Below are 60,948 nucleotides of genomic sequence, written 5' to 3'. Positions count from 1 at the left end.
AGCACTGAGTCTGCTCCAGGACGAGTCGTGACATTTTGTTCTTTGGTTTTTCGCTAGCATTATGACAGATGCTTCCTTCATGCCCTTATATAGTGTGTGTACCCACCCCTACCAGCTACGTCTTAATTAATCCAGGGTACATTCTATAACTTATGGGTCATTTCTCTGTTGTGTTAACGTGAAGTGGGTTGGCCAGGAGCCCCTTCAAGAGGTTTCACACATTTGGCCTCATTCCTCTTGCGCCCAGAAGCTCGAAGCCCATTTTCCTGGGAGTAAGCATGCTGCGGGGCGAGAGAAGGCAGTGAGATCGCCGGGCTCAGGGAGGGCGCGTGGGTCCCAAGGTGGGGGCAGGGGCGCGTGGCGCCACCGTTTGTGGCCAGGCCGGGCTCCGAGATGGCCTCCCAGTCCCCGGGTACCCCCGGCTCCTCAAAAACCCCCAGCAAGGATGGGACGGAGACGCCCCAGGAAAGCAACTTGCCGCTCTCCTTGCTCCACGTCCGCGACGTTACGAATCGCCGGCCCAGCAATCTGCCCTGGGTAGACGTGGTCAGGGCCTGTGGCCGCTTCAGGCTATCGCTCTTGCAGGCGCGGCGCGGCCGGCTGCTGCCCACGCTTAACCCCCTAGCCATAGGCGATGAATCGCCACCGCCCGATACTCTTTGGATGCCCTGGATGGCCCAGAAGGTGTCATGGGGTGACCAGGAGCCCCTCTCCAAGGTAAGGACCGCCCCCAAGGGGAGGGGCTGTGGCTGGAGAGCGCAAGAGCAGAAGGGGACCTAGAGGACCAGGCGGCTGGAGGAGAGGCGGGAGAGCTCAGGAAACCGGCCTGGGAAGAGGACCCGACTCGACCCAGACCCTGTGGGGCTCTGCCTGAGCCCCTCAGATGTCCCCATGGGACACTCCCAAGTGCATGCCCTCGGAGGATTGAAGGAGCCCCGTCACCCATGAAACAGCACTAGAAGCAACAGAAAATAACAATAAAACACAGGAATAAAAACGCAACAACACGACCGTGTATTCTAAGTGATAGTTGAGAGACAATGCATTGCTAGAAAAGAAGGCTGTTGGCTGGGAAGAGGAAATAATCTGTGAACAGAACAGGGAGAATTCTTGGGGGTGAAAAAGAGGATTTTCAAAGCCAAAATCCTCCACGGAGGTTTTAAAAATCAGATCAGAGAACTGAAACAAAATTATAAAACAAACACATGGGATTCTCTGAGAAAAAGTATAAAGGAACAATAAATACGAGAGAAAAGTAAGGAGGAATGCAGGGGAGATGCAGAAAAGTCAATACATTGGGTTGGCCAGAAAGTTTGTTTGGGTTTTTCCATAAAAAGTTACAGAAAAAGCTAAAGGAACTTTCTGGTCAACCCTACATATATAAGAGGTGTTGAAGGTGGGGTGGGGGTCAGGTGGGGAAAATAGAGAAGGAAATAAGGAAATGTCTCTGGGGTGAAGAAAGAATGGAGTGCTCATGTGGAAAGAGATGGTGAAGTTCAGTGCAAGATTGGAGGGACATATAAGCTACAGGGGGCCAATGCCTGAACTGCATGAACAGGAGCAAGGCTGTCCCCAGACAGATGGAAAAGCCTGGGATCAAATTGAGATGGAGGTTTCTGACACTGTCAGAGGATCTTGGAGCCAAGTCCACAATTGGATCTGTTGAATGGCTGACTGCCTTAGTCAGCACCCCCTGCAAGGGTGCATTGGGACCTCCATGGGGAAGTCTGCTTGAAGAGAAAGCACAGGATGTACCGGTGCTTTGTTTAATTTATTTGTGATAGTTATTCTGATTTTTAAGTAAAATTAGAGAAGGTCATAGGAGTTGTGTTTTACTTCTGTTGTCCATAGAATATCCCCAAGATCAAATTCAATAGATATGAAAAGTGTTTTGTTTGATTTTTTTTTCCAACTAGCAGTCTCAGTAGCACCCCTGCCTCCCCAACTACCCCTTTTCCCTCTACAGAGACAACAAATGTTTCTAGTTCCTTCTGTATCCTTAAAGAGGTATTTTATGCACATGCCCACAAGTGTATTCTGATCCTTCCCTTTTTTGTTTTAACGTAAATGGAAGGATACCTTAGACCTCTTCTGCAATTGGTTTAAAAATTTTTCTCTCTGTATTAATAAACAGCTTCCTTGTTCTTTTTTTTTTTTTTTTAAAAAAACCTTTTATTTTGTATTGGGGTATAGCTGATTAGAGAGTTGGACTATAAAGAAAGCTGAGCACCGAAGAATTGATGCTTTTGAACTGTGGTGTTGGAGAAGATTCTTGAGAGTCCCTTGGACAGCAAGGAGATCCAACCAGTTCATCCTAAAGGAAATCAACCCTGAATATTCGTTGGAAGGACTGATGATGAAGATGAAACCCCAATAACTTTGGCCACCTGATACGAAGAACTGACTCATTTGAAAAGACCCTGATGCTGGGAAAGAATGAGGGCGGGAAGAGAAGGGGACGACAGAGGATGAGATGGTTGGATGGCATCACCGACTTGATGGACATGAATTTGAGTAAACTCCGGGAGTTAGTGATGGACAGGGAGGTCTGGGGTGCTGCAGTCCATGGGGTCGCAAAGAGTCGGGAACAACTGAGTGACTGAACTGAACTGATAGCTGATTAACAATTTTGTGATAGAGTCAGGTGAACACTGAAGGACTCAGCCATACATATACATGTATCCCCTTGTTCTTTTTTTTGGAGAGTATTCCATTGACTGGTTGCCCCCTGGTGGATTTAACTAGTCTTGGGTGCCTGCATATTCAGGTGGCTTAAAATTTTTTTGACTGCAGGATTTTATGATCCATTAAGTTAACAGAAGTTGAGAAGTTATATAAAGCTCTGGGAGGAAACTTTGTGACCTAAGTATTAATATTCTCTGCCTGGCCAAACTGCTGTCTTTGATAAAGCCAACAAAAAGACATTTTTTTTTAGAGTTGCAAAAACTCAGAAAGGATGCATCTTTTTGAAGACATAGTTACTCAAGGGAGTACTCTTGCAGCAACAAAAAAGTCCTAATTAAGAACTGGAGTAAGATAAAGCAGTTCAGGAAAAATAGATGGGCACAGTGACTGAAAACAGTACACTTTGGAGGTGTTTATACAGCAAGGTTAATGTGGCTGTGTAGCTCAGTGAAAATATTACAAATCATCTTTTGAAACGAAGGTGCAGGATACAAGAATGTTTTGGACGATTTCATCCAACTCTCCTGAGATGGTTTGCTAAAGAACATTCTCAGTGCTGATGCTTCATTCTGGCCTTTAAGTAATGCACACTCACACAGAGATGTGTCACACACTTTAAAAAGAATTGACTCTAAACCTCTCCTTGGCTCACTTAAGATGAAGTTGGAAGATCTGACCATAATCTTCCAAGCCATTTTGGCTCGAGCTCATTTCTCTGTTCTCGTCTTCCCTCTGATTTGCTGACCTTCCAGACAGTCCAACCGCCATGTCCTCCTTGCTTCTCCTGGTGGATGGGGGCGCGGTGGGGGTGGTCTCCCCCTGCGCTCCATCTAGAGCCCTGATTAGCTGGCCTGGCAGTGACCTGACATCAGGTACCGCCCGTGCGGTGGCCTCGCCCATCTCCCACCCTGATTCCTTAGAGTAGGGGCCCATCACACACTCCTGGGCTGAGGTCTTTGCTCTTGGATTCCCAGTGCCCTGCAGAACAGTGACCAAGTCCCGGCCAGAGAGGCAGGCAGGCAAACTTGTAGAACATATCTGTGCGATGCTACACACAGCCTCCTGATGAAGGTGAAAGAGGAGAGTTAAAAAGCTGGCCTAAACCTCAACTCTTTGAGACCCTATGGAGTGTAGCTGGCCAGGCTCCTCTGTCCGTGGGATTCTCCAGGCAAGAACACTGGAGGGGGTTGCCATTTCCTCCTCCATCCCTCTCCGTAATAAACCCCAGAAGAACTCTGCCCAGAAAGGCCCAGAAGCGGGAAGATGTTTTCCCATTCCAAAGTTCTGTTTTCGTTATGAGAAAAAGGAGAGTTTTGTCTAGAGGCGGAGGCAGCTGCAGAGAAGGGAGCTGGGGGTGGGGATCACCGCCTTAACGTGCGGGCTTTGGCTGCGGAGCGTCGAGAAAAGCACAGATCGGGTCCTTCCCGGACAGCACTCTGCCACGGCTGGGGCTCGCTGGGGCTCGCTGGGCTCCAGGCCCCGCCCCCTGACCCGCCCCGCGCCTGCAGGCCGGGCCTCACGCCCGCAGCCTGGCTCAGCTTCGCTGTGCCCCCTGGCGGCCCAGCCCCGACCTGGAGCCTCTTAGCTAGTCTCCTGGAGGCCCAGTTCCTGTCCCACTTCTCCCAGCTACCTAGAGGGGAAAGGCCCTCTCATTCCTCACATCCGCACACCAGCGTGTTTTCCACAACCCGGAAACCGCTCCCCTCCCCTACATGCCCGCCTCCCCTCATCCCTGAACCTCGGGCTGAATTTGCCTCACCCCAACCTGGTCTTCCCCATCCATAGTTTCTGCATTTGTGCGGGCACTGCCTGGCAGCTGAGCCTCAAATCCCTCCTCCCAGGTCCCCACAACTCCGCACTGTCAACTTAGAAAAAAATGCACGACGTAAGAGTTACCAGTTCAGTTTTATTCCTGGAGCTTACTAAGGACTATAGCATGGGAGATGATTTCTCAGAAAACTCTGAAGGACTGCTCCAAAGAGGTAAGGGAGAAGCCAGGATATATGTGAACTTTTTGCTGGGAAAAACATAGAGGCAATCATACAAAGATGAGCACGCACGTGCACACACACACACACACACACACACACATACACTCTTCCTTTCCTTATATAGATCTGAGTTTCTGATCTATATAATTTTCCTTGTCTTAAAAGAACGTTTAACCTTTCTTGCAAGGTAGATCTACTGGTAACAAGTTTCCTCAATTTTTGTTTGTCTGGAAAGTCTTTATTTTGCTTTCACTTTTGAAGGGTAATTTTGCAGGATACAAATTTCTAGGTTGGTACGTTTTTTCTCTCACTACTTAAAATATTTCCGTCTCTTGTTACTTGCATGGCTTCTGAGGAGAAGCTGGATGTCAGGCTTATCTTTGCTCCTCAATAGGTAAAGTGTCTTTTTCCTCTGACTTCTTTCAGGCTTTAAAAAAAATATATTTATCTTTATTTATTTTGCTGGGTCTTAGTTGTGGCACATGGGATCTTTAATCTTCATTGTGGCATGTGGAATCTTTAGTTGAAGCATGAAAAAGAGAAAGTATTAGTCGCTCAGTCATGTCTGACTCTTTGCAATCCCGTGGCCTTTAGCCTGCCAGGCCTCTCTGTCCCTGGAATTCTCCAGGCAAGAATATTGGAGTGGGTAGACATTCCCTTCTCTCAGAGTTGAAGCATGCAAACTCTTAGCTGTGACATTTGGGATCTAGTTCCCTGACCAGGGATCACACCTGGGCTCCCTGCATTGGGAGCATGGAGTCTTAGGCACTGGACCATCAGAGAAATCCCTTTGGGGGTTTTTTATCTTTGATATTCTGTAACTTTATATTGTAGGAGTAGGTTTTTATTTTTTTGTATTTATCCGGTTTTGCGTTCTCTGAGCTTCCTGGATCTATGCTTTAGTGTTTGAAATTAATTTGGGGGAAATTCTAAATAATTATTTTTTCAGATATTTCCCTGTTCCTTTCTTCTTCTGGTATTCTTGTTATGTATATGTTATACCTCCTGTAGTTGTTCCACAGTTCTTGGATGGTCTGTTCTGGTTTTTCGTTTTTTCTGGTCTTTTTCCTGTTTGCTTTTCAGTTTTGAAGGTTTTTATTGAGATATTCTCAAGCTCAGAGATTCTTTCCTCAGCCAAGTGTAGTCTAATAATAAGCCTATCAAAGATACTCATCATTTCTGTTATGGTATTTTTGATCTGTAGCATTTCTTTTTGGTTCTTTCTTAGAATTTTCATCTCTCTGCTAATATTACCCATGTGTTCTTGCATAACTGTCTACTTTATTCATTAAGCCCTTAGCATATCATCAGAGTTGTTTTAAATTCCTGGTCTGATAATTCCAACATCCCTGCCACATCTGAGTCTGGTACTGATGTTATATTCGTGCTCTCTCTTGAAACTGTGTTTTCTGCCTCTTAGTGTTTCTTGTCATTTTTTCTTGATAGCCAGACATGATTTAGTAGTTAAAATGAACTGCTATCAACTGGCCTTTAGTAATGTGATTGTTGGGTGTAGGGTACAGAGAAGCATTCTATAGCCCTATGATCAGGTTTCTGTCTTTTAGTGAACCCGTGCCTCTGGATTGTTAACTTCACATGTGCTTTTTAGTATGAAACCCCCACCCTTCACTTTTACATGGTATAGGGTGGCTAGAGCTTGCTAGGGTTGGGTACTTCACTTTCCCCTGGTCAGTTGGTTTCTGATAAAATCTGAGCAGGTTAGACTCTGGTTAGTGTCTCCTGAGGGCAGAGCTTAAGAAGAGCAGAATGCTGTGGCATATTCAAAATGGTTCCTTTTCCCTGCTGGAAGCACAAGGGGATGTTTCTCCTGTTTTCACTGTGAGGATTAGGACTGCTCCTAGAGGTAACACTCACAAAATTGTGGATTTTTTTGTAGATCCGTAACTGAATTCCCCTTTGGAGTTTTAACTCTCATAGTTATCCACACCTGAGCCTCCAGCAATTGCTCAATTATAGTTCAGGTCTCGCTATCCTGGCAGTGGTTCCCACGGAAGTTGCTGCTCCTGGATTTCTGCTCTGGTAACTTGGAATTCTTTGTATTTGCCTCCCTATCTTTCCAATTTGGGGGACAGCCATTTGGCTTGTGACCTCACTTCCTTTATGGATCTAAGAGATTTTTCAGTTCGGTTCTTTCCTTGTTGTGAGGATGGACTGAGGACTTCCAAGCTTTTCACATGCCAGATCAGAAGAAAGAAGTCCTTCATTTCCTTTTTATTGCATAGTAATATTCTGTTGTATGGATATACCTCATTTTATTTATTCATTCATCAGTGGATGGACATTTGAATTGTTTCCAATTTTTCTTTTCAATTGTTAAAAAATAAAAGTGTAGTTGATTTACAATGTTGTGTTAGCTTCTGATGTAGAGCAAAGTGATTCAAAATACATATATTCAGAATATATGTATTCTGTATGTATATATTCTTTTTCAGATTATTTTTCACCATCGTTTATTGCAAGATGTTGAATATAGTTCCCTGTGCTATTGTAATAGGTCCTTGCTGTTTATTTTGTATATAATAGTATGTATCTTCTAATCCCAAACTCCTAATTTTTCCCTATCCTCCCTTTCATCTTTGATAACCGTAAGTTTGTTTTCTATGTCTGTGAGTCTGTTTCTGTTTCATAAATAGGTTCATTTGTATCATTTTTTCAATATTTCACATATAAGTGATATCATATATTTGTCCTTCTCTGACTTACTTCACTCAGTCTGATAATATCTAGGTTCATGCATGTTGCTGCAAATGGCATTAAATCATTCATTTTTATGGCTGAGTAATATTCCACTGTATATTTGTACCATATCTTCTTTTTCCATTCATCTGTTGATGAACATGTAAGTTGCTTTCATGCCTTAGTTATTGTAAATAATGCTGCTATGAACATTGGGGTGCATGTATCATTTCAAGACAGAGTATTCCTCTTTTTTTAATATGTGTTCAGGAATGGGATTGCTGGGTCATACGGCAACTCTATTTTTAGTTGTTTTTTTTTTAAAACCGCCATACCATTTTCCATAGTGGCTGTACCAACTTATATTCCTACCAACAGTGGAGGAGGGTTCCCTTTTCTCCACATCCTCTCCAGCATTTATTATTTGTAGACTTTTTGAGGATGACCATTCTGACTGATATGAGGTGATACCTTGTTCTAGTTTTGGTTTGCATTTCTCTAATAATTAATCCATCCTAAAGGAAATCAGTCCTGAATATTCATTGGAAGGACTGATGTTGAAGCTGAAACTCCAATACTTTGGCCACCTGATGCTAAGAATTGACTCATTTGAAAAGACCCTGATGCTGGGAAAGATTGAAGGCAGGAGGAGAAGGGGACGACAGAGGATGAGATGGTTGGATGGCATCACCGACTCAATGGACATGAGTTTGAGTAAACTCTGGGAGTTGGTGATGGACAGGGAGGCCTGGCGTGCTGCACTCCATGGGGTTGCAAAGAGTTGGACACGACTGAGTGAGTGAACTGAACTGAACTGAATAATTAGTGATGTTGAGCATCTTTTCATGTGCCTATTGGCCACCCAGATGTCTTCTTTGGAAAAATATCTATTTAGATCTTCTGCTCATTTTTTTGTTTGCTTGTTTTGAGTTGTATGAATTGTATACAACTTGTATACAATTGGAATTGTATACAATTGTTTGTATACTTTGGAAATTAAGTCCTTGTCAGTTGCATCATTTTAAAATATTTTATCCTATTCCATAGGTTATTTTTTCCTTTTTTAATGGTTTTCTTGGCTGTGCAAAAGTTTATAAGCTTGATTTGGTCCTATTTGTTTATTTTTGCTTTTTCTTTTTACTTGGGAGATTCATTTAAGAAAAACATTGATACTATTTATGTCAGAGAATGTTTTGCCCCTTTTCTTCTAGGAGTTTTATGGTGTCATGTCTTATATTGAAGTCTTCAAGCTATTTTGAGTTTGTTTTTGTGTATGGTGTGAAGCAGTGGTCTAATTTCATTGAGTTACATGCAACTGTACAACTTTCCCAACACTATTTGCTGAAGAGAATGTTTTTTCCCCATCATATATTCTTGCCTTCTTTGTTGAAGATTAGTTGACCATGGGTGTGTGGTGTTTCCAAGTTTCGGTATTATGAATTACATGGCTATGAAGGCCCATGTTAAAGTTTGGACATATGGTTTCATTTTTCTTAGGTACAAGTCTAGGAGTAAAGTTACTGCATCATAAGTTAACACATGTGTTTACATTTTTGAGGAATGGCTGAACTATTTTCCAAAGTGGCTTCACGATTTTACATCACACTAGCCACATATGAGAGTTCTGATTTCTCCACATTCTTATCAATTCTTGTTATTATCTGATTTCTTTGATTATAGACATTGTTCTAGGTATGAAGTGGTATCTCACTATGTTTCTTTTTAATTTATTTTTTAGATGTTTGTGGCAGATGCATATAATGGGTTGCTTTTTAGTAGATTGATCTATATAGCAGCCCTGTAATTTTTATTTGTTTATTTTTGGCTGTGCTGGGTCTTCATTGCTGTGCATGGGCTACTCTCTAGTTGTGTGCAGGCTTTTCACTGTGGTGGCTTCTCTTAGTGCAGAGCATGGGCTCTAGGGCCCGCGGGCTTCAGTAGTTGCAGCACGTATGCTTAGTAGTTGCAGCTCGCAGGCTCCGCAGGGCAGGCTGAGCAGTGGTGGTGTGCGAGTTTAGTTGCCCCCCAGCACGTGGAATCTTCCCAGGCTGGAAATTGAACTTGCGTCCCCTGCATTGGCAAGTGAATTCTTTATCACTGGACCACCAGGAAAGTCCTCAATATGTTTGTTTGTTTGGTTTGTTCTGTTTTTTTATATTTAGGTACTGTAATTGAATGTACCTAACCCAGTTTTATTGAGGTATAATTGATATACAGCACTGCATAAGCTTAAGGTATACAGCATAATGTTTTGACTTACATACATCATGAAATGATTACCATAAAAAGTTTAGTGAACATCCATCATCTCATATAGATACAACATTAAAGAAATAGATTAAAAATATTTTCCTTGTGATGAGAACTCTTAGGATTTATTCTCTTAGCTCAATATGGTTTTGATTTACGTTTCCCTAATGGCTTATGATGTTGAGCATAGTTCCATGTGTTTGTGGATAATTTACATACCTATTTTGGAGAAATGCCTATTCAAATATTTTGCCTATTTTTAATTTCTATTGTTTGTCTCCTTCTTGTTGAGTTTTAAGAGTGCTTTATGTATTCCATATACAAATCCCTAATCTGATATATGACGTGCAAATATTTTCTTCCATTGTGTGAGTTGTTTTTTACTTTCCTTTGAAAAATTTTTTCTTTTTGTTTATTGTTTTCTATTTTCTTGATGGTGTCATTTGAGGCACAGAAGTTTTAGTTTTGATAACGTCCAGTTTATCATTGTGGTCATTGCTGCTACTTGTGCTTTCATTGTCATATCTGAGAGATCACTGCAGATCCACAAAGATTTACACCCATGTTTTCTTCTAAGAGTTCCGTAATGTTAGCACTCACATTGAGGTCTTGATCCATTTTGAGTTAATTTTTGTCTATGGTATGAGGTAAGTGTCCAACTTCACTCTTTTGCATGTGGATATTCACTTGTTCCAGCACAGCTTGTTGAAAAGATTTTTCTTTCCCCTTTTATTTATCTTGGCACCCTTGTTGAAAATCAAGTGACCAGAAATATGAGTGCTTATTTCTGGATTCTCAGCGCTAGTACGTCCATCCGTATGTCTACCTTTATGCCAGTACTACAAGACAGTCTTGATTACTGTCTCATTGTGTATTTTGAACATTGTTTTGGAATTGGAAACTGTGAGTCCCCTATGTTTGTTCCTTTTCAAGATTGTTTTGGGTCTTCTGCTTCCCTTGAGTTTGTTTATAAATTGTAGGATCAGCTTGTCAATTTCAGAAGAGAAGTCTGCCAGAAGGGTGATGTTGAATAAATGATAAATAAATAAATAAATATACTAATATAAACACTTTGGAGGGTATTTTCATAAGAATAGCAAGTCTGCTAATCCATGAACATAGGATGCTTTTCCATTTATTTAAGTCTTAAAATTTCTCTTAACAATGTTTTGTAATTTTCAGTGTATAATTTTTACACTTTTTAAATTAAATTTATTCCTACTTTGATTATTTTGTAAATGCAATTTTCTCTTAATTTTTTCTGTATTGTTTACTGCAAGTGTATAGGAATGCGATTGGTTTAAAAAAAATATTGATCTGGTATTCTGCAACCTTCTGAACTCATTCAGTCTATCCTTTTTTTCAGATCCCATTTAAAATTATGAGGGGGCACGAGCACATTGTGACTTCCTGTAACTTCTGTGTGGATGACGCTAAGGTCCTCAGCGGCTCCTATGACTGCACCGTGAAGCTGTGGGTAGGTGGCCGTGTTAGGTGGAGCCAAAACATCCTGTAAGCTTATGTCACCTCTTATGAGATTTCCCCAGTACTAAGTTCCCAGACATTGAAGGATCCCAAAGATTTGGAGAAGCCTTTCTGAACAAAGTACAAGAAGCAGCAGCAAAGTGAGGCCTCACTCTGGTGTTAAGTCACTGGAGAGATGAAGTTAGTTTGGCTGTTGTCAGCCTGCTGACTTGGATACAGTGGGAGCAGGGGCAGAGACCACTGGTCCGGGAGCTCGCCAGCTTTTGCTGGAGGCTGTGCCTGAGGGTCTCTGAGCTGTGTCATCTCTCTGGGTCTCCTTCTCACTTGGAATATTCAGTTCCATCCACAGAGATGGTATGTCCAGACCTGGGCAATCACAAGAGGACAGAAAAGTGGCCAAACCTGGGACCTGTCCATGAAGGGTATTTGGGAGAAGCAGGCCAGAGAATAGGTCAGTGCTGTAAGATGCAGGGAGCAGGGGCCAGGAACAAGGGTGTGATGGACAGACGAGGTTATAGAGAGGTGGACACTATGCAGTCTTTCAAATACTGCAGGGCATCGCCAGCAGACCCTGGTGGGCCTGCTTGGGTATACTGCTGGTCAGTCAGGAGAAGATGAGGAGGTATCAGGGCTGGGAGATGGCAATGATCATTGGGGGCCATTCCACAGATGACTGTGTGGTGAGGCTGGGCCCACTGGGGAGGACAGTCAGTTCTGAGTTTTGCTATCTCCTCTGGCTTCAGGAGCAGGAGGGGGACAGGATGGAGTCAGTTAAGGCTGATTCCTGGGTTCCAGTTTGGGCAACTAGGTAGAGGATATCTCCTCACCTTCTAGATCCCCTTAGAGGAACATCTTCTGGGTCTTGGTGGGTACTAAGCCAGGAAGACTAGCCAGAAGGGTTTGGAAGCTATCCAGATAGTTCAAGCCCCACATTAGGGACCTACCAGATGTTTGACCCTGGGTGGTTACATGACCTCCTGGGCCTCCCTGAATTTCCCCAGGCTCCTCAGGATCAGCTGAGAGCTGGGGCTACTCCAGGGCTTGCCTGGCCTATTCCAGGTCCCTACAGACATCCACTCCCTTCTCTTCTGTGGCCCTTGTCCACCACCCCCTCCACCCAGCCCCATGATCTTCTTGTTGGGAAAGCCACTGGTTCCTCTGGAAACCCTAGGCCCTTTCTTAGTCCTCTAGGATGACTGAGAAGGCCTAGAGGCAAGGGGGTTTCTGCTGATTGTCATCACCTATGGGGAGGGAGGTTGGTGACTTTCTAAGGGTGCATTTTGCTTTACCATCTTCAGATTGTTTTCATGTTCTTCTCACCTTTTGAGTCAGTGGAAAGACTCATAGGGGTTTCTGTCTATTTTGGCCAAAGGGTTTCTCTCTCTCTAAGGGGATGTCTGCCTGTTTTTTTCTTGTCCCAGTATTAGGGACCATCCATCAAGACCTCCCTGACTCCCCACAGCAGCCCCACTGCCCTTGCTTCCTGCCTACTCCATGCTCCTTCCAGGATGCAGTCACCTCAACCTGTCCAAACTCCCTCCATACCTGACTTGCTCACAGCCTTACCACCTTCTCCCGTTGCTCCCTCTCCACCCCCTGCCCTCTTTCATAGCTTCACGCCTAGTTGCAAAATCACCCAGTTCTCTGGTCTCCCTGCCTTGGCTGCCCCTCCAACAGGTCCTCTTTGCTCCTCCTGGCTCTCTTTTCTCCATCTTTGTCTCTGCTCCTGGCTCCTCGTGTGGCTCTCCCTGCCCCAGTTACAGTTCTTGGGTGAGCCCTCCCTCAGGGGATGACAAATCATTACCATAAGCATCACCTTCTCCATCGAGGTATCTTTGGAAAAAGTCTCCTTGCCTCTCTCTTCCCTCCCCCACTCTCATCACTGTTTCTCGTCTCAAACCCACCACAAACCCAAACATCTGGCTTAGCCTTTTATTTCTTTATTTATTTGCCTGCACCGGGTTTTAGTTGCAGCATGTGGGATCTAGTTCCCTGACCAGTGATCAAACCTGGGCCCTATGCATTGGGTGTGTGGAGTCTTAACCACTGATCTACCAGGGAAGTCCCCTGGCTTAAGCTTTGAAAAAGCTCCCTTTCTCCTAACTGAAGATCATTGTGAATAATTTAGAAAGTTCATCAATGTATGAAGAAGTAGGGGAAAAAATTATCCTTATCTTACGCCCAGTCATCCTCTAGTATGGTACATCTCTTTTCAGTCATTATAGAAAAAAACACTTTGCTAGTCTTTCTCATATTGTGGAGGTAAGAAGGCTTTATCACCACAAAACAAAAACACAAAGAAAAAAATCATTCCGTGAACCATGAGTAAACTGCCGTGAAAAGGTTGGAGTGTAGTTTCTTTTTCTTGTTTGAACATGTATACACATATTTATGAAATTGAGACCACACAGTAAAGCTGTTTATATAACAACAGTAAACTTGGGCTACAAATATGGTCTCACCTCCTTTATTAGAACCACTTTCTCACCATTCATTCAAAGTCCAACCAATCTTAAATTATCTGAATCCACAGAAAGAGTTCCTGGTCCCAAACGCCAAGTGAAGGGGTAACTGTCTCTATTGGTTTTCCCATACCCCTAGCCAATGGCCCAGTTATTTCAAGAAACATTCAGTACATAGACATTTCCACTGTCTTTGGAATTCAGTGGCAGCATCTGGCTCTGTGTCTCTCCTGCCAAGTAATTCATGGCAGTGCTCGCTTTGCAAGTGGGTTATCAGTCCGCGATTGCTATTTCCCCTCTTGGCCATATGGTGGCACTATCGAGCACTGAACCTGTGCAGCCCCATGACCTCTTTCTGTTCTGGTGCTGCCCTTAGCTGGCCCAGGGCTAAGGCCACAGACTGCAATGGGCCTCATCCTCAGGACCCACAGTGATCTTTTTTTTTGAGTTCCCAGACACATTTTTTTGGCAACCCCATGGACTATACAGTCTATGGAATTCTCCAGGCCAGAATACTGGAGTGGGTAGCCATTCCCTTCTCCAGGGATCTTCCCAACCCAGGGGTCGAACCCAGGTCTCCTGCATTGCAGGCAGATTCTTTACCAGCTGAACCACATGGGAAGCCCCCAGACATGTATTTTTTTTCTAGAGTAACACACCATCCAGGGAGGCTGGATCACAGGCCATCAGAGCCAGTCATTTCTTCCCAAGTCATGAGGCTCATGAGCTGAGCCTCCAGCCTGGATGTGTCCTGCCCCCATGAGTTCCTCTTTGGGATCTCTTCCTGCCAGGGGGCTTTGATTAAGGACCCGGCTGTTTAGAGTCTCATGGAGCAGGGGTTGAGGGACTGGATCTGTGTGAAAAGAGTTTGCACTGGTGGCCTGAGGCTGCTGTCCTTGCAAAGACCCACTGACAAGGCTGGCCTTGGCTGGCATCTGGGAACTTCACTGGTAAACAGTGTCCTACAGTCATATGAATCTTTCCCTAAGTGATCCAGGGGGCTTGCTGTGTCTAGACTGTGCAGACCACATGGGTGATGCCTGTGTGACCAGACCCCAGGAAAAATCTGGGTGCCGAGGCTCAGATGCACCTCCCTGGAAGACAGCACCTGACATGTGTTGTTACTGGCTGCTGAAGGAATTAAGCACATCCCATGCTACCCACAGGGAGAGACTCTGTCTTTTTCAAAATTTATTTATTTTTAATTGAAGGATACTTGCTTTACAATATTGCATTGGCCGTTGATCAGCACGAAACAGCCATAGGTATACATATGTCTCCTCCCTCTTGAACCTCCCTCCCACCTCCCACCCCTTCCCACCTCTCTGGTTGTTACAGAGCCCCTGTTTGAGTTCCCTGATTCACACGGCTAATTCCCGTTGGCTATCTATTTTACATAGAGTAGTGCATGTGTTTCCATGCTACTAGGGAGAGACTCTTGGAAGCAGTGCCTGGTTTTCCCTGGACCTCGCCCCAAGTGCCCTTCCCTTTGCTGATTTTGCTTTGTGTCCTTTGGCTGCTGTAAATCTTAGCTGTGAGCATGCCTATATTCTGAGTCCTATGAATCCTGGAGAATCATCAATCGTGAGGGTGGTCCAGGGGACCCCTGACACAGAGCCCTTTGCCTCCCAGCAGGCTTGTGGTCTTAATGTGAATTAGTCTCTGCATATCAGGGAGAATTGTCCCAGGCCTGGTCTGGTCAGGCCAAAAGCTCTCCCAACTGGGCGCCATAATTTCACAAAACAATGCAGGGTCTTTCTAGAAATTCATTGTCTTGCTAATAGCATTTGTTTCCAGGGGACTTTCCACCTCAGCTTATCCTGAAAAGTTGTGGACACATTTTTTTTTTCAAAGATTTTTTTGATGTGGACCATTTTTAAAGTCTTTATTGAGCTTGTCACACTGTTGTTTTTGTTCTGGTTTTTTTGGCCAGGATGCCTATGGGATCATAGCTCCCTGACCAGGGATTGAACCCACACCCCACGTACTGGAAGGCTAAATCTTAACCACTGGCCAGTCAGGGAAGTCTCCGCATTTATAGAAAACATTTTTATTTCTGTCACTCAAGCACCTTTCACTTTGGTACCCTCATTGTTCCCATCATATTGCCAGTTATTACCCTCCCTTGTCTTCATCACATTCCCTAGTTATCTCCCTTCAGTGTGATAACAGTTGCCTGGGTCCCACTGCTGGATGTCTTAGAGTTTGTTTTAACTGCCCCCTTTAGGTGGACATAGACTGCTCCCGGTGAGTTTGCTGTCTGTCCTCTATAACACATGACGAACCTTTTTCATTAAACTTCTTTTGGAGTTTAGTCAATTAACAATGTTGTGATAGTTTCAGGTGGATAGCAAAGGGAGTCAGCCATACATATAATATACATGTATCCATTCTCCCCCAAACTCGCCTCCCATCCAGGCTGCCACATAACATTGAGCGGAGTTCCCTGTGCTCTACAATAGGACCTTGTTAGTTATCCATCTTAAATATAGCAGTGTGTACATATTCATCCCAAACTCCTTAACTATCTCTTCCCCCCATTCTTCCCCCCCGGCAACCATAAGTTCATTGATGATCCTTTTTCGTGCACAAGTCTTTGACCACAGTTTAGATTGTTTCCTTAGGGAAGACTGTCCCCATGCCCCCCACCCCCCCACCCCAAAATAGAATTGGTGTGTCAAATGGTGGGAATTTTTAGAAAGTTCTTGAAAGATCTTGCTCGATTCTGTGAAGCCTCTTTGGCCAGGCGAGAACGAGAATATTACCTGTTTGCAGCTTTGCCTTCAGATTGGCCCGTTTCCATGGGCCACTGTGGGATGGAGGAGGAGTTTCCTGGGGATGCCGTGGATGGTGACGATGGCCTTCTTGCTCTGGGAGTGGTGGGGAAGTCTTTTCACCCTTCTGAGCTGGGGGAAGAGTCATAGGACCGTGGGTACTCAGACACGCTCAGGGTTGATGCTGAACTCAGCTCACTGCTTCGGTTGACACTTTAGTGACCTCTGACCCTCTTCCGCTCTCTCCTGCTGATCCGAGGATGCTATGGATGGATCCATCGTTCGGGAATTTGAGCCGGTGCCCGAAGGTCCTGTTTTAGAATGCAGCGTCACGGCTGACAGCAGAAGGTGACTTGCCCTCATTTGACTCTGGTCAGGAAGGTGAGAGGGAAGGGCAGGCCCGCACACAGCACGCCAGGGACCCTTCACTGTCTTTTCAGCAAACACCCGACCTTACACGCCCATATGTTGGGCTCATGGTTTCCATCTTTTGCTGTGAGAACCAAGTAGATGCGATGACTCTGAAAATTTTAAAATGCCAAAAAGACGAAATGTACTGTGACTGAAGCCAGTCTGAATGTTCTTCATGGAGCTTCTTTCCCGCAGTCACGCCTGTGGACCGGGGCAGCTGCGAGGTTCACTAGCGATTCAGTGCAGGCCGTCATGTCACAGGGGGAACCGGGGCCCAGGAAGCCAGCCTGAGCTGTCACCTGGGGAGAGTCGGTTTGGGAGGCCACCCTGGGGTGCATTTGCGTTCACGCTTCACACAGATGTGAGATGAGCCTTTAAAAGGGGATTTGCTTTAAAATGGATTTGCTTTTACCCTGAACAGCGACTACAAAATTAATCTGTTAGTGAAAACACGTGGGGGAATTTAAGCTTCATGTATATGTTTATTCACTCAGTCATGTCTGACCCTTTGCGACCCCATGGACTGTAGCCTGCCAGGCTCCTCTTTTTCCAGGCAAGAATACTGGAGTGGGTTGTCATTTCCTACTCCAGGGTAAGCTTCATGGGAATTTATCTCATATAGAGGACACGTTCTCACCGAAACATGCCATGTGAGAAGACAAAGGTAAACTTATATTACTGGGTTGGCCGAAAAATTCATTAGGGCTTTTCCATAACATCTTATGGGAAAATCTGCATGAACTCTTTAGCCAGCCCAATATTGTAAATGTACAAGAAAGCATTCAGAATGAAATGAGCTATGACCATCTTTTCCTGTTCAAAAAAAAAAAAAAAAAGACGTGAAATCAGTGGAAGAAGTGATTGATCCTTATGAGTTGTAGCTATCCTTCTAAAAGAAGTCAGTTACAGAACAGAAGAAATGATGCCTTTAATGCCCCAGGTAGAAAAAGACGTATTTGGTTGGCCGGTTAAAGGATTAAGGAAGAGAATGGTGTCGCGGTTCCTTCTGTGTTGGGATCTATCTGTTTTCACTGAGAACCCCCAGTTCTCCAGGGGCCTCATGAAATATCTTTAGAAAGATTCAAGTATTTTTTTTTGCAATCTTGGTCCTAAACTGTAGAAACTTTCTGTTAAATATTTGATCTTTCTTAGAAACCATAGGCGGAATAGTCTGAGTCATTAAAACCCTTGTCATTTTCTTTCCAGAATCATTGCAACATCTTATGACAAAACGGTGAGGGCCTGGGACCTTGAAACAGGCAAGCTGCTGGTATGTATGTTCTGCCCTGGTGAAGATGTCACAGCACGGGTCTTCTGTTTTTTTTTAAATTTTTTAATTTGAGTATAATTGCTTTACAATGTTGCGTTCGTTTCTGCTGTACAATGATGTGAATCAGCTCTATGTAAGCATATATCCCTTCCCTCTTGAGCCTTCCTCCCACCGCCCCCGCCCATCACATCACACTCCTCTAGGTCATCACAGAGCACTGAGCTGAGATCTCTGTGCACACGGCAATTTCCTGCTAGCTTTTGTTTTACACATGGGAGCATGTATATATGTGTTAATACTGCTCCCTTGGTTCATCTCACCCTCTCCTTCCCGGCCTACAACACAGGTTCTTTGCTGGGCCTTAGGTGGCCTTGAGCCGGTCATGGATTGGGAAGAGTAGCCAATGTTCCGGGAAAGGGAAGTTTTCTCAGGGACCCAACATGATGGATGGTAGGCTTCAGAGAAGGGAAGCTATCTGAAGCGGGCAGAGGCGGGCTCTGCTTCAGGGATGGGGAGGATGGGTATAAGGGAAGAAGTAGAGGTGGGGGCAGAGGGTAGGGAGGGTGGCATTACAGACTGAGAGAACTGTGTGGGAAAAGAGACCCTCCCCGGTGGGATGTTGGCTTTTGATGGGGGCGGGAAGTAGAGCTGAGGCCATGGGGTGAAGGCCGTGTGGCCAAAGTACAAGACCACTGGTTCCCAGTCTATTCTCCATCTGAGAAGGGGCCACCGTCCATCCATCCATCCATCCATCCATCCAAATGGGCCCAGGATCCCTCTGTCTCCTGCCTGGTGTCCAGGCAGCCCTGAGCCTGCTCGGGCGCTCCGCAGGGTTTCCTGCCCCATCCCTGCTGCCCTTCCCGCCCACCTCCCCTGGGCAGCTTCTCGTCACCTCTCTTCTCCCTTTCCCCTCTGTTCTCTCCTTAAAAAAAGAAAAATTTTCTTTTTAGTGCAAAGATCAATTTATTTTCATTGTGAAACATTTTCAGAAAGAGAAGCCAAGTGTAAAAAAATAGCGTTACAGTTAACATCCTGGTGTCTCTTTTCGCATACACACATTACATATGAACACGGGCATGACAACATGACATGTTCTGCTGACAACAGAGTGTCATTATATACGATCATTGATTACTCCTGACTTTTAGCATTTCCCCAAATGCTTATTTCATCTCACATAAACATCCTGCTCTTGGCTCTAGCCTCTTTTTCTTTTTGAGATGTTTTTCCTTCTCTTCATTTTTAAAAACTCCCCAGAATGTGTTTATTTAAAAAAAAAAAAATTTGTGTATTTATTTGGCTGCCCCAGGTCTTAGCTGCAGCATGTGGAATCTTTAGTTGTGGCATGCGGGCTCTAGTTCCCTGACCAGGGATCAAACTCAGGCCGCCTGCACTGAGAGTGAGAAGTCTTAGCCCCTGGACCACCTGAGAAGTCCCTTCCCTTCTCTTCGGTAAACTTGTTTTAGTACTTTGATTATTTTTGTTGCACAGAACGTCCATGCCACTTGCCATCTATAGGGCTGAGTTAGTGATCCACTGATGCTTGACAAACTATTCCAAAACTTATTTTCAAACAGCAAGCATTTATTGCCGTGCAGAGTTTCTTTTTTCTAAAATAATTAGCGTATTTTGGCCACACTGGGTCTTCCTTGCTGCACATGAGCTCTCTCTAATTGCAGCGAGCAGGGCTGCCCTCTGGTTGTGGTGTGCGGGCTTCTATTGTGGTGGCTTCTCTTGTTGCAGAGCACAGGCTCTAGGGCACAGGCTCAGTCATTGTGGTACATGGGCTTAGTCGCCCCTCAACATGTGGGTCTTCCCAATCCAGGGATTGAACCTGTGTTCCCTGCCCTAGCAGGCGGACTGTCAACCACTGGACCGCCACGGAAGTCCTTGCAGAGTTTCGTGACAGAACTATTGGAGCAGGTTAGCCAGTGGTTCTGGCTCAGGTTTCTTGCGAGGCCACGGTTAGGATGTCCTCTGGGGCCACAGTCTCCTGAAGGCTCACGGAGGCTGAGGGTCTCCTTCCAAGATGGCTGTCGGCAGGAGCCCCCAGTTTCTCTGCGCCCAAGTCTCTCCTCAGGGCTGCTTGAGTGTTCCCAGGACATGGCGATTTACTCCCTCAGAACAACTGACTTAAGAGATGGCAGGAGGAAACCCTGGTTTCCTTCTTTTTTTTTTTTAATTTTTGAGGTTATAGCTGGTTTACAGTGTTTCAGGTATACGACAAAGTGATTCAGATGTGTGTTTGTGTGCATGTGTGTGTATATATGTGTACATTATAAATGTGTATACTTATGAATATAAACACATATATTCTTTTTCAGATTCTTTTCCATTATAGGATATTAGCCCACCCCCACTTTCCTCTTTGGTAAACATAAGCTTGTTTTCTATGTCTGCGAGTCTATTTCTGTTTTGTAAATAAGTTCTTTTGTATCATTTTGTTAAGATTCCACAAGAAATGATATCATATGATATTTGTCTTTCTCTGTCTGACTTATTTCACTTAGGTATGATATCAGTAATCTCTAGGTCCATCCGTATTGATGCAAATGGCAATAATTCATTCTTTTTGTGGCTGAGTAGCATTTCATTTTATATACATACCATATCTTTTTTTTAAATCTCTTCATCTATCAGTGAGCGTTTATTTGTGTTCTTGTCACGGCTGTTGTAGATAGTTCTGCTGCGATCATTGGGGTGCATGTATCTTTTTGTTATTTATTTATTTGGCTGTGTCGGGTCTTAGTTGCAGCATGCAGCATCCTTGTTGGGTCATGCAGGATCTTTCCTCGTGGTACATAGGCTCCGGAGCGTGTGGGTTTGGTAGTTGTGGTGTGCAAGCTTAGTTGCTCTGTGGCTTGCGGGGTCTTAAGTTCCTCGACCAGGGATCAAAACCACATCCCTTGCACTGGAAGGTGGGTTCTTAACCACTGGGTCACCAGGGGAACCCCACATACATCTTTTTGAATTAGAATTTTCATCTTTTCCGGATATATACCCAGGAGTGGGATTGCTGGATTATAAGGTAGCTCTAGTTTTAGTCTTTTAAGGAAACTCCATACTGTTCTCTGTAGTGGCTCCACCAAATTATATTCCCACCCACAGTGTAGGAGGGGTCCCTTTTCTCCACACCCTCTCTAGCATTTATTATTCGTAGACTTTTTGATGATGACCATTCTGCCTGGTGTGAGGTGATAGCTCACTGCAGTTCTGATTTGCATTCCTCTAATGATTAGTGGTGTGGAACATTTTTGCATGTGCCTGTTGGCCATCTGTATGTTTTCTCTGGAGAAAGCCCTGGTTTCTGTTGTGACCTTCACAGACTATCACTTTTGTTACATTGTATCCATAGAAGTAACTCACTGCATTGAGCTCACACCCTTGGGGCAGGTAAAGCCCTGGTTTCTGTTGTGACCTTCACAGACTATCACTTTTGTTACATTGTATCCAAAGAAGTAACTCACTGCATTGAGCTCACACCCTTGGGGCAGGTAATTAGTCTCCACCCTGGGGCTTCCCTGGTGGCTCAGATGGTAAAGAGCCTGCCTACTTTCCCGGAGTCCCAGGTTTGATCCCTGGAATGGGAAGATTCCTCTGGATAAGGTAATGGCCACCCACTCTACTGTTCTTGCCTGGAGAATTCCATGGACAGAGCAGTCGGCTGGGCTGCTCTCCATGGGGTCGCAAAGAGTCAGACATGACTGAGTGACTTTCACTTTTGTGGAGAGATGACTGCCAAAGAATTGGGGAGCATATTTTAAAAGCTTCACAACAGCAATACCATAATTTATAACATACAGAGAGATTTTCCTTTCCTAGAATGTTGAGTAGCTCTCTGTCCTGGGGGGCTGGGACTGTAGAGTCTTGTCCTCAGGCAGACTTGTTTACCAAACTGAACAAGAGTCAGGTTGGCCATTACTAGGACCTTGCTGCCAGTTCTGTTAGGTGCCCCCTATCCTTGTTCATCTCTTCTGGACACACATTAATTACATGTATTAATTAGAAATTAATTCATGAAAACTAAATAAACATTCAGTTCCTTGTTTGCACTAGTCTATTACAAGAACTCAGTGGCCACATGTGGCCAGTGGCTGGCATATTGAACAGTGCATAGATAGAATATTTCAGAAAGTCCTGCTGGATCACTGGGCTAGAGAGAAAAACCTTTTGATTGTTTGCCCTATTTCAGTGGAAGCTCGGTCATGAAACCTTCATAGTCTCCGCTAAGTTATCCCCTGATGGTAAATACGTGGTCTTGGGCTTGGATGTGGATCATGGAATCTTTATAATAGACGCGAAAGACTCCACCACCGTGTCCCATATCAAAGGTGAGTTTGTGTAGGCTCCCTGCTCTGTTCTGTCTGTTATGATAACAGCCACTTGTCACTTGAGTGACAGTGACTTTATTGTTTTATTTGGTAAATCAGCAATACTGTGAACCATGTCATTAAAGATGGGACATTGATGGGTAAAAGTGAAGTGAAAGCCTCTCAGTCATGTCCGACTCTTTGTGACCCAGGCCAGAATACTGGAGTGGGTAGAACCCAAGTTCTCCAGGCCAGAATACTGGTGTGGGTAACCTTTCCTTTCTCCAGGGGATCTTCCCAAACTAGGGATAGAACCCAGGTCTCCTGCATTGTAGGTGGATTCTTTACCAACTAAGCTATCAGGAAAGCCCTGATGGATAAAAACATGGACAATTAAAATCAAGACTAGTTAAGGCTTTTCCGCTCAGTCTCGTGCTTATAATAAATGAAACATTGTTCTGCTCCAGCCTCACATGGACATTTAAAGCCCATCTTTTATTGAGTGAAGACCCAAGCTTGGCTTGCCTGGTGGCTCAGATGGTAGTCTGCCTGCACTGTAGGAGACCCAGGTTCGATCCCTGGGTTGGGAAGATCCCCTGGAGAAGGAACTGGCAACCCACTCCAGTATTCTTGCCTGGAAAATCCCATGGATGGAGGAGCCCAGCAGGCTACAGTCCATAGAGTCACAAAGAGTCAGACATGACTGAGCGACTTCACTTTCTTTCTTTCCAAGCTTCTTAACATTTTATGTGTATTTTCCCACATTCCTCATTCTTTACTGCTGAGTCACCAGGGAAGCCCATAAAAATATTAATCACTGATTATTAACAACACACATATTTATTCTAGTGTTTTATTATTAACAACACAAATATTTATTCTAGATGATTAGCAATTTTATTACTATCAATTGTCAGGTATAAAAAAAAATTCAGGTAATTAAAAAGACTAGAATGGCAACTACTGAAAAAACAGTCATCAAATGTCAATTTCCTGGTTGTGATCCTGTGCAATCATTGTGTAAGATGTTACCATTGGGGGAAACTGAGTGACAGGCATACAGGATCTCTCTGTAGGATTCCTTACAACTGCATGTGAGTTAACAGTTAACTGAGAAGAAAAAACAAAAGCATACATAATCATTGGAAAAAATTTAAAAGTGTATGAGCAGTGGGCTTCCCCAGTGGCTAAAGTGGTAAAAAATCTGCCTTTCAATGCGGGAGATGTGAGTTTGATCCCTGGTCAGGAAGATACCCTGGAGGAGGAAATGGCAACCCACTCCAGTACCTTGCCTGGAAAATCCCCATGGACAGAGTAGCCTGGTGGGCGATAGTCCATAGAGTCACAGAGTCAGACACGACTGTGATCGTGCCTGTCCTGTCTTCTCCCCGGTGGTGGTGGTGGTTTAGTCGTTAAATTGTGTCCGACTGTTGCGACCCCACGGACTGTAGCCCGCCAGGCTCCTCTGTCCATGAGATTCTCCAGGCAACAATACTGGAGTGCACTGCATTTTCTTCTCCAGGGAATCTTCCCTACCCAGGAATCGAACCTGGGTTTCCTGCATTGCAGGCAGATTCTTTACCGACTGAGCTACAAGGGAAGCCTGGAGGGACCAATTATTATGATTATTTTTAATTTAAAGAACTTTGCTTATAATTTATTTATTCTAGTCTTCCACAGTATTTCTTCTGATTTGAATTTTTATATCCCTCAAGTTCAATGGAAGAAGTGTGTTTAAAATTGTACTGTGAGATAGTATTTTCTTTCTTTTCTTTTTTTTTTTTCCACTGGAGTATACCTGCTTTACAATGCTGTGTTAGTTTCAGCTCTACAACAAAGTGAATCAGCTGTATGTTGACATATATCCCCTCTCTCTTGAGCCTCGCTCCCACCCCCCACATCTCACCCTGTTAGGTCATCCTAGAGCGCTGAGCAGCTTCCCACTATTTCACACACGGTAGTGTAGACATGTAAGTGCTGCTCTCCCGGTTCATTCCACCCTCCCCTTCCCCACTGTGTCCACAGTCCATTCTCTATGTCCATGTCTCTGTTCCTGTCCTGCAAATAGGTTCATCTGGGGAGGTACCTATCACTAACAGTACACTGCTGGGTGGTCTTCCTGTGAGTGTGTGTACGTGCAAACACACACATACCCAGTACTACTTCCCACATACATCTAATGTTTATTTTTATCACCATGGAACCATGATGTGTGTCCTGCCACACATCATGCATTTTCCCTTGATGTGTGACCTCGTACCTTCTCTTTCCTCACACTCTAAGCCCTGTCTGCACACTATGCTCCTTCTCGCTGTGTCCTCATGTCAAGCCTTGGCACACCCTGTTCCTTCTGCCTAGAGCTCTCTTCCTTTCCTGTTTCCCTCCATAACTTTTAGCGATCTCTCAGGGCTGGGCCAGGTTTGCTTTTGTTGGTTTGGAGCTGTGACATTTGCTGCAGGTTGTTGCCTGCTCAGAGGTGTCTGCCTGTGACCCCTGAGGGGGAAGGGGGCAGAGCTCAAGGCCTGGTATACAGCAGGCATTCAGGAAATGATTATGCAAGTGAGGAGGCCCTTCCTTGCGAAAACCAGAGTTGTGTTTCTATTATACTGTTGCTGTCTGCGGGGAGCAACCTCAGTGTCCCAGGGGCGTGTGGCCCAGAGTGCGGAAGGCGCGGTATCAAGTCACTTTCCCTGTGCCTCAGATCCTCACATGATGTCGCTCACCGCCTGCTGCTTTGACCCCGACAGTCAGAAGGTGGCCTCCGTCTCGTTTGACAGGAGCATCAAGATCTGGGACGTGACGTCACAGACCACGCTGCTCACCATCACCAAGTGAGGAGGCTGGGCAGCATGCTGCAACAGGGAGGTGGGCGGGATTCACACCCTCCTGGACTCCGCCTGTGCGCCTTCAGCTCCCTGGTGTGGACATGCGGCATCTCCAGCTGTGGTCCACTGCAGTGCTACAAGCAGGCTGGAGATGGAGAAGGGGAAGGGGACAGTCAAGCAAGGGGAAACCACTATAGTAAGTCCTCTACACGAACCTTCAAGTTGCGAGCTTTCAAGGAGGTGAACGTGTGAGTCAGCTCCTATATGCCAGCTGTCGTACTGTACTATTGTACTTTTCAAGGTTCTATAATATTAAATGTTTTTATTTTTTGTGCTTGTTTTTCTTGTACATATTATTTGCATGAAAAGTATTGTAAGACAGTACCATATAGCCGATTGTGTTAGTTGGGTACCTAGGTCAGGTTTGTTGGGCTTACAAACAAATTGGATTTACGAACGCACGCTCGGAACAGGAATTAATCCTATGTAGGGGACTTACTGTAGTTGTAGCCTGCGGGCTGGGACGGGTCTCAGATGCATTTGTTTCAGTGTGAGCCAACACTGGAAAACATTGTGCAGATTTGCCCGCTGCCTCCCCAAATGTGGGTTTCCAGCATCTCCTGCAACATGAGATCTGATCTTCCAAGGGCCCGCAAGGGTCACTCTGTCTGTGGCCACCAGCAGGTGTGTGGGCAGCCCTCCCAGTGGGGCCTGGAGTCATGACCTCGGAATGTGTCATCCTGCCCACTTGGCTCGGTTATGAGCCCTGCTGCCCTGGGCCAGGCTTTCCTGTGGGTTTCTGGCCAGGGCTTAACAGTGGGCAGGTTCCCATCCTGGGTGACCTTTGACTTTAGTCTCCTCACCTGCAAACTGAGCCCCGGTGAGGTCTGAAGGAGACAACAGACAGAAGTCCTTAGCCTAGGATGCATGGTGGCCACTCAGCATTTTCTGGAAATGTGTTTTTTAGCAAGAAAATATAGAGACGAGGATTCTCAGCGCTGCAGGACAGGGCTGGCTTCGTGGTGTGAAATTCTGAAGTCACACAGGGTCCCACACACAGGAGGGCTCATACTTGGCTTACTGCTCTGCTGCCAACGTCTTGAAATTCTTCACTTTAAAAAAATATTTTTATTTATTTATTTGACTGTGCCAGGTCTTAGTTGTGGCATGAGGGGTCTTTAGTTGTGGCATGGGAACTCTTATTTGCAGCAAATGGGATCCAGTTCCCTGACCAGGGATGGAACCTAGACCCCCTGCATTGAAAACTTGGAGTCTTAGCCACTGGACCACCAGGGAAGTCTCCAAATTCTTCATTTTTGAACAAAGGACCTCAAATGCTTTTATTTCAAAAATATGTGATTTAATTTTTGAAAATGTAAAACATGCAGCACAATACAAAACTTTGAAGGTATGAAAGAATACAGAGCGAAAAATTCTCTCTTAGCTGTCCCATAACCACTGTTTCCTGAGAAGCCATCACTTTTCCTCCTCCCTTCCTGCCTGTGGGCTGCCTTTCTCTCTTAACAGTTTTTCTGAGATATAATTCACATGCATCCTACAGATCACCATTTCATGTACATAATTCAGTGGTTTGGGGGATGTTATTATTATTTTTAATTGTCTTATTATATGTACAAAAATTTTAAGCTATTTTATTAGCATTAATTACATTTATAATATTGTATGCCCATCACCACTATTTCCAAAACTCTTTTATTACCCAAACAGAAACTCAGTACCCATTGAACAATAATTCCCCACTCCCTTCAATCCTAGTCCCTAGTAACCTAGACAGCATATTAAAAAGTAGAGATACCACTTTGTCGACAAAGACCCAGATGTTCAATGCTATGGTTTTTCCAGTAGTCATGTATGGATGTGAAAGTTGAACCATAAAGAAGGCTGAGTGCTGAAGAATTGATGCTTTTGAGTTGTGGTGCTGGAGAAGACTCTTGATAGTCCCTTGGACTACAGGGAGATCAAACCAGTCAATCCTAAAGGAAAGCAACCCTGAATATTCATTGAAAGGACTGTTGCTAAAGCTGAAGCTCCAATACTTTGGCCACCTGATGTGAAGCACTGACTCATTGGAAAAGACCCTGATGCTGGGAAAGATTGAGGGCAGGAGGAGAAGGTGGTAACAGAGGATAAGATGGTTAGATAACATCACTGGCGCACTGGATATGAATTTGAGCAACCTCTGGCAGAGGATAAGATGGTTAGATAGCATCACTGGCTCAGTGGAGATGAATTTGAGCAAACTCCAGGAGATAGTGGAGGACAGAGAAGCCTGGCATGCTGCAGTCCATAGGGTCAAAAAGAATTGGACATAATTTACTTGACTGAACAACAGCAACAAATTAACCTCTATTTTCTTCCTCTATGAATTTGCTTATTCTAGATATTTCATATGAATAGAAATCATACATTGTTTTTCCTTTTGTGTCTGGCTATTTCATTTAGCATAACGTTTTTAAGGTTCATCTAATACATGTTATGGCATGTGTTAGAATTTCATTCCTTTTAATGACTGAACAATATTCCACAAGTTGCTTCTGTCTTTTAGCTATTGTAAATAATGCTGCAGTCAACATTGGTGTACAAATATCTGTTCAAGTCCCTGCTTTTAGTTCTTTTGGCAATATACTAGGAGACGAATTTATGGATCATGTCATAATACTGTGTACAGCTTTTTGAGAAACTTGGAATTTGCATTTTAATTTTGCAGTGGACCTTGCAAATCATATAGCTGTTCTTTCTAGATAATTTTGAAAATCCATACTCTTAACTGATTTTGAAGCTTGCAAGGAGTAAGCATAAGTACTTTGTTATAATTTTTTAATGTTTTCAAAGGTAATTTAGAAAATTCAAGAGAAGGAAGATCTATTGTACATACCCATGCTTTTGCTGACCATGTTCTGTCTTCTGATGTTCCAAGTTTTCCTCTTTCACCATTTTCTGTTTAGAAAAATTCCCTTTAGCCATTCTTACAGAGTAGTTTTGAGAACAACAAGTTCTCTTAAGTTTTCCTTCATCTGAAAATGTCTTGATCCTCCCGTAATTCCTGCAGGATATTTTTGATGGATATAGAAATCTGTATTGACGGTTGTTTTCTTTCCTCCTCTGAACGTTATCATGTCACTTTTTTTTCTGGCGTCCATGGTTTCTGATGAGGAATCCACTGTCATTCAAATTGTTCTTCCCCTATAAGTAAGGGGTTGTTTCTGTTTTGCTACTTTAAAGATTTTTTCTCTGTTCCTACTTTTCAAAAGTAGAATTATAATGTGTCTGAAAATAGATTTCTTTGAGTTTGTCCCACTTGGGATTCACTCAGCTTTTTGAGTCTGTTCTTTGCCAAATTTGGTAAATTTCCAGACATAATTTCTTTGATTATTTTTTCAGCTCTATCTTATTTCTCCTTTTCTTCTGAGATGCTGATGCCCCAAATGTTAGATATCTCATCATATTCTCATAGGTTCCTAAGGCTCTCTTTGTTCTTTTTCGGTCTATTTTTTGGATTGGTTAATTTATAGTGCCTGTCTTCATATTTACTGATTATTTCCTATATCATCTCTATTAAGTTTTATTTTTTAGTTGTTGTTATTGTATTTTTCAGTTCTAAAATTTCCATTTGGTCATTCTCTATATCTTCTACTTGCTGAAGCTTTCAATCTTTATGGTTATTTTAAACACAATTATGATTGTCAATTTTTAAATAATTTTTATAATTTTTTTATAATTGTTATGCACGCATGCTGGGTCACTTCAGTTGTGTCCGACTCTTTGTGACCTTATGTAGGCTCCTCTGTCCATGGGGGTTCTCCAGGCAAGAATACTGGGTGGGTTGCCATTTCCTTCTCCAGGGGATCTTCCTGACCCAGGGATTGAACCCGTGTCTCCTGTGGTTCCTGTAGTGCAGGCGGATTCTTTACCACTGAGCCCCTGGGAAAGCCCTAGAGCATTTTTATGATGGCTGCTTAAAAATTTTTGTCAGATAATTCTAACGTCTGTATTATCTAGGTATTGGCACCTGTTGACTCTGTCTCTCATTCTCGTTGAGATTTTCCTGGCTCTTACTTAGCATGATGAGTGAATTTCTGTTTCATCTTGGATATTTTGAGTATTATGAGACTCTTGCTGCTGCTGCTGCTAAGTCGCTTCAGTCGTGTCCGACTCTGTGTGGCCCCATAGACGGCAGCCCACCAGGCTCCCTCGTCCCTGGGATTCTCCAGGAGAGAACACTGGAGTGGGTTGCCATTTCCTTCTCCAATGCATGAAAGTGAAAAGTGAAAGAAGTCGCTCAGTCGTGTCTGACTCTCTGCGACCCCATGAATTGCAGCCTACCAGGCTCCTCCGTCCATGGGATTTTCCAGGCAAGAGTACTAGAGTGGGTTGCCGTTGCCTTTGTTATTTAAATCTTCTGTTTTGGCAGGCTACCTCATTAGAGCCTGGCAAGAGTGGCAGTCTAGACTCCCAATCAGCCTTTGCTGAAAGTGCTGGGGATGGGATTGCAGTTTTCCCTAAGATTTTTGACTGGAGTAAGGCAGGTATTGTCTAAAGGTTTTCTGTCTTACTAGGTTATCTCTTTGGCTAGGAAGAACGGGGTTTTCTTGGGAGCCTTTTATCCAGTCCCCATTGTTTTGGGGCTTGCAGCTTCCCCAGTGCTCAGTTCAGGATAGAAGAAGCAAAAAGAAAATTGTAGGTACTCAACAGCATGCCATCCTTGGGTCATAAGATCCTTAGCTAGTCTGCCTTCTCTTCTCCACTGTTCACAGTTTTCTATTTGCTCTATAAATGCCCAGGGCTCTTAGCTGTGCTTAACAGGAGGAATGGGGAGCAGTGCATTGACTCCATCTTGTCCAGAACTGCAAGTGCAGCCCAAACACTTTCCCCAAAATTTTGTATTAAGTAAAATGGTCTTTTATGATACGTGGAACTTATCTGAAATGAGAGTCGCATCCCGGAGTAGATACCCTTGGTTTAAACCTCAGTGACAGTTTCTGGCTTCAGAGGAGGGCTTGCTATTTACTTTCAGTGAATGCTGGGATGGTTCTTACCCTACCAGGCACTGGGACTTGGACATTTTACGCCTGGATACCCCTGAGAAGCTGAGATTTCTTCTCCTTTGATCCTACTTGGTTTGTACACTTCAAAGAACCAATACAGAGTCTAAAACTCTGACTTGGGTGCTAGAAAACAATTTATTCAACCTTTTCTTCAGTTAGATGAATTGATATTATAATCTAGGCTACTCAGAGATGCTCAATTTTGTTTACAGTTTTGCTTGAAAACCCTATTTGTTACAGTAGATGAGAATCATAGGGAAAATACTTTGAGGATCATGAAACAAAACAAAACAAAAAGCAGAATTCTGACAATTTTTTTCCCTAAAAAATAAGATAGTTTGGGCTTCCCTAGTGGCTCAGTGGTAAAGAATCCACCTGCCAATGCAGAGGCCATGGATATGGTCTCTGATCCCAGAAGATTCCACATGCTGTGGAGCAACTAAGCCTGTGTGCCACAGCTATTGAGCTTGTACTCTAGAGCCCAGAAACCACAACTGTTGAGCCTGCATACCACAGCTTCTGAAACCCACTCACCTAGAGCCCATTCTCTGCAACAGGAGAAGCCACTGCAGTAAGTCCTCACACCACAACTAGAGAGTAGCCCCCTCTCGCCACAACTAGAGAAAGCCCATGAAGCAACAAAGACCCAACACAGCCAAAAGTAAATACATAAAATTTAAAAAGACATTTAAAAATTGAGAATAAATAGCCAAAACTTTATTCATCAAATGCCCAACATTAAAATATGCTTTAGTGGCACTGAAGACAGATAAGGAGAGAGGGAGAGGGGAAAACAGAGCACTTGGTGTGAGGAGAAGTACGGGGAGTGAGTGAGAGAAGGGTGGGGAAGATGGGGGGGAAGGAGCCATGCCCCCCTGTCTGGGAGAGAAAGGAGGGGAAGGGGGGAGCAGAGGAGACCCACCTTAAACCTGAAAAGCTATTAGTCCATTAACTATCACTGACAATGTTTCCACCTGCTCTTTTTTCTGAAGCTTCAAGCAGCTCTGAATAGGGTGGTGGTTCTCAGCCAGGGTCAATTTTGTACCCCCGTGGACATTTGGCAGTGTCTGGGGGACATTCTTCACAATTGTGGGTGGAGGCTACCAGCATGTGCTAAGGAGTGCCCAGGGATGTTGCTAAACATCCTAAAATGCATAGGACAACCCCCTATCACAAAGAATTATCCAGCCAAAAAGGTCAATATTGCCATTACTTGGACCTCCTGGAATAGTGTAACATAGTTAGATTAATTAATATTTGGATCATAGTAGGCAGTGATCAAAAAAGTAATATCCATTAGGTCACAAGGCATCAGCCCCAATGCCCACTCCACTCGCCTCCACTCTAAATACATCTCCAGATTCTCCAGGAGTGACATGCTAATGTGTGCACCCTCTCATATGTGTTGCAGGGCACATAACAATGCCATCTCAAACTGTTGTTTCACCTTCAGTGGCCATTTCCTGTGTACAAGCTCCTGGGATAAAACCTTGAAAATATGGAATGTCCATACTGGGGAGTTTCGAAACCGTGGAGCCTGTGTGACTCTGATGCAGGGCCATGAAGGTTGCGTGAGCTCCTGCCACTTTGCCAGAGACAGTGAGTAATTAACACAGGGAAGGATTCCACACCGTGGGACTGCTGGGGCCAAGCTCCTCATGTTCCATTCACACGGACCCTCCTTAGTACAGAGAGGCTTTCCAATGATGCCCACAGCGAGGGTGGATTTATTTTCCTCAAGAACCAAGAGACAGATCCATATGCATAAGTTTGCAAGTGACAGACACTCAGCTTGATGTAGCCAAGGCAACACAGTAAATCTATTAAGTTCTGTAATGAGCGAGTCCAAGAGCTGATCTCCCTTCAGGAGTAGCTGGATCCAGACACTCAGACAATGCTCTCAGGTAGCCAACTCTTCCACTCTGCCCCACCCCCCATCCCAGCTCAGTTTCTCTTTTGTATTGACCTTTCTCCTCAGAGAGGCAAAGATGGCCTCTGGTGGTCTAGATCAACAATGGTTCTGGCTACTGACAGTCCTAGAGGAAGAGAGACCCTCTTTCTGATGGCACCCACACAAGTCCCAGGGAAGACTCCCATTGGTTCAGCTAGGGACACATGCCCATCTGAGAACCCGCCCCTTTCACAGGGACTGGAAGTCTCTGATTGGCCAGGCCTGGAGACTTGCCCATCCTTGGAGTTTGCCTTCTGAACCAGAGGCACGGAGAATAGGTGAGGGGTGTTTCCCCATGGGACATTGAGGAGCCGTTTCCAGATAAAGAGGCATAGATGTGAGCAGGAACAATGACAGGAAACAGCCAGGGGCAATTGGCTTCAGTGAGGGCCATGACTGTTCCTGACATCCAGGAGCCAAAATGTTGTACTCCCCAATCCTTGTGGGGAGTGGGGCTTGCTCTTCGTGACAGGGGCTGGGGAGGGGGCTGCTACCCAACCAATACACACATAGGGCCTGACTTGAGGAATGTTTCCTTCTTCAGAAGTAGCATCTCTGTAAGTCAGACCCTGCTATGAGGTATCCCACCAGCTTCTGTCTTTGGCTTTCTATTTAGGTTTCAGAGTTGTGTATAGTCAATCATCACTTATTTGCAGATTCTGTATTCGTGAAGTTGCCTACTGGGTAAAATTTATTTGTGACCCTAAAATCAATACTTATGGCACTTTTGCAGCCATCCATGGCTACATGCAGAGCAGCGACAAGTTTGCCATATGCATGTGTTCCCAACTGAGATTGAATGAGGTGACCCTCTGCCTTCTTTTAGTTCTCTTATCATAAGGTGCCTTTTTTGTGATCTATTTAGTTCCACCTTTTTCCCCCCCCATTTTGTGCTTTTTGTTTAAGATTTTGCTGTTTAAAGAGGCCCCCAAACATAGTGCTGTAGTACTGCCCAGGATCCTAACTGTGTGAAGCCCGTGATGTGCTTTACAGGGAAATACAAGTTAGATAAGCTTTGTTCAGGAACAAGTTATAATGCCAGTGGCCGTGGATTCAATGTTAACAAATAAGCAGTATGTGTTAAATAAGGCATCTTTAAACAGATCAGACAGAAAACAGAGTTGTTAAGTATTGATTGGCTGATGAAAATGTTGTGACCAGAGGCTCACAGGAACTTAACCCCACATTTTACCTATGGCCAGTCATTCATTGAGTGTTTGAGATGACTTTGTAGAGCATAACTACCATGAACATTGAGAAACAGTGAAAGTGTTAGTTGCTCAGTCATGTCCAGCTCTTTTTGACCCTATGGACTGTATCCCACCAGGCTCCTCTGTCCATGGGGTTTTCCAGGCAAGAATACTGGAGTGGGTTGCCATTCCTTTCTCCAGAGGATCTTCCCAACCCGGGAATCGGACCTGGGTCTTCTGCATTACAGGTAGACTCTTTACCATCTGAGCCACCAAGGAAGCCCAACTCAGTTGATTGGGGGCTGTTGAGTCACACCAGGAAGAGGGTTGAGTGTCCTCGGCCACAGTGGCACCTCACAGATGCATCCTCAGCCTGCTTTCGCCTCACCAGAGGAGGAAGCGATTGGCTGAGGAAGGTTACCCCCTGAGATGCCTTCATTTGTGTTCCAGCCTCTTTTCTCGTGTCTGGAGGGTTCGACAAGACCGTGGCTATTTGGGATGTAGAAGAAGGCTACCGGAAGCTCTCCTTGAAGGTACCAATGCCAGTATCAGATAGAGGATCTGAGCATCAGTCTTTTTAAAAAAAATATGTTTATTTTATTTGTTTGTTTGACTGTGCTAGGTCTTAGTTGTAGCATGTGGGATCATTTTTTCAGTTGCAGCATGCTGGATCTTTGGGCTTCCCAGGTGGCACAGTGGTAGAGAATTCGCCTGTCAGTGCAGGATACATGGGTTTGATCCCTGAGTTGGGAAGATCCCCTGGAGAAGGAAATGGCAACCCACTCCAGTATTCTTACCTGGAAAATTCCATGGACAGAGGGGCCTGGCGGGCTACAATCCATGGGATCACGAAAGAGTCAGACACGACTCAGCACATACAAGGAACTAATAAGTACGCTGGATCTTTAGTTGTGACATGTGGGATCTAGTTCCCTGACCAGAGATTAAACTGGGTCCCCAGCACAGGGAATGTGGAGTCTTAACCACTGGACCACCGGGGAAGTCCTTGAGCTTCATTCTTTAGCCATTTCATATTGGGTGCTGGGGATACAACAGTGAGACAGACCTAAATATTCCCAATGGAACTGACACCTCTGTGGAGGATGACAGACAAGAAAAACAACAAACACATCCTTAATAGTGATGAGCAACACAGAGAACCCACTACAGGGTGATGTAATAGATTCCAGGGATTAATCCATAGTGGGTAGGCCAGGAGAGCTTCTCGGAGAAGGTGGCATTTGAGCTGAGAACTGGAGTGCAAGGAAAGACTGGATGAGTGAGGATCTTGGGAAAAGGCATTCCAGGAAAATGGAGCAGTAAAGGCAAAAACTCTGAGTAGGGGCCGTGTCTGCAAACAGCAGGAATCCCCATACAGAGGAATGAATGTCATCATGAGGCACGCACAGACAGCTGTGGGCTCCAGAATGGCAGGTGTCAACTGGGTGCTTTTGGCTGCAAGTTAGAGGAGACTCAACTCCAAGTGGCTTTGTGATACGGAGATGGATTATCCAGCACAGCGAGAATCCAGAGGGTAGGCAGTTCCAGAACTGGTGCCTCTGTTCCAGCTGCCCCCATGCCAACATTTTTGCACACCCCTTGGACTTGTGATCTCATGGTCACCTTTGGCTGTGAATGCAGGAGACTCCCAGGGCTGTTCTGTGTCCCCCTCTTCTCTGTGGGTTTGGAGAGGCCAGGGGAACTTACATCATAGCACATAAATGTTCAACCTCACTGTGGTTAAAAAGTCCCTTTGTGCTCCCATCAGGTCATTTTACTCTCCTTTTCCTCTTCTCTCCTCTCCCTATTATTCCACCCTCAAATTCCTGTCCTGTTGTTAAATGCACAGCAGTTTAACCTAACTCTTACTTCTTTTCTTCTTACCATACCTCACCATCCACCTCTTTCCATTTGGGAAAGACCAAAGAATGAAAAAGATGCTGACACGGAGCTCCAACGTCATTAAGTGTCTGAACCAGCAAGTATTTATCTCCTCTAAACTCCATTTACTGGAGGAAATTAACCCCATGTACTTAAGTCACAGTGGGTAGATTTGCAGTTACTTGAAGCCAAATGCTCCCTTAGCAACAGGACCACTGAGTTATATTTCCTAGAACAAAGAAAGCAGACAAAAAAACTGCAAAATGTGCTCTGTGACCAGCTGGGAATATAATTTTTTTTCCCATTGTGTTAAGCACCAGAGTCCTATTTTTAAAAACACATATGGTGCTGTGAGATACACATGAATCCCAAACCTTTACACTTTGTACTCCACCTTAAATGTCATGGGTGAAACCAGGGACACACAAAAGCAAGAAATGTTGAATTCTTGACTTTGTTTTTCAGTTCTTGTTGTTCTTTCAAAGGTTTTTTTTTTTTTTTCCCTCTAGATCCTCTTAAAACTCTACTTTTCTTTAGGGCCATAATGACTGGGTGATGGATGTTTCCGTTAGCAACAACAAGAAATGGATCCTCTCTGCTTCAAAGGTAAAGGTGGTCAACCTCTGAGTGACTTAAAATCTCTATCACGTTTGTGAGAATTGTTGTTAGCAGAAGTGTATTGTCAAGTAAGATTCCTGAGCGTTTCAGTCTGAAAGCCACACCTGGCCAGGCTGTCCCCATCCAAGGAGCTGCCTGAAAATGTGGAAACTGGGTCTTTCCATTTGCTCAAGTGAGAAGTTGCCAGGTATTTCTTTGCACCATCGTTATTTGAACTTTGTTGGAGCAAGAGGCTGTTCAGACTGGCAAATGATGGAGCCAGCTGGGGGCTTTGGAGGGAAAGGGGTCAGCTTGTGGACAAGCAGACCACTCTGAGGTTCCAGGAGTGTCTTCCCTCTCTACTGTCTGTATTCTTTGATTCCCATGCCAAGGGCACATAATGGCTAGCCTGGGACATCCTGAGGGCTGTCCTCCGTGTATGAGCATCAGAGAAGTAGGGTCCCACCTTGTCCCCCAACCTTAATTAGAATCATCTCATTTTCTAGACTGGGGGTTTCTAAATGTATAAAAATGTGGACAAGACCCTGCCTGCCATGATCAACTTGTTAGAGAGCCAGTGCAGGATACTGCAACACCTGACCAAAAAAAAAAAAAAGAACAATAACATAATACATAATAAAAATTATATGCCAATGTGTTGTTACTTTAGCATAAAAATATGAAAAATGATTATGTCAGTTATATCTCAATAAAGCTAGAAAAAGTAAAAATACAAGCAAAGTTCAAAAAAGAGTATTTATTTAAAAATTTATTTACTTGTCTGTCACATAAGTACAATTATTTAAACAAAATAACACTAAAACTGTAACAGTATTATAGTAACCAATAATAGGATAATTAAGCAAATATGGTTAAGAAAAATATGCTTTGTAATATTTCTTTCTGTCCTTTGATACAGCAATTTATTTTGACTTTAAAAAAAGATTTTATTGGTTATTTTAAAAAAGTTTTTTTTATGTGGATCATTTAAAAAATCTTCATTGAATTTGTTACAATATTATTTCTGTATTATGTTTTGGTATTTTTGGCTGCAAGGCATATGGGATCTTAGCTTCCCTGACCTGGGATCAAACCCACACTCCTTGCATTGGAAGGCAAAGTCTTAACCACTGGACCACCAGGGAAGCTCCTTTATTGATTAAGTTTTATAGGCTATATTATTGTACATTCTTAAGATATATAAATGTAAAACTTTTTAAAAATACAATAAGATTGGTTAGACAATACTTTATGTATGTATCTTTTCCAGCTTTACTGAGATGTAATTGACATGTAACACCGTGTCAGGTTAGGAGGTACCAGGTGTGATTTGATACACACATATATTGCAAATGCTTGCCACCATTTGTGCTGTGCTGAGTCGCTTGGATCGTGTCCCACTCTTTGCGAACCTGTGGGGTGTAGCCCACCAGGCTCCTCTGTCCATGGGATTCTCCAGGCAAGAATACGGGAGCGGATGGCCATACCTTCCTGCAGGGGATCTTCCCGACCCAGGTATCAAACCCAGTCTCCTTGCATTGCAGGCAGACTCTTTACCGCCGAGCCAGCGGGGAAGCCCAGTTGTTCGTTGCTCGGTTGTGTCTGACTGTTTGCAAGTCCACAGACTGTAGTCTGCCAGGTTCCTCCTCCATCCATGGAAGTCTCCAGACAAGAATACTGGAGTGGGTAGCCTTTTCCTTCTCCGGGAGATCTTCCCAACCCCAGGATCAAACCCCGGTCTCCTTGTTTTGCAGGCAGATTCTCTACTGTTGGAACCACGGGGAAGCCCGCTTACCACCATAGCCTGAGCTCCACCATGTCATATAATTAGCATTTCTACTTTTGTAACAAGAACATTTAAGATCTGCTTTGTTAGCAAATTTCAAATATATTATACAGGATTATTATCTGTAATCACCATGCTGTACATTAGAGCCCCAGAACTTGTTGATCTTATAATTGGAAGTTTGTATCCTTTGACCCAAATATCTCTCCATTTCCCTCCTGCCCCCGCCCAGCCTCTGGTAACCACTACTCTACTTTCTGTTTTTGTAAATTTCTTTCGTATTTTTTTTTAAGATTCCACATATAATTGGGGTCACACAGTACTTGTCTTTTTCTGTCTGACTTATTTCATTTAGCATAATGCCCTCAACGTTCATCCTTGTCACAAATGGTAGAATTTCCTTATTTCTCATGGCTCAGAGGTTAAAGTGTCTGCCTGCAATGCAGGAGACCTGGGTTCGATCCCTGGGAAGGGAAGATCCCCTGGAGAAGGAAATGGCAACCCACTCCAGTATTCTTGCCTGGAGAATCCCACGGACGGAGGAGACTGGTGGGCTACAGTCCACGGGGTCGCAAAGAGTCAGACACGACTGAGCGACTTAACTCAATAATATCCTATATACACATACACACACACACACATATGCATATTACATCTGCTTTATCCATTCATTCACTGTTGAATATTTAGGTTGTTTTCATACCTTGGTTATTATGAGTAATGCTGCAATGAACATGGGGCTGCAGATATCTCTTTGAGATCCTGTTTTTATTTCCTCTGGATATAAACCCAGAAGAGGAATTCCTGGGTCATGTGATAATTCCATTCTCAATTTTATTTGAGGCTCCTCCAATACTTTTTTCCATAGTGCCTATACCAATTTACATTCCAGCCTATAGTTCGCAACAGTTCCCTTGTCTCCATGTTCTTACCAACACTTAACTTTTTGATAATAGCCATTCTAACAGTAAGGTGATATCTCATTGTGGTTTTGATTTACATTTCCTTAATAATTAGTGATGCTGAGCACATTTTCATGTACCTGTTGGTCATTTGTATGTCTTTTTAGGAAAATTGCTTATTCAGTTTCTCTTTTATAGATGTTGTTGTTATTGAATTCTGTGAGTTTTTTTAAAAGTTTTGAATATAAATATTTTCTCTTTATGGTTTCAGGTCTTATGTTTAAATCTTTAATTCATATGAGTTAATTTTTTCTGAGTTGTATAGACAGGGATCCAATTTCATTCGTCTCTTCTCTTTGTGGTTATCTAGTTCTCCCAGCATTGCTTTTTTAAAAAATCATTTTCTTTTTAAGAATTTATTTATTTGTAAATTAAAGGATAATTGCTTTACAAAATTTTGTTTTCTGTCAAACCTCAACATGAATCAGCCATAGGTGTACATATGTCCCCTCCCTCTTGAACCTCCCTCCCACCTCCCTCCCCATCCCACCCCTCTAGGTTGATGCAGAGCCCCAGTTTGAGTTTCCTGAGACAAACAGCAAATTCCCCTTGGCTATCTATTTTACATATGGTAATGTAAGTTTCCCTGTTACTCTTTCCATACATCTCACCCTCGCCTCCCCTCTCCCCATGTCCGTAGGTCTGTTCTCTATGTCTGTCTCTCCGTTGCTGCCCTGCAAATAAATTCTTTGATACCATCTTTCTAGATTCTGTAGATATGCATTAGTATACAATATTTATCTTTCTCTTTTTGACTTACTTCACTCTGTATAACAGGCTCCAGGTTCACGCACCTCATTAGAACTGACTCAAATGCGTTCCTTTTTATGGCTGAGTAATATTCCATTGTGTATATGTACCACAATTTCTTTATCCATTCATCTATCAATGGACATCTAGGTTGCTTCCATGTTCTAGCTATTGTAAATAGTGCTGCAGTGAACAATGGGATACATGTGTCCTTTTCAATTTTGGTTTCCTCAGGGTATATGCCTAGGAGTGGGATTCCCAGCATTACTTTTGAAGAAACTAATCTTTACTCATTGAGTATTCTTGGTTTCCTCATCAAATTATTCACTGTATAAGTGAGAGTTTATTTCTGGGCTCTGTTTTTATGCTAGTACCATATTGTTTTGGAGAAGGAAATAGCAGCCCACTCCAGTATTCTTGCCTGGAGAATTCCGTGGACAGAGGGACCTGACAGGCTACAGTCCATGGGGTTGCAAAGAGTCGGACACAACTGAGCGACTAACACACACCGTATTGTTTTGGCTACTATGTTGTTGTTATTCAGTCACTCAGTCGTGTCTGACTTGTTGCAACCCCATGACTACAGCACACCAGGCCTCCCTGTCTTTCACTATCTCCCAGAGCTGCTCAAACTTATGTCCATTGAGTCAGTGATGCCATCCAACCATCTCATCCTCTGTTAACCCCTTCTCCTCCTGCCCTCAATCTTCCTCAGCATCAGGGTCTTTTCTAATGAGTCGGCTCTTCGCATCAGGTGGCCAAAGGACTGGAGCTTCAGCTTCAGCATCAGTCCTTCCAATGAATATTCAGGGTTGATTTCCTTTAGGATTAACTTGTCTCATACTTAAAATATATGATTTTATGGTAGGCTAACATTTTAACATCCTTTCTATGACCAGCAATGATAATAGCCATCTTGTAGGCATATGTTTAAGGATGATAACTTCTTCCATTTCTGTAAAACCACTGTTTTTGTTAGTATTAAGTGCTTCTGCACATTTTGAGAAAGTTGAAAAATGACTAAAAAATACTTTGCTTGGGAGAGGCCCAACACCACAGGTAAGCAAATCAGATTCCTTTGTAGGATGTGCAGGCCCTTCAACTGGTAGGATACTTTCATTTATTTTGCTAAGTTAATAGATGAAATGGAATTTCCCAAAATTCATATTTTGGGAATTTGTAGGAATATGTACATGTCTGAGGAATATGTAGATAGATGAGCAGCGTCTAGTTTGTATTTGTGTAAGATGTCAACATGTTTCTGTTTTATATTTTCTACAGTTTCATTAAAATCTTTATAGAAATGAAGATGATATGAAACCCTACCTTTTGAATCAAAGTGTCTAAGAGCTAGGGGGAGCTTTTCCATTGTTGTCATTGTCATGGCTGGACAAATCACTCAATATATTGCAGACCAGAGGTCCCTAACCTTTTTGGCACCAGGGACTGGTTTCATGGAAGACAATCTTTCCATGGACTGGAGCAGGGGATGGTTTCAGGGTGATTCAAGCATATTACATTGATTGTGCACTTTATTTCTACTGTGATCTAGAATGAAATAATTATACAACTCACCATAATGCAGACCAGATCATCAGGCATTGGATTCTCATAAGGAGTGTGCAGCCTACATCCCTCGCCTATGCAGTTCACTGTAGGGTTTTTGTGCCTATGAGAATCTAAAGCCACCACTGATCTTACAGAAGATGGAGTTCAAGTGATGGGGAGCAACTGTAAATATAGATGAAGCTTCGCTGCCTGGCCTGCCACTCATCTCCTGCTATGGAGACCAGTTCCAACAGGCCATGGACCAGTACCATGGCCCAGGGTTTGGGGACCCCTGTTGTAGAGGGCATGATTGTTGATAAAATCTGACAGCTCTGCACTGTAAGGGCCAACATGTATGTCACCAAACTTTCTCCTTTTGTTTTCTCACAGGATATTTACTTGCAAGTGCAGAATCAGAAAATGTAACATGACTTAGTGTGCTATAGTAAATCACCACGGACTTCACCGCTTAACATACATTTAATATCTGAGAGTTCTGTAAGATAGAAGTATGACAAGTTCTCACTGGGATAAAATGAACATGTCAATAGGACTGTATTCCCAGGTGGAGGCACTAGGCAATAATCCACTTCTTTGCCCTTTCCAGCTTCTAGAAGCCAGTCACATTCCCTGGTTTGTGGCCCCTTCTTCCCATCCTCAAAGTCAGCAACATTGTATCTCTCTGTGCCTTTCTTCTGTTGTGACTTATTCCTCTGATGAGAATTTCCAGTTTTAGAAAACTTTGTGGTTATTTTGGGCCCATATGGATAACCCAGAATAATCTCCCTATTTTAAGATCATCTGCTTAGCACCTTTAATTCCCTCTGCAGCCTTAATTCCCCACTGTCATGAAATCTAACGGATTCCCAGGTTTGGGGGATTAAGATGTGGACTCCTTTGGGAGCGGGAGTAGGGTTGGGGGAGATCACATTATTTTGCTGACCACATTCAATTTCATAATCAAAGGAATGATGAGACAATGGATCTGAGTGGTATTCCCAAATTAGTTCAGTGACCAGTGTTTTCTAAGGAGCATAGAACTCTTTTTTAAAAGTCGATTTTATTTTTTAGAGCAGTTTTAGGTTTATATAAAAATTGAGCAAATCATACAGAGTTATATTATAGCCCTACCCTTCAGTTGACAGTATTATTAATACCTTGTGTTAAGTGTGGTATACTTATCACCATTAATGAACCAATATTGATACATAATTATGAATTAACATCCATGGTTTAAGTTTCACACTTTATGTTGCATCCAGTCCAGTTCAGTTGCTCAGTCGTGTCTGACTCTTTGCGACCCCATGAACCGCAGCATGCCAGGCCTCCCTGTCCATCACCAACTCCTGGAGTACACCCAAACCCATGTCCATTGAGTCGGTGATGCCAGCCAATCATCTCATCCTCTGTTGTCCCCTTCTCCTCCTGCCCTCAATCTTTCCTAGCATTAGGGTCTTTTCCAATGAGTCAGTTCTTTGCATCAGGTGGCCAAAGTATTGGAGTTTCAGCTTCAACATCAGTCCTTCCAATGAACACCCAGGACTGATCTCCTTTAGCATGGACTGGTTGGATCTCCTTGCTGTACAAGGGACTCTCAGGAGTCTTCTCCAACACCACAGTTCAAAAGCATCAATTCTTCGGCACTCAGCTTTCTTCACCATCCAACTCTCACATCCATACATGACCACTGGAAAAACCATGAGTCCTAAAAACTCAAATCTTCTTATGCTATACCTGTTCACCCCTCCCCTTCTTCCCCAGAACCCCTGGCAACCATGGGCCTGTTTACTGGCTCCATATTTTTGCCTTTTGCATAATGTTATGTAGTTGGAATCATATAGTATGTAGCCTTTTCAGAGGTGGTTTCTTTCATTTAGAAATATGTATTAAGTCTCCTCATTTTGGTGGCTTGACAGCTGTCTTCTATTTTTTCTCCCTGAATAATACTCCATCACATAAATGAACTACAGTTCATTATTCTCTTATTCAGGGACATCTTGGTTGGTTCCACTCTTGGGGATGTGGGACTTCCAGTGCTAAGGCTAGGATAGTGCTAGACAAACTGGGACAGTTGGTCACCTTAACTCTGTCACTCTGCAGGTGGAAGTTCTCTTCATGTAACCTGGATGCCATGCACCTCCCTGGGTCATCCAAGCCTAATAAGCCCATTTTGTGACTGCTGGTTTCTTGTTTAACTTGTTTTAGGATAGGACCGTGAGGCTATGGAATATTGAAGAAATTGACCAAATTCCCTTGGTAATCGAGCACAAAAAGACCCGGGGCTTAACGGTGAAACAGGTTAGTATTGGGTAAAATGAAGCCAAATGAAGGCTTTCATTAGTTCTCTCTACAAATTAATTTATTTTTTGAACAAATTTCTTGGACAACTGGGGATAAAACTGTGAACAAACAGACTGAAATTTTTGCCCTGAGGGAGCTTACATTTCTAAAAGGGGAGATAAGCAATGAATAAAGAAACAAGAAATGTATGTAGTAAGTCACATGGTCATAGGTACTTTGGAGGAAAATAATAGGAAGGGAACTGGGAGGGCTGGTGGTGTGGCATTCTAAATGGGGGTCAGGAGAGGTCTCATTGAGAAGGTGACATTTGTTCAAAGACTTGGAAGGTGGGGAGGGAGTGAGCTGTGAGCTGTGAAGCTGTTTTAGGGGAAGAACATCCCAGCAGAGGGAACAGCCCATGTGGAGACCCTGAGGCAGGACTGAATCTGGTGCTGAAGAGTGGGAGGAGATGAGGCCCGAGGACATCCTGGAGGAATGGCTGGCACACAGCTGGACCCCGTGTGGGCCTCCTAAGCTCCGTCAGCAGAACCCTGGCCAGGTCCCGTTTCCCATGGATGGAACTCAAGTCCCAGTTCTCTAGTGGATGATCATGGTGGGCACGGCTGTTTCATCAGGTGTAGCCAGGACTTGCCCTGCGCAATGGAGGCCAGTCCCTGCTGGGGCCTTGCAGTGCAGGCACCTGGCTACCCCTTCCCAAAGCTGAGGAGTCCCTGTGGGCCCTTGTGAATCCTGGAATCCCCCAGGTTTGTCTCTGTTCAGAAGGTCACCCAGCTGGTAGCTACCGCTTCTGGGGATGGCTAATTGGCTGAGTGCTGAAGAATGAATGATTTTGAACTGTGGTGTTGGAGAAGACTCTGGAGAGTCCCTTGGACTGCAAGGAGATCCAACCAGTCCATCCTAAAGGAAATCAGTCCTGAAAATTCATTGGAAGGACTGATGCTGAAGCTGAAGCTCCAAGCCTTTGGCCACCTGATGCGAAGAGCCGACTCATTGGAAAAGACTCTGAGGCTGGGAAAGATTGAAGGCAGGAGGAGAAGGGGGAGACAGAGGATGAGATGGTTGGATGGCATCACTGACTCGATGGACATGAGTTTGAGCAAACTTGGGGAGATAGTGAAGGACAGGGAGGCCTGGCGTGCTGCAGTCCATGGGGTTGCAAAGAGTCAGACATGACTTAGAGATGGAACAACAGCAGCAGCAATTGGGGAGTGGCACTGGAGGCAGGGAGGTGATGGGTGGGTCCCCCATGGAACCGCATCTCTGTGGCCAGCTGATCCTCATGGTCTTTGCAGCCATGTTGGCCCTTAGGCCCTGGAAGCTGACTGGCCACAGAGCAGTGCTTGTGTCTCCACCTGCCACCGGGGCGGGATCCAGGGGCTGCCTCCTCTGAGCTCTGCTGTCCTGGGCTTGGGTTGTGGGGAATTATGCTATAGAATAAAGTAGGTAAAGGATCAAATACATTTCTTTCTTGTAAAAGGAAGGAAAGAAAGAAACCTACTTGAAGCTGTAGCAAAGATGAGCTTGCTGCATTTGACTTGCTATGAATCAATGTGAGAAATCCTGGAGGCCAGGTTTCCCAGAGGACCTACCCTGGGTGGGGTTTGCCCCGCCTCCCCTGCAGGCTTTGAGGCCCTAGAGAGGGCAAGGGTGGCAAAGCATAGGGGCTTGGAGAGCCAGGGTGGAGACCAGGCTGGTCTCGGGGTACCATGCTATGGTGGGAACCTCTGAGAGACCTCTGTTCAGGGCCCAAGAGCCCATCCCATGGTGCTGCTCACTTGTTGGTGGGAAAATGTGACAAGCGAGCTGTGCCACTGTACCCACTGTCCTCTGAGTGCTTCGGCCAGAAACAGGCTGAGACAGAGGAGGATGTTCAGCATCTTTATCATGTTGCAGCTTTGTTCAGAAGTCTTGCCTACTTGATGCTCAAAAGCTAGGTGTCCCCAGGATGTCAGGTAGTTGGGATACCCCTTGGCTCTGCAGTTTTGCTCTGCAGAGAGCAGAGGGCAATAGTTAGACACCCACCCCCAGTCCTTGCCATTGTCAAGTGGCTTTCCACTTCCCCCTCCCCCTCACCCACTGCTGGGACCCCACAGCAGGGGACATGAGTTGGCAGGACCTGTGTAGCTTTTGTGAGGGAAGAGAGGGGAAAGCCTGAGCTCATTCTCTCTCAGCGGCCTGCAGTTTCCATCCTTGTGGGCTTAGAGACCCCAGAGAGGACAGGCAGCGCTTGCCTCGGCCCGGCCCCAGGTGGTTGGATCAGGGGGAAGAATTCTAAACTGTATGCCTCCATCTCCTCTGATCAGTACCTCCTTTCTACTCTTTTAAACTATTTCATGTCAGTGCGAAGAATGTGACAGGCCTTTCTCCATCTATGAAAGCGACATCTTTTCTGAAACAGTCACCAAATGTGTGTTCTGCCGGATGAATGCGACAGACTTGTCAACAGAGGCCTCACAGTCATCAGAAGGGGAGGCCTCCCAGTCATCAGAAGGGGAGCCCTCACTGTCAAGGGAGAGCAGCCCAGATGAGGAAGGCTGATGGCCACAAGACCCTTTGGGTGACTTGAGCCCAGGTCATCTGTCACTTAGGCTTGGGGGCTCTGCGGAGACCTTTCTCTGGGGCCCCTCCCCAGTGGGTGGGCCCATCAGACTAAGGCAGGGGCCAGGCCAGGCTCTGGCTGGACTCCCACCACTGGTTGGCCTCCTCAGCTCCCCAGCACCTCGGGGATCCTTTTGTCTGTAGTTTTCATGCAGAATAAATCTAGATGCTTTTGGGAAACAGTGCGCGTGTGAATTCTAGAAACATTTTTGCTATTTCTATGTCCTGGTATTCATCCTGTCTCATTTTGGGAACATGTTCTGGTCTCTGGATTTGCCCTGTAAAGCAGTCATTGGGTGCTGGCACCAGCAACCCTTGAGGAAGGGTCTGTGGAATAAAGAGGAAGCTGTGTAGCCCCCTCTGTGGAAGGGACTGTACTGTGGCCCTGTGGATGCTCCCAGATGGTCACCTGCCCAGAGCTGGGGAAGGTCTGGTTAGGCAGGTAGGTGGAGGGCATCTCCATCACAGAATGTTGCTTGTTTTCCACCCCAGTGTCTTCAATTTCCAGAATGTCCATGCATGTGTACAGCCTCCTTCCTGCTTCCACAGCGTCCAATACAATGTAAATCAATTACTTCACAAAGAGCGAAGGTTTCAGGTAAACCAGAAGGGCCCTCTTTTCCATTTGGTATGGCTTACAGGATTCCCATCAGGTTTCCCTGGTGACTCAGATGGTAAAGCATCCGCCTGCAGTGCGGGAGACCTGGGTTTGATCCCTGGGTTGGGAAGATCCCCTGGAGGAGGGCATGGCGACCCTCTCCAGTATTCTTGCCTGGAGAATCCCATGGACAGAGGAGCCTGGCAGGCGGCATCCTGGCTACCCCCATGGGGTCACAAAGAGTCTGCTACAACTGAGCGACTAAGCACAGCACAGGATTTCCATCAAGTATCATTAGTATGCCCCTTGGTCTCTCTTAAAAACTTAGGTGCAGGACTGATTTACTTAATGTTAATTGACTGGCATCCTATAATTCTGTCCAAGAGCACCATGACCTGGTAGTCATTGTCTGGGCTGGCCCTTGTGCTTGTTGCTGCCCTCCTTCCTCTCAACTGGGGTGACTGCCCAGCTTCCGCAGACTGTTCAGTATTTATCCATTAATTTACAAGAATGATGATGGATGGTACACAGCAAAACTCCACTGAATGGCCTCCCCATAACTGGACTCTTTTTGGAAGAGAAGTCTTATCCCTTCTCCCCCACACGAAGACACTCAGAGATTATTTTTCCTCAATGCGGAGGAGGATGGACAGCCTGCATGTACCAACATTGTCCCCAGGGACGGACACTTAAGGTTGCTTCTCCTTTTTGACTATTACAGACAGTGCTGGAATGAACCTTCTTGTGTACATAGGTCTGCAGAGACTGACATTCCTCCTGTGGATGAAACTCTCCCACTGGAGAAATCTCTGGGTCAATGAATTAGCAGGTTTCGGAGTTGTTGCTGCTCAAAAGCCCTCTGAAAAGTGTTGGGACGAAGGGGCTGATGTGTCTGAGTGAGGAGCCCCAGAAGGCGTAAATAAGAAGCTTTGGTGGGCAGGGCTCTGCTTTTCTCTGGCAGCGGAATCCTCCCATGTATGGTGTTGATGCTCCAAGGGCGGCAGCCTAGGCCCCTTGAAGTTCTGGATCCTTCAGTGCTTGTTCAGGGTCCCCTCAGTGCCCCGGGATTCTTTCTGTGCTCAGGGCCCGCGGAAGAGGCCCAGTGGAACCTAGAGGTCTGGGGTCGACCGGCGGGCGAATGTGCCCCCAGAACTGGCGGCGCCCGAGATCACGGTGGCTAGCGTGCGGCTGAGGAGGGCAATCGGCTTCCCAGGCTGAGGGCGCCAGTGCCATGGCCCGACGCGTGGTCACCGTGAGACCACCGCCGGCTGCCGGCGGCCAGGCCGCGCTCGCGGGGCCGGGATCTCTGGAGCGGGAGGGGCTCGGCCTTGCCGGACAGCCTGGGGCTTCCCTGCACCAGTTATGGAGGGCCGGGGACCGGACCTTGCGCGAGCATCCCCTAAAGACGGGCCATCCGGGCTCCACGTAGGGGAGCAGATATCACAACACTGAGCTCACCGCCCCACTCAGCTCATGGTCAGAGCTTCCGGTTTCAGAGTACTCCGGGTCTAAGTTGCCAGAGACAGAGACTTCACACTGCGCACGCGTCACCCACAGGCATAGCTTGTGCGCATGCGCGCAGCATATGTAGTAAATACTGATGAGGAACAGATTCGCAAAGCAGAAACGCGGGTGGCGCCGTGGCTTAGTTGGTTAAAGCGCCTGTCTAGTAAACAGGAGATCCTGGGTTCGAATCCCAGCGGTGCCTCAACCGAGCGTCCCGGCTCTCTTTTTACCCACACTCAATTTTGCCACGCCCTCTGCCCGGTTCCTCCTCGCTTTGGGGGTGTGACAGGAGGCTTTCTTGTTGTTCAGTCGCTTAGTCGTGTCTGACCCTTTGCGACCCGTGGGGTGGCAGCACGCCAGGCTTTCCTGGACTTCTTTATCTCCGGGAGTTTGCTCAAACTCAGGTCCGTGGAGTCGGTGATGCCATCCAACCCTCTCATCCTCTGTCTCCTTTTCTACTGCCTTCAGTCTTTCCTAGCATCAGGGAAAAGAGCTTAATAAGCCATTTTAGTCACCTCCTGCCCGTGGCGCGGTGGGGCACTGGCCCTCCTCTGAGTCCCTAGTTTCTTGAGTGGCGGGGGATCACTGACGCGGGCTTCGGTGCCGAGGGGAAGCCCGCTGGAGGCGGCGCGGGACTTGCCTTTAGCCGTGGGAACACTCCGGGGTTGGAGACCTGCACAGGTTCCGCGGCGGCTGCGTGCGGGAGGCCGAGCCCTGGCGCTCCTCCGTCGATTTCTCCCTGCTGGGCGCCCCTCACACAGGCCTCCCGACTTACTCCCCTCTTCCCAGCCACACGATCCGGATCATCGTTCCCCAGACTGAAAGACGGGTTCGACGAGGTCATGGGAGGCCCACAGTCGCCGGGGAGAGCGGAGGATTGAACCCCGCCAGAGCGGCTCTCGGAGTGATGAAAGTATGACATTTCCAGGGAGGGAGCCCCGAATGGGACTCCCTGGGCCAAGCTTAGAGCCAGCTTCTCCGAGGTGCCCCCTGTGAGGCTGGATCCTAAGGCCCGGAGCTGCACAAGTAGATACATGATTGTGGGTTCTGACCCCGAGCAATTGTATCGGAGTCTCTGGCGGGGTCAGTGAGGCCTTGGAATGAAAAGAACAAGCTATCTGGGAATTCTCTTGTCAACCTCAACAATATTCCTGTTAGATACTTCAGGACAGTCCCGACGAGTTGCAGAAATCGCAGTTTATGGCATCAGCCTCTGTACCCAGATCACCTGCTCCAGAAGCTGCTCCTTTCTCGCCTTCTCCCATGGGTCTGACTGAGGGTGTGTGTGTGTGTGTGTGTGTGTGTGTGTGTGTGTTGGTCAGTTCTTGCCCTTTGCAGCTTGTTTGGTTTTGTTTGGTGTTGCAAAGGAAAACTTGCAGGAATACTTTGAGGCTTTGTATTTCTGATAGGAGAATCTTCCTAACCCAATTGGAGAAGACTTTACTGGTCATAGGGCTTGAGTCATTGTGGTGCTGCATTTTTTTTTTCCCCTGTCACATCTTTACTGCTAGTCTGAGGTATTCTGAGGCAGTTTTGAGCATTTGCCTATTAGATAGATAAGGGGAGTCCTTGGTTGGGGAGTGTGAATCTGGGTCTTAGGGAAAGTCAGCTGGAGAAAAGCATCTGTGAGCTGTCATCCCTGTGTGCTGGCTTACCTGGTTGCTCAGATGGTAAGGAATCCACCCGCAATGCAGGAGTCCTGGGTTTGATCCCTGGGTTGGGAAGACCCCCTGGAGAAGGGCATGGCAACCCACTCCAACATTCTCTTTTTCTTTTTTACATTAAAATTTTTTTTTAAATTGAAGGATAATTGCTGTACAGAATTTTGTTATTTCCTGTTAAACTTCAACATGAATCAGCCATAGGTATACATATGTCCCCTCCCTTTTGAACCTCCCTCCCATCCCCCTCCCCACCCCACCCCTCTAGGTTGATACAGAGCCCCTGTTAGAGTTTCCTGAGCCAGACAGCAAATTCCCCTTGGCTATCTATTTTACATATGATAATATAAGTTTCCATGTTACTCTTTCCATACATCTCACCCTGTCCTCCCCTCTCCCCATGTCCATATGTCTATTCTCTATGTCTGTTTCTCCATTGCTGCCCTGTAAATAAGTACTTCAGTACCATTTTTCTAGATTCCATATATATGCATTAGAATACAATATTTATCTTTCTCTTTTTGACTTACTTCACTCTGTATAATAGGCTCTAGGTTCATCCACCTCATTAGAACTGACTCAAATGCATTCCTTTTTATGGCTGAGTAATATTCCTTTGTATATATGTACCACAACTTCTTTATCCATTCATCTGTTGATGGACACCTAGGTTGCTTCCATGTTCTAGCTATTGTAAATAGTGCTGCAGTGAACAATGGGATACATGTGTCTTTTTCAATATTGGTTTCCTCAGGGTATATGCCTATGAGTGGGATTGCTGGGTCATATGGTGGTTTTATTCCTAGTTTTTTAAGGAATCTCCATACGGTCTTCCATAGTGGCTGTATCAATTTACATTCCTACCAACAGTGCAAGAGCATTTCCTTTTCTCCACACCCTCTCCAGCATTTATTTTTGAAGATGGCCATTCTGACTGGTGTGAGGTGATATCTCATTGTAGTTTTTACTTGCATTTCTCTAATAATGAGTGATGTGGAGCATCTTTTCATGTGCTTGTCAGCCATCTGTATGTCTTCTTTGGCAAAATGTCTGTTTAGGTCTTTTTCCTACTTTTTGATTTCCTACTTTTTGATTCAGTACCATTTTTTTTCCTACTTTTTGTTTTTCTGGTATTGAGTTGTATGAGCTGCTTGTATATTTTGGAAATTAATCCTTTGTCAGTTGTTTCTTTTGCTATTCTTTTCTCCCATTCTGAGGGTTGTCTCTTCACCTTGCTTATAGTTTCCTTTGCTGTGCAAAAGCTTTTAAGTTTAATCAGGTCCCACTTGTTTACTTTTGTTTTTATTTCTATTACTCTAGGAGGTGGGTCATACAGGATCTTGCTTTGATTTAGGTCATCAAGTGTTCTGCCTATGTTTTCCTCTAAGAGTTTTATAGTTTCTGGTCTTACATTTATGACTTTAATCCATTTTGAGTTTATTTTTGTGTATGGTGTAAGGAAGTGTTCTAATTTCATTCTTTTACGTGTGGCTGTCCAGTTTTCTCAGCACCATTTATTGAAGAGGCTGTCTTTGCCCCATTGTATATTCTTGCCTCCTTTGTCAAAAATAAGGTGCCCATAGGTGCATGGGTTTATTTCTGGGCTTTCTATCTTGTTCCATTGGTCTATATTTCTGTTTTTGTGACAATACCCACTCCAGTGTTCTTGACTGGATAATTCTATGGATGGAGGAGCCTGGCGGGCTACACAACCCATGGGGTCACAAAGAGTCGGACACGCCTGAGTGACTAAGCACACACAGCCTTGCCTGCAGCAGGTGACTCTGAAGATGTGCTATGGGTGAACACTCCTGGGCAGTGAGCAAAGCCAGAAAAGAGATTGAGGCCCAGGGTTGAGCCCAACCCTCCTTCTTTTCTTTTAAAAATGTCATGCTATTTCTGCTTGGGGACTTTCTACTTGCTATGCCCTGCACTTGGAATGCTATATCCTGGGTCTTTGGCAGAAATGGATCTTTCTCCTCTCTTGGCGGTCAATACGTGTATCACTTCTTTGGGAGGCCCCCTGTTACCATGCTTTGTACAGGTTCCTCTAGGTCAGCATCCCATACCTCATCTTGATTATTTCCTTATAACCTTTTCACAGTCTGAAATCATTTTGTCTCTTGTCCACTTCCTCAAAAAGCATTAAGCCTGGGCAGGTGGGCAGCCTCATATATCTGTCTACCTAATGATGCTTGGACCATGATAGGCATTTGTGGACACATGACTCTTTTTTTAAAATATATGTATTTGGCTGTGCTAGGTGTTAGTTTTGGCACGCAGGATCTTTGATCTTCATTATGGAAAGGGACATCTTTACTAGCAGCAGGCAAACTCTTAGTTGTGACAAGTGGGATCTGATTCCCTGACCAGGGATTGAACCTGGGTTTTCTGCATTGGGAGCATGGACTCTTAGCCAGTGGACTGCCAAGGAAGCCCCTGGACACATGACTTTTTAAAAATTGAACATATTATATTGATTGGATTATGCATTTGAGGAAATTTTTTTGGACAGTTAGTTCAAATACTGTAAGGCAGCAGTTTTCAAAATGTGGTTCCTGGAACCCTAGGGATCCCTAAGACTCTCTTAGGTGGTCGAATCTACTTTCATGATTTTATTGTTATGTCACTTTCTCACTGTGCTGACATTGTCATTGATGGGCTGCGATATGTCAGCACAGATGCAGGTAAATTCAAGGCAGTGGCACCGCAGGGCCCTAGTTATCATTATATTTATTCTTCTCTACTACACTTCCAGAATTCCCTGGTGGCTCAGATGGTAAAGATGTTTGTTTGTTTTACTCGCTCAGTCATATCCGACTCTTTGCTACCCCATGGACTATATATAGCAAAATCTCCTCTGTATGTGGAATTCTCCAGGCAAGAATACTGGAATGGGTTGCCATTTCCTTCTCCAGGTGGTAAAGAATCTGCCTGCAATTCGGGAGACCTGAGTTTGATCCCTGGGTCCGGAAGATTCCCTGGAGAAGGAAATGGCAACCCACTCCAGTATTCTTGCCTGGAAAATCCCATGGACAGAGGAACCTAGTGGGCTACAGTCCATGGGGTTGCAAAGAGTGGGACATGATTGGGCAACTTCACTTTGACTACACTTTCACAGAAAAAAAGCCAGTTTCCCTTAAGAATGTGCTTATGAAGCAGTAAGCATTATTAATTTTATTAAATCTTAACACAAGTACTTTAATATTTTGTGTGAGGAAATGGGAAGTAGGCAAAGAGCCCTTCTGCCAAGTATCATGGTTCAGTGGTTGTTTTGAGAAAAAGTACTTGTGTGATTGTTTATCAGGTGACAGGACAACTGTTTTCACAGAACACCATTTCCACTTGAAAAGATAACCGACAGGCAAACTATGCTTATTCACACTTGGGTATTTAATACACATCTTAAAAATGAATAAAGTGAACCTATCACTTCAAAGAAACCAACTGACAGTATTTGTTGCCAATGATAAAATGTGGATTTCTAAACCAAAACACAAGTTTCAGAAAAGTTGTATCTACCACCATGAGCTCAACAGTTTTCCAGTATTTTAAAACTTTCTGGGACTTCCCTGGTGGTCCAGTGGTTAAGAATCTGCCTTAGAACCTTGGTGGGGGTACTAGGTGTAGGATAAAAGAAGAATATCCACAATTTTCTGGAAAAAGCTATTAAAATACTCCTCCATTTTCCATCTACATATTGCTCTGAGGACATATTGTCTTCTATTTCAACCAAGATAGCATATCACAGCAGACTGAATGCAGGAATAGATATGACAATTCAGCTGCCTTCTGTTAAACCCAACATAAAAGAGATTTGCAAACTGTAAAACAATGCCATCCTTCTCACTCAGTTTTATTTTATTTTGTAAATAGTTTCATACAAAATGTTATTTAACTTGTAATTTTGTTACTTTGAAACAGTGTTTTAAAGTTATTATTAAAACTTGTTACTTTAAAACATTAATATTTATAAATTTTTCTCAATTTTAATTTCTAATATCTCAAATATTGATAAATATATTCCAAATAAAAACTTCTTTGGGATCCTCAGTAATTTTAAAGAGTACAAAGAGATCTCAAGGTAAAAAGAATTGAGAACCACTGTTTTAGTGAAAAAGCTTTCGGAGCCTTGAAGGATTTTAAGAGAGGTGGGATAAGAGAGAGTGTTGGGATATGTGTGAGGGGTTGCATGCGTTCCCTTAATAAAACAACTTTGAATTATGGTCACTGAGGATTGGAATGTTGTGACAGCATCATTTTCATTGACCAATGACTCCTTTGATAGTGTTGAGTGAATTATCTTGATGACAAAATTATGATTTAGGTAAAGTTTTGAAATCATATATGAAAGTTCAAATAAGAAATGTATAGACTGGAACTTCCGTGCTTGTTCAGTGGCTAAGACTACACACTCCAAATGCAGGGGGCCTGGGTTTGATCTCTGGTCAGGGAACTAGATCCCACATGCCACAGCTAAAGATCTAGCACAGTCAAATAAAGGAATAATAAATAAATATTAAAAAAGAAATGTATAGACCAAGATATATGTGAAGCAGTATAGTCTGTGTTGAGGAGGGCATGGCAACCCACTCCAGTATTCTTGCCTGGAGAATTCCCGTGGACAGAGGAGCCTGGCAGGCTACAGTCCATGAGGTCACAAAGAGTCGGACACAACTAAGCCGCTAAGCCCAGCACGTCAGCTGTGTTAATGGGTAAGAACATTGACTCTGGAACCAGACTGCTTTGGCAGGTCCTAGCTGTGTGTTTGTTGCCGGTGATAAATGTTGGGCACATTTCTTATCCTCTCTGGGGCTCAGTTTCTGCACATGTAAAATGAGAATAATAATAATTGCCTCATTTGGTTGTCCTAAAGACTAAACGAATTATTTTCACCCTTAGATCACATAGAGAAAGTACTTCATAAGGGTTTACTGTTAGGCTTTCAATTGATTGGATAAGGCCCACCCAGGTTAGGGAGTAATATGCTTTACTGAGTTCATAGGCTTCACTCCGTAATTACTAGGTAATTACCCAGTAATTAACTTAGGAATCAATTTACTCAGTAATCACTCTGTAATATGCTTTACTCAATCTACCAATTCAAATGTGTAATTTCATCCAGAAACACCCTTATAAACACACCCAGAATAATGTTTGATCAAATGTCTGGGCACCCTGGTGACCCAGTCAAGTTGACACATAAAATTGCACTTCCCCACAAAAAAAAAAAACAAAAAAACCTCACAAAACATATCCTTTAATTATGAGGATTCTAATTTCTCCACAACCTTGACACTTGTTATTATCTTTTTATAGCCATCTTAGTAAGTTTGATGTGATATCTCCCTGTGGTTTCGATTTGCATTTTTTTTAATGACTTATGATGTTGAGCGTCTTTTCATGTGCTTGTTGACCATTTGTGTATCTTCGGAGAAATGTCTATTCAGATCATTTGCCCATTAAAGTATTAATGGGGTTGTCTTTTTTATTGCACTTAACTATTTTTCATCCACGTTCATTATCAGATACATAATTTACAAATATTTCATGCCATTCTGTGAGTTTTCACTTTCTTCACGCGTGCGTGCATGCATGCTAAGTTGCTTCAGTTGTGTCTGACTATTTGCAACGCTATGGACGTTAGCCTGCCAGGCTTCTCTATCCGTGGGATTTTCCAGGCAAGAATAATGGAGTGGGTTGCCATTTCCTTCAGGGGATCTTCTGCACCCAGTGATCGAACATGCAGCTCTTACGTCTCCTGCATTGCCAGGTAAGTTCTTTACCACTAGCACCACCTTGGAAGCCCCCAGTTTCTTCATACTGTCATTAAAAACAATTATTATGTATTTATTGGCTGCACTGGGTCTTCATTGCTGTGCATGGGCTTTCTTTAGTTACAGTGTGCGGGCTTCTCATTATGGTGGCTTCTCTTGTTGAAGAACACAGGTTCTAGGGTATGTGGGCTTCAGTAGTGTTTCTCAGGCTTAGTTGCTCTGAGGCATGTGGAATCTTCCTGACCATCATTTGAAGTTCAAAAACTTGTAATTTTGATCACGTCAAATTTATCTATTTTTTCTTTTTTTTGTTTCTGCTTTTTTGTGTCTAAGATTCCATTGCTAAATCCAAGGTCATAAAGTTTTACAATTACATTTTTTTAAGGGTTTTAAAATTTTTCTTTTACTTTGGTTTCTGATTCATTTCGAGTTAATTTTGTATATCATGTGAAGTAAGGGTCTGACTTCATTATTTTGCATGTGGATATCCTGGTATCTCAGCACAATTTATTGAAAATCAATTGATCATAAACATGAGTGCTTTTCTTCTGAATTCTCTGTCTTATTCCATTGATCTATCAGTTCATTTCAGTTCAGTCGCTCAATTGTGTCCAACTCCTGGAAACCCCATGAACTGCAACACTCCAGGCTTCCCTGTTTATCACGAACTCCTGGAGCTTGCTCAAACTCATGTCCATTGAGTTGGTGATGCCATCCAACCGTCTCATCCTCTGTCATCACATCTTTCCTGCCTTCAATCTTTCCCAGCATCCGGGTCTTTTCAAATGAGTCAGCTCTTCGCATCAGGTGGCCAAAGTATTGGAGTTTTAGCTTCAACATCAGTCCTTCCAATGAACACTCAGGACTGATTTCCTTTAGGATGGACTGGTTGGATCTCCTTGCAGTCCAAGGGACTCTTCTGCAACACCACAGTTCAAAAGCAAAAACAAGATCAGGAGCTAACTGTGGCTCAGATCATGAACTCCTTATTGCAAAATTCAAACTTAAATTGAAGAAAGTAGGGAAAACTACTGGACCATTCAGGTAAGAGCTAAATCAAATCCATTGGTTTATATGTCTATCCTTGTTTAAGTACTGAATTGTTTTGATAACTGCAGTTTTGCAATAAGTTTGGAAATTGGGCATTTTGAATCCTCCAGCTTAATTCTTCTTCAAGATTGTTTTGGCTACTCTGGGTCCCTTGAATTTCCATATGTATTTTAGAATGTTTTTCAGTTTCTGCAAGGAAGCCAGCTGGGGTTTTGTTAAGGATTACCTTGAATTTGTAATTAATTTTGGGGAGAGAATTGCTGCTTTAGCAATATTAACTCTTCCAGTCCATGAACATATCATTCGTTTTCCTTTATTCAGGTCTTTAATTTCTTTCAACATTTTTTTTTTCTTTTCAGAGTATACATTTTGGACTTTTGTTAAATTTATTGCCAACTATTTTCTTCTTTTTGATGTTATTATAAATGGGATTATTTTCTTAATTGCATTTTCATATTGTTCATTGAAAATATATAGAAATACAATTGTTTTTTTAAAATCTTAATCTTATATCCTGAAGCCTTGCTGAACTCTTTTATTAGTTCTAATACTTTTTTAGTGAGTTCTTTGGGGCTTTAATATACAAATTATATATTCCATGAATAGAAAAAAATGCTTCTTTTTTCCATTCTGGATATCATTTATTTCATTTTTGTGCCTAATTGCTTTGGCTAGATCCTCTAGTACAATATTGAATAGAAGTGGTAAGAGCACACATTCTCGTTTTTTTTCCTGATCTTAGGGGCAAAGCATCCAGTCTTTCACTGTTAAGTATGATGTTAGCTATGGATTCTTCATAGATGTCTTTTATGAGGTTGAGGAAGTTCTCTATTCCTAGTTTGCTGAGTGTATTTATCAATGAAAAGATTTTGTCAGATGCTTTGTCTGTATCCATTGAGATAATTGTGTGCTTTTTGTTTTTTATTTTATTGTTATGTTACATTAATTCATTTTCAGATGTGAAACCAACTTTGCATTCCTGTGATAAATCTCACATAGATGTGTTTTTAACATATGTAATCAACAAATTTATCTTAGAAGTCTTCCAAGGTGCGTGCCCCTAAATTCCTTATATTCTCATTTATCACTCTCTTGTGTTTCTGGCTTGGCTGTGGCTGTTTTTAAATTTTATTTATTTATTTAATTGGTGTAAAATTGTTTTACAACATTGTGGTAGTTTCTGCGGTACAACAGCATGAATCACTATATGTATACATACACTCCCTCTCACTCCCCAAACCCAGCCATGACTATTGCATGAATTATATTGTATATAGTTCATGAATTGCATGAATTGTTGGTCCTATTGCACCAACAAGGACCCCTCCCTTGTTGGTGGACATCATGGTGGTGTGAGGTTTTCTCTGAATCTCACCACCAAGGGCAAATCTGGGATATCACTCCCCTCACACACAGGTTTCTTATTGCACATGAGTCTTTCTAAGATAAAGTTGAGAAGGGATTGCTGAGGGTAGTGTAGACAGGTCACACTGTTCCCTCCTCCTCCAGCTGCTCTGGAAAACGCACTCCTCCACATCTGCCAGCACTGGAGACTGCCAATATCAGGGATAGCTTTGTAAAATGAGGTCTCATTGTTTTATTTATTTTTTTTAATTGTAACTGTTTTTTATTTTTTATTTTTTCATTTATTTTTATTAGTTGGAGGCTAATTACTTTACAATATTGTAGTGGGTTTTGTCATGCATTGACATGAATCAGCCATGGAGTTACATGTATTCCCCATCCCGATCCCCCCTCCCACCTCCCTCTCTACCCGATCCCTCTGGGTCTTCCCAGTGCACCAGGTCTGAGCACTTCTCTCATGCATCCAACCTGGGCTGGTGATCTGTTTCACTGAGCAAAGGATATGAACAGGCAATTCACAGAACAAATGCCATGCCCAACAAACATACAGAAGGATACCCAACCTGAGGTCTCATTGTTTTAATCCACATTTCCTTTGCTTACAAGTGGAGTTGGGTATCCTTCTATATGTTTGTTGGGCATGGCATTTGTTCTGTGAATTGCCTGTTCATATCCTTTGCTCAGTATTACAGCTGTGTTGTTTGTTTTTCTTATTGATTTGCAGGTGGAATTTATATTAGATAAGAATCCCTTGCCTTTTATAGGTGTAATCAATATTTTCTCTCAGTATGCTGTTTGCCTTTGGACTATTACAGTTTTATCTTTTCAGTTATTTATGTCCTCTTTCAAGTCCTTTGGTCAGTTTACAGTGTTCTTAATCTAGGTCTTGTATTGTTTCTTGCTGGGTTTATTTCTAGCTGGACATGAGTTTCGGTAAACTCTGGGAGTTGATGATGGACAGGGAGGCCTGGCGTGCTGCGGTCCCTGGGGTTGCAAAGAGCTGGACATGACTGAATGACTGAACTGAACTGAACTGATGGTGAATGGGATAATTTTCCTATTATTTTAAAATTTCTATACTCCTGCTATGTAGGACTGCCTTTTATGTTTAGGTATGGATTTTTACAGAAGCCCTCTTGCCTGAGTCTCTTACAGTTTGCTGATAGTCCCTTCAATAGTTTGTTAGATTTGGAGGGGGCAAATCCTGGGTTGTGCAAGTTGGGATATTGAATGATAAATTTAATCTTAAGGGGAAAAAAGATCACAACAAACTAGAAAAAGACATCTGCAATACATGTAAGTAACAAAATAATTTTTGGCAGAGGAAGGGCCCAGTGGGGTTAGCAGAGTTGTAGAAATTACCTCATCTTATCAGAATTCCAAGAGAGTTCCAGAAAAACATCTACTTCTGCTTTATTGACTATGCCAAAGCCTTTGCCTGTGTGAATCACAACAGACTGTGGAAAATTCTTAAAGAGATGGGAATACCAGACCACCTGACCTGCCTCCTGAAAAATCCTTATGCAGGTCAAGAAGCAACAGTTAGTACTGGACATGGAACAACAGACTTGTTCCAATCCAGAAAGGAGTACGTCAAGGTTGTATACTGTCACTGTGCTTATTTAACTTCTCTGCAGAGCACATCCTGAGAAATGCTGGGCAGGATAAAGCGCAAGCTGGAATCAAGATTGCTGGGGGAAATATCAATAACCTCAGATATGCAGATGACACCACCCTTATGGCAGAAAGCGAAGAGGAACTAAAGAGCCTCTTGATGAAAGTGAAAGAGGAGAGTGAAAAAGTTATCTTCAAGCTCAACATTCAGAAAACTAAGATAATGGCATCTGGTCCCATCACTTCATGGCAAATAGATGGGGAAACAATGGAAACAGTAACAGATCTTATCTTTTTGGGTTCCAGAATCACTGCAGATGGTGACTGTAGCCATGAAATTGAAAGACACTTACTCCTTGGAAGGAAAGTTATGACCAACCTAGGCAGCATATTAAAAAGCAGAGACATTACTTTGCCAACAAAAGTCCTAGTCAAAGCTATGGTTTTTACAGTGGTCATGTATGGATGTGAGAGTTGGACTATAAAGAAAGCTGAGCACAGAATTGATGCTTTTGAACTGTGGTGTTGGAGAAGACTCTTGAGAGTCCCTTAGACAGCAAGAAGATCCAAACAGTCCATCCTAAAGGAAATCAGTCCAGAACATTCATTGGAAGGACTGATGCTAAAGCTGAAACTCCAATACTTTGGCCACCTGATGCGAAGAGCTGATTCATTTGAAAAGACCCTGATGCTGAGAAAGATTGAAGGCAGGAGGAGAAGGGGATGACAGAGGATAAGATGGTTGGATGGCATCACCGACTCAATGGACATGAGTTTGAGTAAACTCTGGGAGCTGGTGATGAACAGGGAGGCCTGGCGTGCTGCAGTCCACGGGGTTGCAAAGAGTTGGATACAACTGAGTGACTGAACTGAACTGAACTGAATCAGAATTTGAAAAGACAGGTTATCAACAATCTGAGTATTTATCAAAGAAAATTATCATTTTTACATGAGAAATTAAAACAAAGACCTGTACACAAATGTTCACAGATGCTCTTAAGTACAATAGCAAAAACTGGGACTAGCCCAGGTGTCTGTCACAGGACACAGATAAACTGTGGCATATCCAGGCAGAGAATTTCTATGGAGTCACAAAAAGGAATGGACTTCCAATACTTACACTCATGTGAACAAAATCTCACATTGGAGATAGTAAAACAGCACAGGGTTTGTGAGTTCATTTATGTAAAACTTGAGAAAATGTGAATTTATCACAGTGATAGTAGATCAATTGTTGCTTATATGGTGGAGGGATTGACTAAGAAGGGGCACAAAAAATAAACCTTTCTGGGATGATGGAAATGCTTTTCATCTTGGTAGGGATGTGTTTATCAAAACTCATTTAATTGTTCACTTAATATGTATGCATTTTATTGCTTGGAAGTTAATCTCAATTAAAACATTAAAATAATCAAAATCGTGTTAGCAGCAATCTGGATCTTTACCCCAGTCTGACCCACCAGTTTTTCTTGCCTATTTCCTGTGTCCTCACAGCAGGGCCAGGCCTTCATTTAGGGGCTGTCTCATCATCCCCTATTTCTACCTTCTGTGTAATTCCAGCTTAAAAGGGGCTCCAGACAGGAGTTC

General features: G+C 43.9%; 1 protein-coding gene and 1 non-coding gene across 2 annotated transcripts; both read left to right on the top strand.

Moving 5' to 3' along the window:
* Positions 1-393: 393 nt before the first annotated feature.
* On the top strand, positions 394-46,067 carry WDR88 (WD repeat domain 88). Its single transcript, XM_043437158.1, has 11 exons — positions 394-717; positions 10,990-11,100; positions 16,604-16,692; positions 17,962-18,025; positions 22,218-22,356; positions 25,037-25,166; positions 31,638-31,825; positions 33,818-33,900; positions 35,786-35,854; positions 43,097-43,189; positions 45,533-46,067. The coding sequence occupies exons 1-11, from the start codon at positions 394-396 to the stop codon at positions 45,728-45,730; spliced, it is 1,488 nt and encodes a 495-aa protein (XP_043293093.1). The 3' UTR covers positions 45,731-46,067.
* A 1,955-nt stretch (positions 46,068-48,022) lies between these two features.
* Positions 48,023-48,096, top strand: TRNAT-AGU. Its single transcript has one exon. It is a non-coding gene; the product is annotated as a tRNA-Thr (tRNA).
* Positions 48,097-60,948: the final 12,852 nt, after the last annotated feature.

This window comes from Cervus canadensis, chromosome 18 (genome assembly GCF_019320065.1).
Source record: "Cervus canadensis isolate Bull #8, Minnesota chromosome 18, ASM1932006v1, whole genome shotgun sequence".
Taxonomy (NCBI): Eukaryota; Metazoa; Chordata; class Mammalia; order Artiodactyla; family Cervidae; genus Cervus; species Cervus canadensis.
This window is presented reverse-complemented; position numbering and strand designations above follow the sequence as displayed.

Bases quoted from the DNA above. Each gene is read 5' to 3' on its own strand.
- WDR88 (XM_043437158.1), top strand. From the start codon at position 394: ATGGCCTCCCAGTCCCCGGGTACCCCCGGCTCCTCAAAAACCCCCAGC. The intron at 718-10,989 runs GTAAGGACCGCC...CCTTTTTTTCAG, and splicing joins ACCAGGAGCCCCTCTCCAAG to ATCCCATTTAAAATTATGAG. The intron at 25,167-31,637 runs GTGAGGAGGCTG...TATGTGTTGCAG, and splicing joins ACGCTGCTCACCATCACCAA to GGCACATAACAATGCCATCT.